The 63,425-nt window shown below is 38.1% G+C and overlaps 3 protein-coding genes across 4 annotated transcripts in view; 2 read left to right on the top strand and 1 right to left on the bottom strand.

The window, feature by feature from the left end:
• Positions 1-6,744, bottom strand: part of AKAP14 (A-kinase anchoring protein 14) — a 20,691-nt gene extending 13,947 nt beyond the window's left edge. The window contains exon 1 of the mRNA XM_039842464.1: positions 6,395-6,744. The gene's annotated coding sequence lies outside the window, so the exon portion shown is untranslated. The remainder of the gene's footprint in view (positions 1-6,394) is intronic.
• Positions 6,745-10,960: 4,216 nt separating this feature from the next.
• On the top strand, positions 10,961-33,268 carry RNF113A (ring finger protein 113A). Of its 2 annotated transcripts, none has more exons than XM_039842467.1 (3): positions 10,961-12,172; positions 12,261-12,329; positions 31,943-33,268. In XM_039842467.1, the coding sequence occupies exons 1-2, from the start codon at positions 11,149-11,151 to the stop codon at positions 12,317-12,319; spliced, it is 1,083 nt and encodes a 360-aa protein (XP_039698401.1). In that variant the 5' UTR covers positions 10,961-11,148; the 3' UTR covers positions 12,320-12,329; positions 31,943-33,268. The 2 variants fall into 2 exon arrangements, with proteins under 2 accessions (XP_039698401.1, XP_039698400.1); XM_039842466.1 differs by having other exon boundaries at positions 10,962-12,136; positions 31,943-33,267.
• Positions 33,269-40,881: 7,613 nt separating this feature from the next.
• Positions 40,882-54,871, top strand: UPF3B (UPF3B regulator of nonsense mediated mRNA decay). Its single transcript, XM_039842468.1, has 10 exons — positions 40,882-41,139; positions 41,759-41,865; positions 42,038-42,144; positions 45,018-45,116; positions 46,484-46,594; positions 47,617-47,660; positions 48,117-48,299; positions 50,545-50,705; positions 51,063-51,351; positions 53,873-54,871. Exons 1-10 carry the CDS (start codon positions 40,984-40,986, stop codon positions 54,014-54,016), a joined length of 1,401 nt encoding a protein of 466 aa, XP_039698402.1. The 5' UTR covers positions 40,882-40,983; the 3' UTR covers positions 54,017-54,871.
• The last annotated feature ends 8,554 nt before the right edge of the window (positions 54,872-63,425 follow it).

Consider the following 63,425-nt stretch of genomic DNA (forward strand, 5'->3'; position numbering starts at 1 on the left):
AAGATCTCTCCTAAGAAGCCCTGAGGCCACTGGTGAGAGGCCCAGGGTGAGGCCCAGGCCTTGGGAGGGCTTGCAGTGGGAATCTTAATTGCCCAGGGGAGAGAGTGATGCAGGCAAGTGATGAGAAACTCCTTGTGGGCAAAATGCTTTCATGGGGGGAGCCAAGAGAGATTTCCCAGCCGATTAGAAAGGCTCTTCTTTGAAGATGGAGCTTAACTCCCTAGGGCTAGAACTTTACCTCCTACCCCCCAGCCGAGGCCCTCACTGAAGCAACAAATTCTGGCCTCAGGGGCACTCCAGATTAAGAGGGCTTTTGAACTCCCGGACAGCACTGAGGACAGGTCCTTCCAAACGTCTCCCTGTTCTCCCCAGTGCAGATAAGAGTGGAGAAGCGACTTGGAAGACCTGAGATGGAGGGGAGAAGAGCTAGGAGTAGGTGGGGCTTGGAAGGAGGAGCCGGCCAGAGGCTCGCCCAGCCCCTTTTCTCAGGAAGGAAATAGACGTGGCTAGGAATCCCCAAGCCGTAGTCCCCATTCTGATGCCCCCACTCCGCCCAGAGCTTCTGCTAGCATCGGGGTGCTCTGCCTCCTTGCAGCCCCAAGCCCTCGCTCCTGGCCCGGTCAGTGGGCCAGCGATGTGCGTGGTACCTGTGCACAAAGACAAGCCAGCACCGAATGTCACGGGCCTTCCAGACCGTACTTATGGAGTCTCCTTTGAAAGAGCAGGCCGTTCTCCCCTGATTGTGCCATGGTGGCTCGTCCCAAGAGAGAGAGGGGCGGGCAGCCCTGACGGCCCGCCATGCCCACCTGGGCCTCAAGCTGCCTTGCAAGACCGACTGCGGGAAGAGGTAAAGGGCAGGGCCTCACTTGCCCCGCCCAATTTGTACCATGGATATGGTGCTCAGTAGAGAGAATTGTTTTGGATACCTTTACCAGTTTCCACGCTGTTAACTTCTTCCTGAATTGAAGAGAGTTTGGGGAGGGGCCCCCAGGCAAAGGTGGTTGAAGTCAGACCACAAGAAGAGGGGCCCTCTCTTCAGGACTCCACACCCTAGTCCTTGAATCACATTCTTTCCCGCCTGTGTCCCTTCAGTCATGTTCATTCCCTCGCAGTTTCTGTCCTCTCCACGGTACACTCTCGTGCTCACCCAGTCGCCCCCTTCTCTTATTTATCTTATTCTTTTTCCCTTTCCCTAGCAAGGCTGTCAGCTCCCTGGAATGAAACTCTGGCTAAATGTTGCCATTCTCTTGTCAAGTGAACCCAGTCAGTTGGCACATATCTTTTTAGAGGTGGCAGGCACTATGAGGAAGTGAAGCTAAAAAAGTCAAGGTTCCCACCCTCAATGTACCTAATATATAGTTGGGAAGATAAGGTGTGCTTACACGAAAAGACAACTAGCAAGTCAAATGTAGCAAGGCATCTTGGATTTGGGCAGGTTCTAAGAAAGTGTGGCTGACTGAACTTGCTTCAAGTCTAAAGGGCTACCAGACTGTACCAGGAAATGGAAAGAAGGTGGTAGGAGCCCAGGGCCTTTCCTAAACTGAGGCCCATCCTCCAACAGTAAAGGCCACAGACCCTAGGTACAATGCTGGTCAGTCCTAAATGGGCAGACCCCGAGAGTCATGATGTCACAAAGACCTCTCAGAACATTCTAGCCATCCTTGAGCATGCAGGTCTGCCTGATTGAACAGTGCCTTGCTCAGAATAAAAGTACAATGGCAGAGCTGTTTCCGGATGCTTGGACTTTTGATGGCGATGCCTTGATGTTCTGATCCATGGTCATAACTACATTGGGCCACTCTTACAGGCACTGGATGAAAACTTCAAGTTGACTTCAGATCTGACCCACCCCACTCCCAAGGAGTGAGCTTCTGGGGGCTGCACTGTTTTCTGGCTGTAGAAACAAAGGGTATTAGGCCTAAAAGGAAAACTCTGAATGAAACATACACTCCCCAGTGTGGTAGGTGGCACACAAGTGGACAGGTGAGGTACACTAAAGAAAATCTTAAACACATGGGAAAGATTTTTGTTTTCTTGGGGCAGTAATTCTCAGTGCTTCCACTGTCTTTCCTACCTTTTTTCTACTGCCTTTGGAATTACAGTTTTGGGGGATCATAATTGAAATTGCATAGTTGCTTGTAATTTTTATTACCTGACCACTCTCTAGCCTATATATAATAATTGGTTTTCTCATGTTTTCTGGAACTGAGAAGATACCTCCCAAGAAAGAAAAAAAAAACAGATAAAAAATAATGTGTTCAAACTAATAAAGCAGCAGTTACATGGGTTTACACATGATCTGCTGGGCCATTTTCTCAGTGATGACCTGAAAAGAACAATTAGGTCTTTAATCTTGAATCAAGATTTGTGGAAATCCCCAAAACAATGATTTGGCTCTTCACTGCAAAAGTGCCTTTGGAGGTGGGGAAGATAAATTACAGCCAATAGCATCAGACACATAGGGTACATAGATATGCCAAAGAAACCCTTAACAATTAAAGATTAAGCAAATATAGCTCTAGATTTATTCTTTACAGAAACTTCCTTGTCATCTTTTATGAACAATGCACCAAAATGTGAAGGTTATAAGAACATTCTCAAGCCCAGCTCAGTGTGCTATAGTGTCTGCTCCAGCTTTGTCTGGAAAGCAAGGAAGAGCACATCCCAAAAGAATATTCCAGAGTATGCACACCTCAGAGATGAAATATTTGGTCAGAGGGTGTGGATGAAGTGGGAGCGAGAGGGAAGCATTACACAAGCACACACAGACCCAAACCAAGAAGCCAAGTGTCAGTCTCTTTAGCTGTCTAAAATCTGCATCAACATACTTAGGGAAGAAAAGTCTGCAATTGTTCCATGTGTCTCACAAGAGAACAATAGAATAATTTTAGTTCTAAGGTTACAAAAGTATCAAGGTGATAGGAAATCTTGAAAACCAAGTGATGTTTAATTCGCCCCACCTCTCACCCCTACCCTCATCCAGAAGTTTCCTGTTGAGTACAGTGGCTTCAATCCCATCCACTTACCACCTTCCCTTAAAACAGAGCAAACAGCAATTCCTGAGAGGGGTAACCAGACACTCAGTTCTCGCAGTGGCATTAAGCTGGATTTTCCTGTTTTCAGAAAATACCTTCAGAGCAATTGAGGTTAGTATTGTCTGTTGTCTTTGTTTGCAGTGCTCTGGGAATCCTTTAGTTGTGATCACTCATTCTAAGAGGGAACCCGATTGCTGCCACCACCTACACTTGGTTATGCACTGGGCCCGAGTGTCCTCCCGACATCGCATTTGCTTAAGTGCCTTTGGGGGACCTGAGGATGGAGCGGATAGCTGTTTAGGGGGTGCTTACAACACCAGCAATGATCCCTTCCACATGCACAGCGTTGTACAGTTACAAACTATTGCATATACGCAACATTAGGAAAGTCGCAGATACTCAGGGATATAATGCAGAGGACACACTATCTTCACTCGAGAGATGGGAGATCTGAGGCCTGGAGCAGTGAAGTGATTTGCTTGTGGTCACAGAGTTGACAGGTGGTGGAGCCTCCTGTTGTGAAGATCCTCCCATTTCTCCCAACGTCACCCATCAAATCTTCAGAAAAATCTGTTCTTTGCTTTCTCAGCCTAAGGCACATTACTCGCAGTGAGTTGGGATACATCTTTGGGAAAATGAATGCCTCCAGGGAAGGGATAAAGTTCAGGTTTACAGATGAACCAAGGGAGAACCTGGGATCTGAACTTGAATGAAAAAATTAGGAGTGGGAGGAAGAAAGGGGATTGCCCCCATAGTCCCGATAAGTAGGAATTAAAATGCACTTCCTGGTGTATTTCTTCATGCAGACCCTGCTACTGTTTTCAGGGCTTCTGTCTCTGCGCTGACACTTTGGGCTACCTAAAACAGTCTCAAGGAGGGGCTGTCCTGTGCATTGCAGAACGTTTAGAAGCATTGCTGGCCTCTAGCCACTAGATGTCAGTAACACCTCCTTCAACTCCCCATGTTGTGACAATGAAAAGTTTCCAAACTTTCCAAATGTGTCCTGGCGGAAAACTCGCCCTGGTTGGGAACCATGGCTTTCAGTCCATCCTCTGCAGAGCAGACGGGCAGATGTATGCAAGTCACCAACTTACTCCCCTGCTTCCTGCCCTGCAGAAGCTTCCAACTGTCCTCAGAAGAAAAGTCCAACACCCTGAAGGAGACATACCAGGCCCTTCATGTTCTGGGTCCTGCCAACCTCTCCAGTCTCTTTCCCCTCTACTTCCTGCCTTGCAATCTTTGCTCTAGCTCTAAACAAATGCTTGTAGATTGTTACCACACAGCCATGCTAGTTTGTGTCCCCACATTCGTGCTGTTTTCTCTGCATGAAGTATCCTCCCATCAGTTGTTTATCTTGTAAATTCTACCCAACCTTCAAGACTTGGCTAGGTGTGAGCATCATGTAGAAACATACCCTAAGCCCTTTCCATTTCCACCTGAGGGCTAGGTCAATCTCCACATCTGTGCTCCCACAGTACTTTCTGCAAAATTCTAGCATAGCACTCATCACCCCATCTTGTACTTGTCATTCGCTACTACTATCTGTGAGCTCCTGGAGCGCAAGGCTGTGTTTTATTCAAACCTGAGGCAGAGTGCTGGCAAGCAGCATTTACCCAGCAGTTTACTGAAGTGAGACACAAAGAACAGTTGAAAGTACACCAGTTTGAGTCAGAACACCAAGATTCTAGTCCCTATTCTATCATTAGCTAGCTGATTGCTTCCCATCCCTGAATCTGTTTCTTCATCTAAGGAATAAGATTTTGGACTAAATGTCTAAGAGTCCTTATAAGCTAAAATTGCTGATAGTAAAATGTTCCTTTTTAAAAAATGTTTCACTTAAGTGTTTCCCAAAGGGCAGAGCCATCTTCTTCCTCCCTCTTCTGCATGTGCATAGCTTCCTCTACCTTTTTCCAAGTCTCTTCCTATTGACTGTTTCACTTGATCCCAGAAATGATTATGGCAGCCTGGAAGACCATTCTTCCAAACAAGTGATGTAAAGGTAAACTGTCAGGTGTTACCATTATTGAAGATGGAAGAATATGTGTATTTACATGTACATAAAGAGACCCTTCCAGGTGGTGTGACAATCAGGTAGGTGGTAGGCAGGGGATTAGAGCAAGTCTTTTCACTGAATACCTTATATTAGGAACCGGGCCGCACAGCAGGAAGTGGGCGGTGGGCAGGCTAGCAATTCTTTATCTGTATTTACAGCGGCTCCCTAGTACTAGTATCACAGCCTGAGCTCCACCTCAGATCATCGGGCATTAGATTTTCATAGGAGCACTGGTCCCTGGTACCAAAAAGGTTGGAGTCCATTGCCTTATATTGTTAGATTTTGAGCTATCAGAATACGATATCTATTTAAAAATTAAAGATAGTGAATACAACCAAATGAATGGCATCATTTCCCAAGCATCATTTCAACTGGCCTTAAGAGCAGGTGACACATATAGACCTGAGGTCAGTGGTCAGATCACATCCTCTTCTGGCTACTTGCACTTGTAAAAAATCAAAAGACCAAGCCCGATACCGTCTGATCTCAGAAGCCAAGCAGGGTCGGACCTAGTTAGTACTTAGATGGGAGACCACCTAGGAAGACCAGGTGCTGTAGGCATAAAAAATTAAAAAATAAAAAAAAAAATTACTGGATTATAAGCTGACAAGGTCCTTGCAATCTGTGAGGTCAACCAAGTACCTACTCACTTGACTTAAAAAAAAAAATCAAGAGACATGGAGGTTACAAAGTACCTAGCTTCTAAATGCTTTAATCCGATTCACTCCCTGGCAGTGGAGTATAAAAATAAGGCTAAATTTCATAGCAGGTTTCACAAAAAAAAGAGGTAGATTCAGACCCTCATGTTGAACTCAACTGATTTCTACCTATCATTTTGTTGCCCCTTACTATACAGCCCTGACATTCACCTAAGGAGAAAAACAGTGGATGATCCCTGCCTGAAGGCGCAGTGGAGAGATGACATAAAACTCAGTAGATTTAGTGACAGATTTGGTAATGTTGTCAATAAGTCTGTATCCCTCTCTGTACTGCCCTTTCTTCCTTTCCAGAGATAGTTCTCATAAGTATCAGCTCAATGAGGCCTGTGCAGCACTAAATGTAGAGCAGAGGTTGCATTAACTTTGTAATCACAACCATGGCTTTCCTTGGAGAGTTCCATCATCACAGGGTGGTACAATATAGAGAGCCTTACTCTCTAAGTGTGAATGCCACCTCCTTGCTCTCTAAACCCTGCCCATAAGATGAGATCCATGGAAACCATACAATGCAGGTGTTTAAGGTTATCAACAAAACAGACGTTAAACTGGATAAAGGAAAGAGTTGAAAAACAATTTAGTATTCTCACCTAGAGGTCCTGTGGTCATCCAGGATATTGAGCTATACACATGGAGTATCACCACCTTTACAGTAGTCAGCTTTTCAGATTTTTGTATTTCAAGTGGTCAGGACACTCATTTTAATAAACATAATGATTGTTGTTGCTGTTCTACACTAAAAACAAAAATCAACACTTAAGCAAATACTATGTATTAGATGCAGAATGCATGAAAGCTGAAGGTGCAACCTCAGTTTTAAAAGCATACTAACTGGGGTTAAAGAAGTACAAATTAGCAGTTGATAGATGGTCACAGGGATGAGAAGCACGGCATAGGGAATGTAGTTAGCATTAATATATTGGCTAGGCGGAAAACCAGAGGAGAGAAGGAGCAATTAGGGGGATCATTTTATAAACTATATAAACGTCTAACCAACATACTACATACTTGAAACTAATAGTAAAATTTTTTAAAAAGTCTTGAGAAACAAACAAAAATTTTTTTTTTTAAAGCATCCTAACTGGAATTTTAAACACCATTGGATTCACTCAGAAAAGGAACTAGGGAAAAATATTTAAATATCTATTACAAATAGTAGCAACTATCATTTATGGTACATTAGGCACTGGGCAGAGTGAGTAGGTACTTGGTGTACATTATGTCTATAATTTTACAAGCCTCAGCTACTCTAGTTTTTTTTGTTTGTTTGTTTTAATGATAAAGCCATGTTGAGTAGATTGCTTGATCTTGTGTAGTATTATTTTAGAAAGTAAAGAAAACCTTTGGTTCTACTTTTTAATTTTTATTACATACTGCATAATACACTACATAACCTTCTAGCAGGCGCAGATGAGTGTAACTGAGTTATTTTTCATCAATCGGGGAAATGCTTCCTTAATCAATGTTCTCCAAACCCTGAAAAACAGTGTAAAAAGGAAAATGTGAGAATTCTGTTCCTGTCAGAGGTACATGTATGTACTCTAATTTCTACTGTCACCAAATAGCATTCTCTGTTATTAAAGTACTTTCGCACCCTACATTTCTCTAACTGCAATAAATTGGACTGAATTTTATAATCACTAAAGAATGAATAACTTATAATGACTTCTAGTTTTCATTTTCTGAAAGTAGAAAACATCACTCTCCTCTGCCTCCATAGCAAGAACTAAAGTCAAGCAACTATTTACCATCTGGATCCTTCTATAAAGCACCCTCAGAGAGTCAGAAGACAGTAAGGTAAAACCACTTTATAAAATGACAGCCAACATGAGGAAGATACTATTGGCTTCATTCCACTTTTTTACAGATGAAGAAAGGAGACTGAGAGATTAAAAGTCTCTTGCTTAAATTAGTAAGGAAGTAGCAGAGTCAGAATTCAAGTACAAGCCCTTCCCCACTGTAGAACTCTTGCCTTGTGTAAGCATACTATTTATTCAGAAGACCCACTCTATCTTATTCAGTTCACAATCAAATACTTCAGAAACTATAAAGATTAATCAGTGATGACATTTCTTCCACATGTTACAATAATACAGCCCAGGTATTTTGTTTATAATTGCAGGAACAATCGCCTTGAGAGAAATTAAAATTGCATAGTCCTAGGAGCCACCTTGTAGATATCCTAATTCATTTGGTATAGCCAGGGGCCTAGGAATCTGCATTTTATCTCATATGCCAAATGATTTTTTTTTTATAGTCTGGAGTGGTTTACACCGTATATCCTTGAATTCATAGGGAATGGGTTCCAGCAGCTCAGGCTTCTTTCCATTAGTTCTTACACAGTGTGCTCCTCTGAGGAGAGCAGGCTGGTGCTTCAGTTGAACTCAGGTACCTTTCTCTTTGGCTTCCTTCTTTTTTCTGATCATTTTCCTTCACATATTTCAGGAAGCTATCTCAGCTCTTAAGAGTGCTTAATACGCTTATTAATTCTCTTGGCAAGAATCTTGCCCTTAACTTGTTTGTTTACAATAATGCCTACCACATGCTGGGTAACAGTGTAGACTCTTCCGCTTCTGTCATGGTAACATTTATGGGGCACTCCTTTTTGAACAGTGCCCATTCCCTTGACATCTACATTATCACCCTTCTTATAGATTCACATGTATGTAGCCAAAGGAACAACTCCATGTTTTCTAAAAGGCCTAAAGAACATGTAGCAGGTGCCTCTCCTCTTTCTCTTTGTGTTGGTCATTTTGGCGAATTACTTGAAGATGGCAGTTCTGGCAAAAAGCTGCCAAATGATTCTGGTTACTCTTGGACCATACTTTGAGAAATACTGCTCTTGATGAGTACACAGCTATCATTCACATTCTTTAGATTCTCAAATAACACTATACTGAGGCAGATTATCTAGGTTGAGTCCTCACAGTATTATTTAATTAGTGACCCTCTGTTCTCTCATCTATGAAATAGAATTAACATTTACCTAGGTTCACTGTGAGGAATAAATAAGCAAAGAGAAAATACAAAAAAGTAAAATTTTTAGAAAGAATAATGAGGATGAATAGTATTAGAACATAATATTAGGTTGAACTGTATGAAAATGCTACTTGGCCATTTTTGACCTATAAAAATGGCAATTTTATTATTCAAATATAAAACTGTAGTGATTCTTTACGTATGTATATTTCTGCAGTAACAGGCAAGCCAATGGAGTATAAAAGAGCATATCTGTGAAACAGGCCCATATGTATAAGGAAATTTAGTTTATTAAGAGTGGTATTTCAAATAAAAAATGGACTGTTCTATAAATGGACAATTGTGACAACTGGCTATCTATTGGAAATAAAGGAAAGTTAAATCCTGGCTTCACATTATATCCCCAAATGACCTGTAGATGAGTCAAAGCACTAAGTGTAAAAAAAAAAAAAAAAAAAAAAAAAAAAAAAAAAAAAAGAAACTGACAGTATTTGGAGAAACTGGGAAAATATATTTTTATAATCTTGAGAAGGAAAGTCAGTTGTAAGCAAGATATAAAGCCCAAAATCTGGAATGAATATCAGAATTAAAAACTACTATCTGCTAAAAGACATCATATGTGGTAAAAACAAACGGGAGACTGGGGAAAATATTTGTACATATATAAGAGGCAAAAGGTTAATATCCATAATATGTAAAGAAATCCTGTAAGTCAAAAAGAAAAAGAGAACAGAACAAACAAAATGTAGAGGCAAACAGTCCAAAGAACAAGAAATACAAATGATCATTAAATATGTAAAAGGCTGTTCAACCTCACTAGTAGACAAGAAAATGCAAATTAAATTAGCACTCTAAGACCTTTGGCAAAACATTACCAGAACCCACCTCTATCCTGACAGATGTCTAGCATCGGAGCCATCTTACCTTTGACACATAGTAACGATTAACTCCAGAGACGCGCCTATCTCTTTCCATCAAAGTCCACTGATGTGAATAATAGGCAACCCTTTTTTCCTACAATCAAAAGAAATCATTATTGCAGTTTTAAAATGAGTGACCCAACAGAGAATTTTGGAACTTTAATAAATAACGTTCTAGAAAAGTGGAATCATCACTGAAAAACCAAATTAACAATGTAAATCCAGAATCCTAAATAAAATCAGACCACTAAACTTCAGAATTAAGATGGTAACCATGACTTTTACAATTTCTATTTTAATCAGTGTCATCCTCCTCCTCCCCCTTTTAAAGACATGACTACTTGTTTTCTTTGGGGACTCTAATGACATGAAAACAACAGCGGTAGATCACACGTGAAGGGCAATCACAAAACCAAAACGCAAATACGTTTATACTCTATACTCCAGCGATGATGTGAAGGACTAGGAACAGGGGTAAATGACAATGATGAAAAACAGGATATTGTGGTAAATTCCTGAAAGCTCACAAGAGAAAGTGGGGGGTAAAAAATGTCAAGGTAAAAACCTCATTAAGGGTGAGGAAGGAGTAAAGAACGAGAAGCCACAAAGATGTGAATGCGAGGAGTTAAAACAAAAATCGAGCAAGAAAGGAGACTAGAAGTCGGAGGGAGTAGGGACAAAAATGACACCTCCCTCCTCTGCCTAGGAGCTTGGACCTACCTCTTGTACTCTCCTACCTTTCTAGCCCCAAAATCTTGACTCGACCCTCTGGCCCACTCTTCTCCACCCAGCAACTAACTGTTTCTTGCTAGAGAAGAATGTGGTTTCTGTCTGGCTTCATTCCGCAAGCTTCTGCTTTTGGGAAAAATGAAAAATGGGGAGGGCCGACCTTGGTATTCTCCACCTTGGACAGAGGTTCCGGATGCTAATGGCCTCCCTACCCCACCACCCACTGCGTCACAGCGGTCCGCGGAGTCAGCCGGCGGGCCTTAGAAGCCGTCTTACCTTGCCCCCGTTGGTGAACCTGTGGATGTGCGCAGTGGCTACCCCGGGAATGAGTAAGCACACGCCCATGACGGCGATTCCGGGGAGAATCTCGAACCACATCGCGGCCGGGTTACCAGGATCAAACAATACCTCCCAGGCCCCTTAAAAGTGACCCGGATTCGGTCCCTTCCCGGTAAGCCCCGCGGCAGCTGGGCGGGGTTACGTAAGGCTCCGCAGGAAACGACGGGTTCCCGCAGGACTCAAGAGTGGCGCGCGCTCGTGCTCGCGCTCGCGCTCGCGCTCTCGCCATCGTGCTCTCGCAACCCCATGCTCCTGCAGTCCTCCTTCCGCAGCCCATCTTGCTCCTGACTCTCAGCCAAGCGCACGACGTTCAGTGACGTGAAGAGACCCCACGCGATCCAGAACACTGCATCTGTTTCGGAGCTCGGGACTCGAGAATGGCAGAGAAACTTTCTCCAGGAAAGGGGACAGACCAGGTATGCACCTTCCTGTTCAAAAAGCCTGGGCGAAAAGGAGTTGCAGGCCGCAGGAAGCGCCCAGTCTGCGACCAAGAGCCCAGAGACAGCAGCAGCAGCAGTGACGAAGGCAGCACTGTGGTTCGTCCGGAAAAGAAGCGGGCGCCCCACAACCCGATGATACAGAAGACTCGTAGCAGTGGTAAACAGAAGGCGGCTTACCGCGACTTGAGTAGTGAGGAGGAGGAGGAGGAGAAAGAGGAGAATGGGCCGGAGAGCCTTGGTGTGGTCTACAAGTCTACCCGCTCAGCGAAACCTGTGGGGCCAGAAGATATGGGGGCGACTGCGGTCTACGAGCTAGACACAGAGAAGGAGCGTGACGCACAAGCCATCTTCGAACGCAGCCAGAAGATCCAGGAGGAGCTGAGGGGCAAGGAAGATGACAAGATCTATCGGGGAATCAATAACTATCAGAAATACATGAAGCCCAAGGATACGTCTATGGGCAATGCTTCCTCTGGAATGGTGCGGAAGGGCCCCATCCGAGCTCCCGAGCATCTCCGTGCCACCGTGCGCTGGGATTACCAGCCCGACATTTGTAAGGACTACAAAGAGACTGGCTTTTGCGGCTTCGGAGACAGCTGCAAATTCCTCCATGACCGTTCAGATTACAAACATGGGTGGCAGATCGAACGTGAGCTCGATGAGGGTCGCTATGGTGTCTATGAGGACGAAAACTATGAAGTAGGAAGCGATGATGAGGAACTACCATTCAAGTGTTTCATCTGTCGCCAGACCTTCCAAAACCCAGTTGTCACCAAGTGCAGGCATTATTTCTGCGAGAGCTGTGCACTGCAGCATTTCCGCACCACGCCACGCTGCTATGTCTGTGACCAGCAGACCAATGGCGTCTTCAATCCAGCGAAAGAATTGATTTCTAAATTGGAGAAACGTCGAGCTGCAGAAGATGGTGGGACTTCTGATTTGCCAGAAGATCCCGATGAGGGTCCAATTCCCATTACATAGTTTCCCCATTATTCTCCAATCTCAAAATAAATATTTTAGAAATTTTAATTTGTGTCCTTCCTTTCTAGGGAAAGTGACAGAGGAAAAGGCAGATGGTGAAGTAGGGTCCTGGATAGATGGCTTGTAGAAGCATCGAGGTAGGTATAATCTGGATTTTTACCTGATACAAATGCTGCCTGTGTGTAACTTTTCAGAACCCTTTGGCATAAATTACAAGAATGGGAGAAGTTCGAGAAAAGAGCTAGAATTTGCTTGAAGTAACCAAAGCTGTAATGGAAGAAATGAACCTATTTATTATATCACATTTCTGTATCACTTAATTTACAAAAGTACTTTCATGCATTTTCTCTATTGGGAGCCTGTGCTACTTCAAAAAACATCCCAGCCACAGTGTAAGGTGGGGTGGCATGTGAGTGGGAGAATTAGGTTGAGGGACTGGTAGCTAGTATTACAGCGTACATGTATGGAAAATAGTCCTGGCTCTCTTTGAAGTACCTATAGTAACCCCCTTTCCACGGATGATCGAAATGATCTATGCTGTGCTGTCTATGATAGCTGTTGGCTTCTTGTGGCTGTTGAGCACTGGAAATGTGGCTGGTAGCCACCATATTGGCCACTACAGTTCAGAACCTGCAGAGGGCCAAAATCTAGTATTTTATAATCCATTGTTTGAAACTATCTGTGTCCTCACAGACCCTGCAATATAGCTGATCATGTCCTATTAAAGTTAATTTATGTACCTGTCTTCCCAGCTAGTTTGTGAACTCCTCAGTGACTAGCCCAGTGCTTGGCATATAATCAGCACTTAATAAACCCAGAGAGATTTCAAAAGGGATATTGGGGCCAAAGCCTTGAATCCAATATGAGGAGCTTTGACCAAATTCTGTAGGTAATGGGGAGATAGCAGAGTTTGAGGGAAGGGAACACAATCAGACTTTTTAAATGTTAACATGATTGCAGGCTATCAGATTGCAGGGAGAGGGATGACAAGAGGCAGGGAGGCCAGTTAGGCCAAATGATTAGTAAATTTTTATTGATCAGGCTAGAATTTGAGCTAATCCCAGGAAACAGATGCAAGAATAAATGGTGGGTTGGAGTTTTTTTTTTGATGATATCATTTAAAGATATTCTTTGAGCAGCTACTCTGCCAGACACTGTGCTTGGCATGGGGGATATTAACGAATAAAATGAACACAGCCCCTGTCCTCATGGAGCTGGACATCAAACAGTGACAAGTGTGACAAGTACAAGGAAAACAATATAATGGGATGATATCTCAGGATTAACCCAATCCCAGTTTTAGACTTCAGAATCATAACCTCACTTGACACAGTGTGATATATTCTACATAACAATGTATAAAGTATAGCGGGGATACCTGAAATACATGAGAGGCCTACTGGGAAAAGGGCTTATAAAAGCATCGCACAGGAAACAGCATTTAAGTGATGAGACAAAGCCGATTAGGAAACAGGAAAGATGACGTCGTAGAGGCAGATGGAGAAATAGGAGCATACACTGCCATGGAAGGCAAAGACTATTCTTGAAAAGTGTCATGGAAAAAATATAGCAATGAGTAGCAAAATAATCATTAAAATGGTTCATTAAAAAAATATATTCCTGAGAATTTATACTAAAAAAAAGTCATTCAAAATTAGAATAAAGCTTTATGGAAAAAGATGTACATTGCATATAAAAATGTCCAAAGTAATAGTCATCAAATGGTAACATTGCTTATTTTTGATGGTGTGATTCTAGAGAATTGGTTACTTTTCTCATTGGACTTTTCTATCTTTTTAGACTTTTACCTATGTTTAAATAGATAGTAAACATATTTTGGGGGCGGGGAGAAAGAGATACATTGAATTGTTATCTTTTATATAAGCCGAAAGAAAGGGTCCAGGAGGAAATAAAATGAAAGGGAAAGAATGCTGGCTGATGACTTAAGTTCTAGAAGGTAGCTATAACTGAGAAGGGATGGGATTAAAGGCATGAATCAAGAAGTTAGTCTTAAAGAGCTGAGAGAAGGAATAGGAAAAAGATAACATCTACTACTCCACATGTTTTTAAGTACCTGTGAATCTTAAGAGAATATACAAAATATATGCAAATGAGCATTATTCTTAGGATCCATAACATTCAGCAGATTCTTAAAGAGATCAAACTCCACAAAAGTGCATAAATCAATGGTGTACTCAAAATATTTTTTATGTTTACAACTCTATGATTACATCTTTTAAAAGTCAGAGCTGTTTTTATCACCTTTAATCAAATGGTACAACTTCATTTCATAGGTGGAAATAAAATAGTTGTTCTTACAAATTAAAAAATTAAATATGGGGGTGAGGGGAAGCACTCTAGCAGAGATGAGAATGAAGCTGGACTCTGAAGGAACTAACCTAGTTTGAGAAGTGAGGGAAGTCTCCCCTAGGAAATTACCCTCAAACTGAGAACTGAAAGGGGGATGGGAGAGAGAATATCCCAGGCAGAGGGTTAAGTATATACCAAGGACCTGAAGTGAAAGACTGGTTTCACCTAAGAACTCGAAGCATGGCTGGAGGAAAAAGACAAAGTGGCTTGATAGTCAAGGCCAACAAAGACACCTTGCAAGTCATATTAAGGACTTTGGACTTTATCTGAAGGGCAAAAGGATGCCATCAAAGTGTTTTAAGAAAGAAAGTGAAATGATCACATTTGAATTTTTAAAAGATAATTATGCTGTGCAGGAAATGGATTGAAGGAACCAGACATGTAATAGGGAGATCAGCTAGGCTGATGCACTACAGATGACATGATGGTAGACTAGACTGGAGGCTGTGGACATTCATTTAATAAATAGTTTTTGAGCACCCACTATAAGTCAGGGATTGATTTAAGCACTGGAGATACAGACATAACAAAAACACTAAAGTTCCTGCTCTCACAGAACTTACATGAGAGACTAATAGATTTATACATATATATACATAATATTGATTGAGATAAGTACTATGAAGAACAGTAAAGCAAGGTAAAGGGATAAGTGGTATGGGGAATGTTATTTTATATAGAGTGCTCAGGGAAGGCCTCTTCTGATAAGGTGACATTTGAGCAGAGACCTAAACAAAGCAGGTGTCTGGGAGAAGAGCAGTTCCAGAGGACACCAAGTACAAAGGCCTTGAGGCAGGAAAGTTTCTGACAGGTCCTAGGAACTGAAGATGAACTGCAATTGGAGTAGACTCAAGGAAGAAGCAAGAACTCTAAAATTGAGTAGGAGAAATAATGGAAGGAGGGGGCAGACTGTTTGCAGCCTTATAAACCACTGTAAGGACTTGGGCTTTTATTCTCAGTGAGATATGGAGAGCCACTGAGAGGTTTTGAGCAGAGGAGTGACATGATCTGATACTGGCTTTAAAGAGGATCCTTCTGGAAACTTCAGGAGGATAGAAGAAATGTTTTATACCTTAATTAGGGTGTCTATTACACAGGTGTTTACATTTGTACAAACTCATTAGAATGTACACTTATGTGTGTTTCATTGTATGTGATTATATCTCATTAAGAAATATCTTGCAAGTCAAAGGAGGATAAAAAAAGAAAAGAAACTGGTCGCTAAATAGAAAATAAACCGAGCCGGGAGTATCAAAGGAAAGATTAGTTAGAAGGCTACTTGCCTTTATCCAGGTGAGAGATGGTAGTGGCTCAAACCAGGTGGTGGTGAGAAGGGATCAGATTCTGGATGTATTTTGAAGGTAAAACTGACAAGGTTTCTTGGTGAGTTAGATATGAGGTGTAAGATAATGAGTCAAGATGACTCCAAGATTTTTGACCTTGGCAACCAAGTCGAAGGTGGTACCACTTACTGAGATGAAAAGACACACATACAGAAAAGTACATAAAGCACAACTTTGTAGTATAACATATAGGAATACCTGCATAATCACCACCCAAGTCAAGAAATACAAAACTGTCCCAGACAAGAAAAAGTCAAAGGTTCATCACCACCAAACCAGTATTACAAGAAATATTAAAGAGTCTTCTTTAAGAAGAAGAAAAAAGATTTAAAAAATATAAATAATAAAATGGTGTAACTACATACCTATTAATAATTATTTTAAATGTAAATGTATGGACTTGCTTAGAGACACAAAGTTGAATTTAAACTTGGTAAAGCCACCTTAAGAGTCTTAGGTGCTATTTACACATTATATTTTTCGATTACAATCATGCGATATGATTCCATTTGAAACTTCGAGTAAAGTTAGAATGCTGTTCCCTAAAGAATGAATAGTGTTTAGTTTAAGAAAAAAAAAATAGAATATGATATTTCTGATCAAAAGTTCTTTCTGGAATTCATGATAAATGAAAGGAATTTTGGCAGTTCCTATGTCATTCTGCATCTCACAAGCAACATACAATTCCTCCTTTCACTACAACGTGGTTATTCACTGAAACAACTGATCTTATAAAACAAGTTAAAGAAGCAAAGCCTCCTTCAGTTCCTGGCTTGATTCATTATTAGAATTCATCTTTCCTTTCACTTCACCCGCAATCCCAGATATTAAATGCCAAATGTCGGTCTCTCTGAAGGACAGGACATTAAACAATTTAAACATCAGTGAAATTGAATTCAGTTATCCTTAGCCACTGAATGATGATTCTATTCCTATTTATAATTTTTAAAGTAATACTACGTCCTTCCCAGAAGTTCTTTTTGCATTCCAGATTACAACAGGGACTGAAGTACGACAAAGGAAAAATGCAAAAAAGTCAAGTGTCAGGACAAATTAGAAGCATGCACATGTATGTAGATGAGTATGGTTCAAATTCCTGTTCGACACAATGCAATATATATATATGCCTTACTGTTGAATTGTATACTTGAAACTTACTGAATTTCGTTAACCAATGTCATCATAATAAAAAAATAAATAAATAAATAGATAGATAGATAGATAGATAAAATTAAAAGAAATGTAAAAAAAAATCCCGTTTGTAAGATATTAATCTTTATGAAAAAATTAAATATTACATAATTTCACCTAAAGAAGCTTAATTCTGCCTTAGTGTCAAAATTAAAATGTGATCAGAAAGTATACATTCTAACAAATGTAAGGGCAGTGTATTTACAAAGCATTTTACAACTGTAATAAGTAATATTTGATTGTACCATTAAGAAAAAGAAATACAAAACTGGCAACACTCAAGAAGCCCCTCATGTATCATCTCCAAGTCATCCCTCCCCCTCACAAGCACACAGGTAACCACTGTGCTGACTTTATGATAATCACTCTCTTGCTTTTTTTCATTGACCCAGCCTTCCTCTTTAGCTATTTCACTCTCCTTCCTTCTCACCAAACCAAAAATAATGTCTGCTTAATATCTTTCCTTTCTCATCTTCCTTTTACTCTCTTCTGTAACAACTTTATTGAGATGTAATTCACATATTATATAAATTGACATCACATTCACCATTTTAAAGTATACACTTGAGTGGCTTTTAGTATATTCATAAGGTTTGCAAGCATCACCACTAATTCAAGAACCTTTTCAACATCCCCAAAAGAAACCCATTCCCATTAGCAGTCACTCTCCACCATTCTTCCTCATCCCCCACCCCCATAGGCTACCACTAATCTCCTTTCTGTCTCTATATTTGCCTCTCTGGACATTTCTTAGCAATGGAATCATATAATATGTGGCCTTTTTGTGACTGCCTGCTTTCATTTAGCATGTTTTCAAGGTTTATCCATGTAGCATGTATCAATATAGTCCTTAATATGGTTGAGTAATATTCCATTGTATGGATATACTACATTTTGTTTATCCATTCATCAGTGGATGGACATTTGGGTTGTTTCCACATTTTAGATATTATGAATAATGATGCTGTGACATTCATTACATATTTTTGTTTGGACATACATTTTCATTTCTCTTGGGGAGATACCTAGGAGTGGAAATGCTAAGTCAAATGTTAACTGTTTAACCTTTTTAAAAACGTTTTTTTTACTGAAATGAAATTCATGTAACATAAAATTTACCAGTTTAAAATGAACAATTTAGTGGTATTTAGTACATTCACAGTGTTGTGAAACTATCACCTCTAAATAGTTCCCAAATATTTTCATCACCCCAGAAGAAAACCCCATACCCATTAAGCAAATGATCCTCATTATGTCCTTCCTGCATCCCCAGGCAACCACCAATCTGCATTTTGTTTCTATGGATTTAGCTATTCTAGACATTTCATGTAAATAGAATCAAACAATATGTAATCTTTTGTGTCTGGCTTCTTTCACCTAACATAATGTTTCCAAGGTTTATCTATACTGTAGCATGTATCAGTATTTCCTTTCGAGGCTGAATAACATTCCATTGTATGTATATAAAATTTATTATCGATTCATCTGTTGATTGACATTTGTGCATTTTCCACCTTTTGGGTATTTTGAATAGTGCTGCTCTGAAAATGGGTGTACATAGATTTACTTGAGTACCTGTTTTCAGTTCTTGATTTACTTGAGTACCTGTTTTCAGAGTATTCATCTAAGAGGAGAATGGCTGGGTCATATGGTAATACTGTCTAACTTTTTGAAGAACTGGCAAACTGTTTTCCACAGCGGCTGCACCATTTTACATTCCCACCAGAAATATAAGAGGGTTCCAATTTCTCCACATCCTCACCAAAACCTGTATTTTTCCCCTTTCTTTTATAGCCATCCTAGTAAGTGTGAAGTGATATCCCATTGTGGTTTGGATTTGCACCTCCCTAATGACTAATGACATTAAACATCTTTCCATATGCTTGTTAGCCATTTGTATATCAACTTTGGAGAAATGTCTATTCGAGTCCTTTTCCCATTTTTTAATTGCGTTGTTTGTGTTTTGGTTTTTCAGTTTTAAGTGTTCTTTTTATATTCTAGATACTAGACCTTTATCTGATATATAATTTGCAAACATTTTCTCCCATTCTGTGAGCTTTCATTTTACTTCCTTGTTGGTAGTCTTTAAAGCACAAAAGATTTTAATTTTGGTGAAGTACAGTTTATTCATTTTCTTTTGTTATTCATATTTTGGTATCATCTAAGAATATATTGATAAATCCAAGGTCAGAGAGGTTTACCCCTTTGAAGAATTTTATAGTTTTTGCTCTTAACATTTAAATCTTTGAGTTACATTTAAATCAATTTTGAGTTAATTTTTTTATATGGTATGAGGTAAAAGTTTGATTTCATTCTTTTGCCTGTGGTTATCCAGTGACCCAGCATCATTCCTTGAAAAGACCATTGAATATTCTTGGCACTCTTGTAAAAAATTCAGTTGACCATAGACACATGGGTTTATTTCTGGACTCTCAATTCTATTCCATTCACTTATGTCTATCCTTATGCCAGTACCACAAAATCTTGATTACTATTGTTTTGTAGTAAGTTTTAAAGTCAGGAAGTATGAATCCTCCTACTTTTTGGATATCCTGGATCTCTCGCAATTCCTTTTGAATTTTTGAATGAGCTTGTCAATTTCTGCAAATAAATAAGCTGGGATTCTAATAGAGAGTGTATTGTATTTGTAGACCAATTTAGGTAGTATTGCCATTTTACCAATATTAATTAATACTAATACTAATCTAATTCATGAACAAATGATGCTTTTCCATTTATTTTAACCTTTAATTTCTTTCAGCAATGCTTTTTAGTTTTCACATTTTAAGTACTGAGCTTCTTTTATTAGCTTTATTCCTAATATTTTATCTTTGATGCTATTGTAAATAAAATCATTTTATTAATTTCATTTTCACATTGTTCATTGCAAGTATATAGAAATACAATTAATTTCTAAATCTTGATCTTGATCTGTAACCATGCTGAACGCCTCAGGATTCTCTGTAGCTGATCATGTCATCCGGAAATAGAGGTAGTTTTACTTCTTCTTTTTCGATCTGGATGCCTTTTATTTCATTGTTTGACCAATTGCCATTAGTACTATGTTGAATGGCAGTCATGAGAACAGACATCCTTGTTTTGTTCCTGATCTTAGGAGGAAAGCATCCAGTCTCTCACCAATAGGTATGCTGTTAGCTGTGAGGTTTTCATAGATGCTCTTTTTTGGGGGGGAGGGTTGAGGCAGTTCTCTTCTATACTGAGTTTAAGTGTTTTTATCATGAAAGAGCAATGCGTTTTTATAAAATGTTTTTCCTGTGTCTATTGAGATGATTATGTGGATTTTGTTTTTATTCTACTAAAATAGTGTCTTACATTATTTGATTTTTGGATATTAAATCAACCTTGCATTACTAGGATAAATTACACTTGATCTTGGTGTATTATTATTGGATTCAGTTTGCTAGTATGCATTTGAAGATTTTTGTATCCATATTCATAAGAGAGATTATGTCTTTGTCATGTCTTTGTCTAATTTTGATATCAGGGTAATACTGGCCTTATAAAATGAGTTGTGAAATGTTCCCTTCTCTTCTATGTTTTGGAAAAGTTTGTGAAGTATTGGTACTAATTCATCTTTAAATGTTTAATAGAATTCAGCAGAGAGCCATCTGAACCAGGACTATTTGTATATTCGTTTTTTTGTTTTTTGTTTTTTGTTTTTTTACCACTAATTCAGTCCCCTCACTTGTTATAGGTCTATTCATTCATATTATGTATTTGTTCTTGAGTCAGTTTCCATAGTTTGTATTTCTATAAATTTATCATTTCACCTAAGTTATCTAATTTATTAGCATACAGTTGTTCATGGTATTCCTTTATAATTCATTTATTTCTATAAAGTCAGCAGTAATGACCCCTCTTTAATTTTTGATGCTTGTAATTTGAGTCTTCTCTTTTGTTTCTTGGTTAATCTAGCTAAAGCTTTGCCAGATTTTTTGTCTTTTCAAAGAACAAGCTTTCAGTCTCATTAATTTTCTCTATTGCTTTTCTATTCTCCATTTCCTTAATTTCTACTCTAATCTTTATGATTCCCTCCCCTCTGCTAGGATTAGGTTTAATTGGTTCCTCCCTTTCCAGGTTCTTAAAGAGGAAGGTTAGGTAATTAATTTGAGATCTTTCTTCTTTTTTTAATGTAAACATTACAGATATGTATTTCACTCTAAACACTGCTTTTGCTGCATCTCATAAGTTTTGGTATGTTGTGTCTTCATTTTCATTCATCAAAAAGTATTTTCTAATTTCCGTTCTATTTCTTCTTTGACTCATTGTTTTAGAGTATGTTAATTTCCACATACTTATAAATTTGCCAGTTTTTCTCATGTTATTGCTTTCTAATTTCAATCCATTGTAGCTAGAGAATATACTTCTATTCTTTCAGTTCTTTTAAAGTTATTGAGGCTTGTTTTATAGCCTATCATTTGGTCCATCCTAGAGAATGTTCCATGTGCACTTAAGAAGAACGTACAAATCTACTGCTGTTGGGTAGAATGTTCTATGGGTAGACCGTATCTCTTAGGTCTAGTTGGTTTATAGTGTTGCTCAATTTTTCTGTTTCCTTGTTATCTTCTGCTTAGTTGTTCCACTCACTATTAAAAGTGGGATATTTAACTCCAAACAAAAAATTATTGTCGAATTATCTTTTCTTCCTACATTTTGTTATTTTTTCCTTCAAAGTATATCAGTGCCCTTTTATTATATAAATATGTTTATAACTTTCATATCTTCCTGATGGGTTGACCCTTTTATAATTATGGAATGTCCCTATTTATCTCTAATAACATTTTTTTGTTTTAAAGTCTATTATGTCTGATATTAGCATAGCTATTACAGTTATCTTATGGTTGCTGTTTGCATGATATGCCTTTTCCAATCCTTTTACTTTCATTCTATTTATATTTTTGAATCTGAAGTGTGTCTTCTGTAGATAGTATATTAGCATATAGGTGGATCTTGTTTTTTTACCCAGTCTGACAATCTGTGTCTATTGATTGAGTTGTTTAATCCATTCACCATTTAATGTTACTATTGAAAGAGCTGGATGTATATCTGCCATTTTACTTTTTTACTATGTCTCATTTCATTTATGTTCACCTTCACCTATTCTTCTTTCTTTTGCATTAAGTGAATACCTTTCGAATGTAGCATTTTAACTTCTTTAATGATTTTTTTTCACACTTTTAAGTTATTTTCCTAATGGCAGCTGATTCTGATACATTACATGATTGTATCAGAATCAGCTTCAGATTTATACAAATTTAATTCCAGTGAGATATGAAACATTATTCCTATATAACTCCATTCTCTTTTGCACCTTTTTGTGATATTGTTATACATATTGTATCTATAAATGTTACAAACCTAACAATACGTTGTTATATTACTCTCTAAAATTTTATAATTTTTAAAGAAGCTATGAGAGTAAGGATATATTTATACCATCTGTTATACTAACCTTATTTATCATTTCTTTTATTAAGAGTAGTAGTTTATATTTATATTTTTAAATAATTTTTTATTTTTCAATTATAATTGACATATAATATTATATTAGTTTCAGGTGTATAATGTAATTAGACATTTATATAACTTATGAAGTGATCACCCAGATAAACTTAGTACCCATCTGATATCATACATAGTTATTACAATATTATTGACTATATTTCCTATGTAGTACTTCGCATTCCCATGGTTGTTTTTATTTATTTATTTATTTTTATTTTTCTCCCCTCTTTGATTCCCCCTGCCCCCTGACTTCCATCCCTGACCTACGGATGTTGCCGTCTTCCCTTATGAACTGGATCTCTGAGGGGGGGCAACTCCTCCCATGCGTTCAGGACACACACCTGGGGCCTGGTGGCCCCGGCGCACTCCAGGAGGACTAGCGTACCCAAGGAATGGTCCGTGGCTCCACCTGGGGTGCGAACCCAGGACCTTCTGTGTGTAAAGCAGATGTGCTAACCACTACACTATGGAGCCCATGGTTGTTTTTATAACTGGCAATTTGCAAATCTTAATCCCTTCTTCCTTTTTACCTGTTCCCTCAACCTCACTCCCATCTGGCAACCATCAAAGTGGCTCTCTGTATCTATGAGTTTGTTTCTGTTTTGTTTGTTTGTATATTTTGTTTTATAGATTCCACATATAAGTGAAATCATATGGCATTTGTCTTAATCTGAATTATTTCGCATAGCATAACATGTTCTAGGTCCATCCATCTTGTTGCAATTGGTAAGGATTTATTCTTTTTTATGGTTGAGTAATATTCCATTGTATATATGTACCACCTCTTCTTTATTCACTCACCTATTAATGGATACATAGGCTTGCATATCTTGGATATTGTAAATAACACTGCAATGAATATAGGGATGTATATATCTTTTCACATAGGTGTTTTGGATTTCCTTGGGAATTCTACTTCCCTAGAGGTAGAATTGCTGGGTACTTCTTTGTCTTTTGTTTCAGCGTTCGTTTTAAAGTCTATTTTGTCTAATATAAATATTGCTACCCAGCATTTTTTTTGTTTCCATTTACACGAAATATCTTTTTCTATCACTTTACTTTCAGTCTCTGTCTTTCAATCTGAAGTGGATCTCTTGTAGGCAGCATATGTATGAATTTTGTTTTCTTCTCCATTCAGCCATCCTATGTCATTTGATTGAAGCATTTAATCTATTTATGTTCAAGTAATTATTTAAAAGCATATAGTTATTATTCATAATTTTTAACATTTTCATAATTTTTTAACAAACCTGGGTTTTTAAAATTTATTTATTATTATTGTTTATATGGTGACATTGGTAAACAAAATCCAATAAGTTTCAGCTGTACATTTTAACAGGAAGGCATATATATTTACGCTGTGTGTTAACCTCCCATAGTTATATTACTTTCTGTCAACACATATTTGACCCCCTTTACCCAATCTACCTTCCCTCTATCCCCTCTGACCTACCCTCTGGCAACCAATGGTCTATTGACCATGTCCATGAGTCTATTTGTTTGTCCTCTTCATTTGTTACGTTTAGGTTTATATCCCACATATAAGTGATATCATTTGGTTTTCAACTTTTTCTGTCTGGCTTATTTTGCTTAGCATGATTATTTCGAGGTCCATCCATGTTGTAAACGGCACTATTTCATCTCTTCTTATGGCTGAGTAATATTTCATTGTATATATGTACCACAGCTTCTTTATTCCATCATCTGTTGTAGGACACACTGGTTACTTCCATGTCCTGGGCACTGTGAATAATGCTGCTATGAACATCGATGTGCAAATACCTTTTCGGATACGGGTTTTCAAGTCTTTGGGGGTAAATAGTCGATAGAGGGATTGCTGAATCATATGGTAGATCAATTCTTAGTTTTTTGAGAAACCTCCATACTGTTTTCCATAGTGGCTGTACCAATTTGCAATCACACCAGCAGTGTATGAGGGTTCCTTTTTCTCTGCATCTTCTCCAACATTTGTTATTTGTCTTGTTGATTATAGCTATTCTAACAGGTGTGAGATGATATCTCATTGTGGTTTTGATTTGCATTTCTCTAATAGCTAGCAATGTTGAGCATATTTTCATATATTTATTGACGATTTGTATGTCCTCTAGGAAGAAGTGTCTGTTCAAGTCCTCTTCCCATTTTTTTGATTGAAGAGTTTTTCTTTTTGTTGTTATGGACTTGCATGAGTTCTTTGTATATTTTGGATATTAGACCCTTATCAGAGGTGTTGCTTGCAAATATATTTTCCCCTTCAGATGGTTGTCTCTTTACATTGTTGATGGTTTCCTTTGCTATGCAGAAGCTTTGTAGTTTGATGTAGTCCCATTCATTTATTTTTTGCTTTTACTTCCCTTGCCTTGGAGGTCAAATTCATGAAATCTTCTTTGAGTCCAAGATCCTTGAGTTTCATTCCTAGGTTTTCTTCTATGCATTTTATTGTTTCAGGTCTTATATTCAGGTCCTTAATCCATTTTGAGTTAATTCTGGTATGTGGTGACAGACAACAGTCTAGTATCAATTGCAAGTGGCTTTCCACTTTTCTAAGCACCATTTATTGAAGAGGCTTTCCTTTCTCCACTGTATGTTTTTCACTTTTTTGTCGAAACTTATTGCCCATATAAATATGGGTTTACTTCTGGACTCTTGACTCTGTTCCACTGGTCCGTGTGTCTGTTTTGCTGCCATTTTGATTGTTGTCGCTTTGTAATGTAAGTTGAAGTCGGGCAGAGTGATGCCTCCAGCCTCATTCTTTTTTCTCAGGATGGCTTTGGCAATTCGGGGTCATTTGTGCTTCCATATGAATCTGATGATTTTTTGTTCTATTTCTTTAAAAAATGCCGATGGGATTTTGATGGGGATTACATTAAATCTGTATAATGCTTTAGGTAATATGGTCATTTTAACTTTGTTGATTCTTCCAATCCAAGAACACGGAATATCTTTCCATTTCTTTGTATCTTCTTCGATTTCTTTTAATAGAGTCTTATAGTTTTTATTATATAGGTCCTTCACATGTTTTGTTAAATTTATTCCTAGGTATTTTATTCTTTTTGTTGCAATTGCAAAAGGAATTATTTTTTCTGCTTCTTTTTCTGACACTTCATTATTAGAGTATAGGAACGCTATGGATTTCTGAACACTGATTTTGTATCCAGAGACTTTACTGTATTTGCTTATTGTTTCTAGTAGCATTCTTATGGAGTTTTTAGGGTTTTCTATAGAGAGAATCATGTCATCTGCAAACAGTGACACTTTGACTTCTCGTTTCCTATTTGGATGCCTTTTATATATTTTTCTTGTCTAATTGCACACGCTAGTACCTCCAATGTTATATTGAATAACAGCGGCGATAGTGGACAGACTTGTCTTGTTCCTGATCTTAGAGGATAGGTTTTTAGTTTTAACCTTTAAGTATAATGTTGGCTGAGGGTTTGTCATAGATGGCCTTTATTATGTTAAGGTACTTTCCTTCTATACTGATTTTAAGTGTTTTGATCATAAATGGATGCTGTATCTAGTCGAAGGCTTTCTCTGCATCTATTGATATGATCATATGATTCTTATGTTTTAATTGTTTATATGATGTATCACAATCGATTTGCGTATGTTGAACCATCCCTGTGCCCCTGGGATGAAGTCCACTTGATCACGGTGTAAACTCTTTTTAATATGTTGCTGTATTCGGTTCACTAGTATCTCTTTTAGAATTTTTCCATCTGTGTTCATGAGAGATATTGGTCTGTAGTTTTCTTTTTTTGTGTTATCTTTACCAGGTTTTGGTATCAGAGTAATATTAGCCTCATAATATGAGTTCAGAAGTATTTCCTCCTCTTTGATTTTTTGGAAGAGTTTGAGGATAATAGGTATTAAATCTTCTTGAGTGTTTAGTAGAATTCACTGGTGAAGCCATCTGGTCCTGGACTTTTACTTTTTGGTAGGTTTTTGATGATTGTTTCCATTTCCATACTACTGATCAGTCTATTTAGATTTTCCAGTTCTTGATTCAGTCTAGGAAGGTTGTATTTTTCCAAGTACAGGTCCATTCCTTCTAGGTTCTTAAATTTGGTGTTATATACTTTTTCATAGTATTCTTGTATGATCCTTTGTATTTCTGCAGTAGCAGTCGTAATTTCCCCTCTTTCATCCCTGATTTTGTTTATTTCTGTCCTTTCTTTTTTCTCTTTAGTGAGTCTAGCCAGGGGTTTGTCAATTTGATTAAACTTCTCAAAGAACCAGGTCTTTGTTGCATTTATGTTTCTATTGTGGTTTTTTTTTTTTTCGAGTCATTTATCTCGTTCTAATTTTTGATTATTTTTCTTTCTGGTTGGACTTAGGCTCTTCATTTGTTCTTTTTCTTTTCTTTTTTCTAGTTTTTTTTTTAAGATGAAGTGTTTGTTTATTTGGGCTCATTCTTGTTTTTAGAGATAAGCCTGTAATGATATGAACTTTCCTCTTAGGACCACTTTTTCCATGTCCCAAAAGTTTTGATATGTTGTACTATCATTATCATTCGTTTCTATGTATTTCTTGATCTCTCTTATTATTTCTTCTCTGACCCAGTTATTCTTCACAAGCATGTTGTTTAATCTCCATGTATTTGTGGTTCTTCCTAATTTCTTTTTGCAGTTAAGCTCTAGTTTCAACGCATTATTTTCAGAGAATGTGGTTGGTATGATTTCAGCCCTCTTATATTTGTTGTGGCTATCTATGTGTCCCAGTATGTGGTGGATTCTTGAGAATGTTCTATGTTCACTAGAGAAGAATGTATAAGCAGCTGTTTTGGGATGGAAGGTTCTGTAAATGACAATTATGTCCAGTTGGTCTAATGTGTCATTTAGGGATGTTATTTCCTTATTGATTTTATGTTTGGATGATCTGTCCATAACTGACAGTGGGGTATTTAGGTCCCCTACTACAATAGTGTTTTGGTCTGTTTCTCCCTTTAGTTCTGTTAGTAATTGCTTTACATATTTTGGGGCTCCCTGATTGGGAGCATAGATATTAAGAACTGTTATGTCTTCTTGGTGCATGATTCCCTTTATCATTATGAAGTGTTCCTCCATATCTTTCTTTACCTTTTTGATTTTAAAGTCTGGTTCATCCGATATTAGTACTGCTACTCCCGCTTTTCTCTGAATGCCATTTGCTTAAAATATCATTTTCCACCCTTTCACTTTGAGTCTATATGTCTTTGGAGCTAAGATGTGTCTCTTGGAGGCAGCATATGGTTGGGCTTTGTTTTTTGATCCAATCTCCAACTCTGTGCCTTTTTATTAGTGAGTTCAGTCCATTTACATTTAGAGTGATTATTGAAATATGAGGTTTTCCTATAGCCATGTTATCTTTTGCTTTCTGGTAGGTTGGTGTTTCCATTGCTTCCTTCTCCTTGTGTATCTGTCTTCCTTATTTTGGTGTGTTTTTGTGGGCTTTCCCTCTGGTCTTCTTGTTCTATGTTATATACATCAGTTCTGAGTCTTTTTCATATGATTAACATTACAAATTGTAGAAAATATATATATATATGTATGTATCTATGTATGTGTGTGTATACACACACACACACACACACACACACACACACACACTCCATTTTCTTATGCGTGTGCCTTATCTCCATTCCCATTTGTAAATCTGGGTCTTTGAATCCCCTCCTTTTCTGTCGTTGTTATCTCAATTTGTCCCTATGTATGCTGAATGTTTATTACTATCTTGCTCTAGCAAATCTCTTCTTATTGTTTAAGCTTATAATGCCCTGTTCTTAGTAAGGGTTGCACTCCTGTGCTTCTATCTACCTGCTAGTCGCCTTGCAGTTAGTTACGTATTTTTTCTTTGTCCTTTTTTTTTTAGGTGAGCTGACCCCTTTCAGTATTTCCTGTAATGCAGGCAGGCCTCGTAGTGAAGAATTCCCTCAATTTTTGTATGTCTGGAAAGGTCTTAATTTCTCCTTCATATGTAAAGAAGATTTTAGCTGGATACATTATTCTAGGCTGGTAGTTCCTTTCACTTAATAGTTTAAATATTTGATTCCATTCCTTTCTGGCTTGTAAGGTCTGTGCTGAGAAGTCTGATGAGAATCTAATGGGTTTTCCTTTATAAGTTACCATTTTCTTCTCCCTGGCTGCCTTGAGAATTATATCTTTGTCATTGATTTTTGATAACTTTAATACAGTGTGTCTTGGTGAAGGCCTTTTTGGGTTGAGATATTTGGGTGTTCTGTTGACTTCTTGAATTCCAAGCTCCAGCTCATTCCTTAGATTTGGGACATTCTTGTCCACTATTTGTCTGAAAATGCTTTCTAGTCCCTGCTCCTTTTCCTCACCTTCAGTAATGCCCATTATTCTTATGTTTCCTCTCCTGATGCTATCAGCTAGTTCTTGTATTTCCCTTTCATTATTTTTCATTCTTTGGTTTCTCTCTTCTTTCTTCTGATTTATTTCTAGATTTCTGTCTTCAATATCACTGATCCTTTCTTCCATTTGGTTGACTCTATTTCCCAAGCTTGCAATTCCTTTTTTCATGTCTTGCAGTGCGTTTTTCATCTCCAGAATTTCTATTCGGTTCTTTTTTCTTTTTGAAGGTTTCAATCTCCTTGCTATAGAACTCATTCCGCTCATCTAGTTATTTTTTCAATTCCTGAAATTATTGATATGAATTGTTTTTTCAGAAGTACCGTCCTGAATTCTCTGTCATTTAGATCACGTATTTCTATGTCTGTAAGCTTATTTTCTGGAGATTTTCCTCTTTCTTTCTGAGTTGCCTTGTCACCTTAGTTGTTCATGGTGTTTAATGGACTATTCTTCCATCTGGGCATTAATGGAATTATATTCTGCGTTTTTTCCAAAAAAGATTTATTACATAAAGGTCTCTCCTTAGCTTGTTGCAAAGAAGGCATCTCTATTTTGGTTTCCAGTAGATGGCACCGAAGCCTCTTGGATCCCTGCTTTACATAAAGTCTTAATAATGCATTTTTTTTCTTATAGATCGCTATTCAGTCATGCTCGCTACCTTCAGTCTCAGTCCCTGTCATGTTAGTGACAGTTTCGGTAGCATTTGCTCAGATTCTCTTGGGGTTCTGCAGTGTTCACTCTTTGAGGATATGGGGGGAGGGACCCTCTTACTTAGGGGATGGGGGCTGTGGCTCAGCCTTGCATTTTACAGCCGTGGTTGGTAATAATCAACTGTTGTTTCTTTACCATCCCACTTCTCTCCTTTGTGCTTTCTTTCCTCTGTCCCCTCTTCTGTGCTTTCTTTCCTGATCCCTGGGCACTGTCGCCTGTCGCCCGGAGCTCACAGCTCTCCTAGGCAGGGCTATTCCCAGAACCCACTGCACCTGCTCCCCTCCCTTTTCAGGGAGCTCCGACTGTGAGAGACAGTTCCTTTTTTTTCCCTGTCCACTAGCCAATTCTCAGGGTTCTGACCTGTGGTAGTTCTTATGCACAGATCCCACACTCAGATGTGCCGGTATGAAGTTTGGGTGTTTTTTGGAATTTTTGATGTTCAGCTTATTGGTTTCCAGGGGAGAGATCTTGGGATGTCTCTCTGCCATGTTTCTGATTTCACTCCCCAAATTCACATTTTAAATAGAGTCTTTATCTTGACCTGGAAATAACTTCGATGTGTTCCAGAAAGCCCTTGGAAAGTCTCAAAAAAATTTTTGTTCTCTCTTTTTATAAAATAGATATTAAACTAATCAGACTTATTTGGTATGTTAAATTGCATGGGAAGCATTGTCAAGTAAGTGATGATAAACTTCTAGGGTATATTGTATAGGTAAAGAATGGCTGTAAATTAAACAAATAGTTGTTGCTATGGAAAACCTTAAGATGGCAGCTTAGTTCTGCCAGGTTCCCTGGCAAATCCCATTTTTTTTTTTTTTTGGTTTTTGTATTCTTTATTCTCCACAGTGTATTGAAACTGGATTTTATTCAGCTGGCACTACGTATGGGTTATCAATATGTTCTTAATGTTGCATGCATATTTTCTGTAAGAGTTGAATCCATCCTCTGCTTCAAGGCTGATGCTCTCACAGTGGCAAAAATAATTGTTAGAAAATCCGTTTTCCATTTGGGGTATACCTTCCACAATCTCTAGTGATTGAGGCACCCACTTTAATGTGTAAATCATATGAGTCATGACGAAGACCTTGCAAACTCCTTGGAATTATCACTGTCTTTATCACCCTCAATCATCAGGCAAGATCAAAAGAACTAATAGAAAAACTGCATTCAAGCAAAACAAGTCTTAATTACATGGGACTGAATGAATTGTTTATAATTGATATAAAATATCAAAAGAATGATTATAATTTTCATGACTTTTCATTTGAAATATTGCCGGTTCCTTAATTTTTGTGTTTGTTTTTCCAAATATGAGGAAACCTTTCCTCCTAAGCTAACTATAACATAGAACAACTTGGTAAATTATACCTTTGTAAACAGAACTGAAACATTTCTCTTTTTCTCCCTACTTGATCTCTCCAGAATTCAGAAAGTCTGATTATTCTTATTTTCATGGTAATATTTTTATTTGCATAAATTCAATAAGAATCTGTTCTCCTTACATAGGACATAATTGGAAACTGGTTTTATTACCAAGGCTTTGTCTGGAATGTGAAATTAGAGAAACATGCATAGACGCAGTTATGACCAAACAGCTTTAGGGAATTAAGATTGATTTATGAAAGCCAATAAAACCCTTGGAAATATTGGCTTGGCACCTTGTTTACAAGATTCCTGGTAGCCTTACCAGGTGAGTGAGAAAGATTATTTCCTGGCAGGTGCAGGAACTTGAAGATATTTTTGGTGATTTCAAGAAGAGAGGAACTCACCCAAATTTATACATATTGCAGGCAAAGTTGTATGGCAAGTACTTGCCTTGTTTTTTTTTTTTGGTCTTGAGAGGTCATTTAAAGTTCAATTTGAAGAGTTCTTATGAAAAATTCCAGTAAAGCAGATTTAAAAGAGCCTATATGATTAATTATTATTATTGCTGCTCTTTTGTAAATAACAGTACAAGTCTAGTGAAACTAGACTTATTTTGCAAACAAATTAGTCTTATTTTGGTATCTTGGGTAAAAACGAGGGTGACTTTAGAGGGAAATAATTGTTTCAGTAGAAACTATAATATACATTTGTGGACATTAAGGTTCTAGTTAATTGTCTTTGAAGTTTTTTTTTTCTACCTGTAAACTGGACTGGGTCCTGAATTCTTCTAGTTTCCTCAAATATTTGGCTACAACTCTCCAAATTGAAGTTTCTAATTTTCTCTCACCATTATGACTTGGAATCAATGAGAACAAAAACTTTTCTTTTTTTTCAAAGCCTTGCAAACTGAAATGAGACAACTTGATATAAACTTCAGAGAAATCTCCACAACAGCTAATATATGGACAATCTTCAAGCCTATTGCAGAAAAAGCAACAGAGACGTTCAAACTGCAAATGAGGAAAATCAATCAGATTGTCACTGCTTGCCTTCACTCTATCAAAAGATGTGTCAACCCTGACATTTAGAAATCTTCTTGACTGGCTGCAACCTTGGCTCTGAAACTGTTTTATAACTCTTCTAGTCATTAACCATTGTTTTTTGTTTGTTTCCATGGAAATGACTCTTGTTAATTATCTAATTGCTTGCATAATATAGGCCTAACTTTGGGACCCTACCTGCAAGATCATCTCATGAAATGAGATACAACTATTTAACTAAACTGTTATATTCTCAAGACTGAGACTGGTTTAATGCAAGATGGAACAATCTATCAACTTAGCTTCTGGGATGTGAAATTTCTTATTTGAATTTTCAAATGCGAGAATGTGAGGGAGCAGAATTTTTCACCCCAAAATATATTATTTTAGGGTGGTTTTTGTGGCTAATCTATTAATCAAATTGACATGTTGCAAATTAGCAGGAGAAAAACAAATTAAAGTTTAATAACATGTATACCTCCTGTATACATGGGAGAGATCCAGGAAAACTGAGTAACTTACCAAAATGGTGGAAGACACCACCTTAAATACCACTTTCAGCTAAAGACAAAAGACATTGAGGGTGGAAAGCCAGTTATGGGAAGTTACCAGGAAGAGCAAAGTAAACAAGGGTAAGAGTCTTATGCAGATTTAAGTCCTTGCCATTATCTCCATTGGTAGAAGTTTCTAGAGATTTAGATATTTTCTTCCTGGGATGGTGAGGTAAAGACCCTTACAAAGGAGATTTCCCTTAGAAATGTAAATGTCCTTTCACATAGGCTAACTTCTACTCGGTCTTCAGAGCTTCTCCCATGTCTGCAGTTTCTTAAAATTAACTGGCCTGAAATAATATTTCCAGAGTGGCATATTTTGAGGCAGTAAGCTCTGCTCCCCTTCATAGTCTCCTGTATGCTCCAGAAGGAAGTGGAATAGGATACTGGTTAGTGTTAATAATGTGGCTCAAAAAGAGTAAGACCAAGGCACACCCAAAAAGTGGTCTAAACAGGCACACGAGCCTGCAGGGATGAATCCCAGTCTGTGGGGTAAGCCCCCACACAGCAGCTCATACAATGGGGCCATGAACGTAAAGTATAACATAAAGAATATAGTCAATCATATTGTAATAACTATGGATGGTATCGGATGGGTGCTGGATTTATCAGGGTGATAATTTTGTGAGTTATAGAAATGTCTAATCACTATGGTGTACATCTGAAACAAATGTAATATTGTATGTCAACTGTAATTGAAAAATAAAAATTATTTTAAAAATTAATTAAAAAGAATCCAAATGATGAGGATAGTTCTGGGACAACATTAAAGATACCAACATTTGCATCATAGGAGTACTAGAAGAAGAGAGTAAGGGATTGAAAACCTAATTAAAGAAATAATAATGGAATACTTCCCTAACATGGCAAAGAATATAGACATACAAGTCCAGGAAGTGCAGAGAGTCCCAAACAAGATGAATCCAAAGAGGTCCACACCAAGACATGTCATAATGAAAATGCCAAAGATTAAAGACAAAGGGAGAATATTAAAGGCAGCAAGAGATAAGCCATTAGGTACCTACAATGGAGTTCCCATAACACTGTCATCTAATTTCTTAAAAGAAACTTTGCAGGCCAGAAGGGATTGGCATGAAATATTCAAAGTATGAAAAGTAAGGAACTAAAACCAAGATTACTCATCTCAGCAAGCCTATCATTTAGAATCAAAGGACAGATAGCTTCCAAGACAAGAAAAAACTAAAGGAATTCATTACCACCAACTAGTATTACAAGTCATGTTAAAGGGACTTCTTTAAGAAAAAGGGGAGTGACATCAGAAACATGGTGGAGTAAGAGACATCCTCAGATCTCTCCCCTTGAAACAACAATAAGCTGAACATCTAAAACCCAATAAAAAAAAAAAAAAAACTTGCAAACTGCACACCAGCACGTCTGAGCCTGAGATGTGCTCATAAGAGCTACCACAAGTCAGAACCCCGGGTGTTGGACAGTGGACTGGGAGAAACAAAGAAGCTACCTCTCACAGACAGAGCTCCCTGTAGGAGGAGGGGAGGGGAGAAGGTGCGGTGAGTTCCCTGAATAACCTTGCCTAGAAGAGTTGTGAGTTCCAGGGGGACAGCAACAGGGCCCAGTCATCAGAGCAAAAAGCAGAAAAGCAGGAATGGCAGAAAAACAACAGTTGATTATTACCAGCCATGGCTGAAAAATGCAAGGCTGAGCTGCAGCCCCCATATGCGAATCAGTTAATGTGATACACCACATAAACAAATTAAAAAAGAAGAATCACATGATTATATCGATAGATGCAGAAAAAGCCTTCGACAAGATACAGCATCCATTTATGATCAAAACACTTAACAAAATCAGTATAGAAGGAAAGTTCCTTAACATAATAAAGGCCATCTATGACAAACCGCCATCCAACATTACACTTAAAGGTTAAAAACTAAAAACCTACCCTCTAAGATCAGGAACAAGACCAGGATGTCCACTATTGCCGCTGTTATTCAATATAACATTGGAGGTCCTAGCGAGTGCAATCAGGCAAAAGAAAGATATAAAAGGCATCCAAATAGGAAACAAAGAAGTCAAACTGTCACTATTTGCAGATGACATGATTCTTTCTATAGAAAGCCCTAAAGACTCCACAAGAAAACTAGAAACAATAAGCACATACAGTAAAGTTTCTGGACACAAAATCAGTGTTCAAAAATCCATAGCTGTTCCTATACTCTAATAACGAAGTGTCAGAAAAAGAAATGGAAAAACAATACCTTTTGCACTTGCAACAAAAAGAATAAAGTACCTAGTAATAAACCTAACGAAACATGTGAAAGACCTATATAATGAAAACTATATGACCATATTAAAAGAAATCGAAGAAGGAGTGGCTCCATAGTGTAGTGGTTAGCATGTTTGGTCCTGTGTTCGCATCCCATGTGAGCTTAATGGACTATACCGCGCGCTAGTCTGGAAAAGTGGCTGCAGGAGTGCATGGGAGGAGATCACTTCCCACTCTCTGAGATCCAGTTCTTTATGGGGAGACGGCAACATCCATAGGTCAGGGGTGGAAGTGTGTGTGCGGGGGGCAGGGCGGGGGGAATTTAAGAGGAGGAAAAAATAAATAGAAGAAGATACAAAAAATGGAACGATATTGCGTGTTCTTGGTTTGGAAGCATCAACATAGCTCAAATGACCTTATTACCTAAAGCATTATACAGATTTAATACAATCTCCATCAAAATCCTATCGGCACTTCTTAAAGAAATAGAACAAAAAATCCTCAAATTTGTATGGAAGCACAAAAGACCCCAAACTGCCAAAGCCATCCTGAGAAAAAAGAATGAGGCTGGAGGCATCACTCTGCCCGACTTCAAATTATACAATGCCACAGTAATCAAAATGGCATGGTATTGGCATAAAAACAGACACACAGATCAGTGGAACAGAATCAACAGCCATTAAATAAATCCATGTTTATATGGGCAAATAATTTTCAATAAAGGCAGTGGAAAAAGGAAAGCCTCTTCAATAAAAGGTGCTGGAAAAACTGGACAGCCACCTGCAAAAGAATGAAACTAGACTGTTGTCTATCACCACACACCAAAATTAACTCAGAATGAATTAAGGACCTGAATATGACCTGAAACAATAAAGTGCATAGAAGAAAACATAGGAACTAAACTCAAGAACCTTGGAGTTAAAGAGGATTTTGTGAATTTGACCTCAAAGGCAAGGGAAATAAAAGCAAAAATCAATGAATGGAACTACATCAAACTACAAAGCTTCTGCACAACAAAAGAAACTGTCAACAAAGTAAAGAATGGAAAAATATATTTGCAAGTAACGCCTCTGATAAGGGCCTAATATCCAAAATATACAAATAACTCATACAACTCAATAACAAACAAACAAACAAAAACAACTATCCAGTCAAAAAATGGGCAGAAGACCTGAGCAGACATTTCTCGCCAATAGTCATACAAATGGCTAACAAAACATATAAAAAGATGCTCATCATCACTAGCTATTAGGGCAATGCAAATAAAAACCACAATGAGATACCATCTCACACCTGTTAGAATAGTTGTAATCAACAGGACAATTAATAACAAATGTTGGAGATGAAGAGAAAAAGGAACCCTCATACACTGCTGGTGAGACTCTAAATTGGCACAGCCACTATGGAAAAGTGTGGAGGTTTCTGAAAAACTAAGAATTGATCTACCATATGATCCAGCAATCCCTCTATTGGGTATTTACCCCCAAGACTTGAAAACTCATATCCGTAAAGATATTTGCACACTGATGTCCATAGCAGCATTATTCACAGTGGCCAGGACATGGAAGTACCTGAAGTGTCCTACGATAGATGATTAAATGCAGAAGTAGTGGTACATATATACAATGGAATATTACTCAACCATAAGAAGAGGTGAAATACTGCTATTTGCGACAACCTGGATCTATCTCAAGATAATCATGCTAAGCAAAATAAGCCAGACAGAAAAAGTGGAAAATCACACGATATCACTTATATGTGGGATATAAACCTCAATGCAACAAATGAACAGGACAAACAAACAGAGACTCATGGACATGGATGATAGACTATTGGTTACCAGAAAGTAGAGTGAGAGAGGGGAGGTGGAGGGAGCAGGGTAAAGGGGGTAAAAGGAGTCATATATGTGGTGACAGAAAGAAATCTAAATATGGGAGGTGAACACACAATGCAATATATATATGCTTTACTGTTAAATTATACACCTGAAACGTAACTGGATTTCGTTAACCAATGTCACCCAAAATAAATAAATAAAATTAAGCTGAAATTGTAAAAAAAAAAATAAGATAAAGGTTTTAAAACACTCGACTAAATAGTATCATAGGTCATTATGAAACTACACTTAATTATTCATTTAACCAAAGTAACAATAAAAGATTCAAAGAAAAATTCAAAAGGTTACATAATCATTAGCAAAACTTTGTTCTCACTATTGAATGATTCAGTTTCCTTAAGTAATCAAGAACCTGATTAAGACAACATAAAACAGAATATTATGTTGATAAAAAATAGAATCTGTTTTCTCAGTAGAAAACTTTTCACTATATCTTATCAAGATCAGACCAATAATCCATAAAAACTTTATCCTTTTAACAGAAGGAAAACCAAACTTTAATTTTGCATCAGCTTACTTTTGATATTTAAATTTACTTAATTCAATTCATGCCAATCTTACTTAGCTTGACCACACATAAACTTTCCTTTCTCAAGTATCCTTTTCATAAACCTTATACAACTTTCCCTGTCTTTTCTAGTTTATTTCTTGTTCTCTTACTTGTTCAGAAATAATCAACTTATTTTGGACATATCATTTTCTTATAATTTCCCTCAAAACATGTATCTCTATACCTTATAACTTCCATTACTGAAAACGCACCCTACTTTTCTTGCATTCAAAGTTGATTTTCTTATTATTCCTAGTAGTTTCAGTTACATATATTGGAATTTTTAACCCCTAAAAACCTCAGATGAAATCTAAGTAACTGAACTGTTGAAACCGAAAGCAAACCATAACAGAATGGATATACTAGAATTAACTTTTAGTTAAAAGTATTAAATTAGCTCTTTTAAGAGTCTTAGTTGCCCTAGAATGTAGTCATGTGAGGCCTGAAGGCCTGTCTTTAAAGCAAATTTCAGGAAAGAATATGTAAGTATACTTTGCTTAAGATAATAGAAGAATGTAGCCTATTAAGCACAGACATATAGCTCTGCTTTTTTTCTTGCTCTTAAGATAACATCACTGACTCATACTCCCAAGATGTCCTGCAGAAATCTGTAAGCTAGAAAGACCACCTGTCTATAGTCATGAAGACTCTGGACAGGATGGCACCAAGACCTAAATACATGAAATTGAGAAGATACATACTGCAGCTTGCACAAGAGCTGACCAATCAACACAGCCCACAACTCTGAACCCCCTTACTCGTGCTTACTCATGATTTTTGCATTTAAAAGCCCCTGATTGTAAGCCGTCGTCGGGGAGTCCAGTGTTTTGAGTGATAGCTTCCAGTTCTCCTTGCATGGTGCCCTGCAACAAAATGACCTTCATTCCTCCCTTGTGATTCTTGGTGTTCACTGTTTGGCTATGCTGTGCATTGGGCAAATGAACTCTCTTATCTATAACTTCCATTATGACTTAACAAGTTTTGGTTTTACAATATTGGGCAGGGGAAATGTTCCCCATCCAGACGTAATATCCATTAATATTTAAACACTCAGGTAAAGTTGACATAACTTTTTTACTAATACCTGCTTAAACAATCCAACTCTCATAATCTTATTAACCATACATATTTATGTTCTCTCAATCTAATTGTAGCTCAAGTCAGGGCTTCACCATTGGGTTTGGGTTCCCAGGCCCTTTTGTCAATCTTTAACTTGATTAATTGGCCTAACAGCTGCCCCCAGCAATTACTAGTCAAATTTCTCATTGTAGTTTTGCCTTCTGGCTTTTTAAACTGTGGTAAGTAGATCTGACTTGTTTGAGACCCTTTAATGTTGGGGGACCAAAAGGGGGTCTCTTTGCCTGCCCAACCTTAGGCAGTGCTCTATTAAAACCTTTTTTAAACCCCATCAATGTCTACTTTATTTATCCCATTTCTTAATAACCATCTAAAGATTTCTGATATCATGGGATGAGTCCTGTGAATATTTCTTTTCTGTTTTCTATTTCTTTTGATCCTATCAATAGTTGCATTATTGACGTTATTTCTTAATGACATTTGAAAAAAATTCCAAGAGTCTCTTGACTCTCCCCTTGGCTTCTTCCCAGTCTCTTCTTAATTAACCTAATGCTTTTATTAGTATCTGGAAGACCCGTGAGGGGAATCTGAGGCAGCAAATTCAATAAGGCTTCTCCACCTCATTTTTGTAAGGCTAGTCATTATATTTCTTTCTATCCACTTTTGAAATTTGGTCTTTCTATAGGTAGCAAACAGCTGTTATAATAAGTGCTCTCAAAAGTTTTCCACTTTAGAAGTTTTTCCAATTCAAAGAATCCATCATCTGGCCATTTGACAAGTAGGATCTATTAATCTCAATAGCACCTGAAACCAATAAGCTTTTTTATCTTAGCCAGGGAAGTAAGATGGGTTCACTAGAGAGTGCAAAGGATGCAGCCCTCACAAGATCCACAAGCTCACTGCTAGAGTCATCTAAGACAGTAAAAGCCCTTCATTATTACAGGTGAGAAAGCAACAAAAGTTGAGAAGTCAAAGGCTCCTTATGGATGGCACTCCTCATGGCAAATTCCCCTGTGAGCTAGCAAGGTCACACAAAAAGGTGAAAAGATGCCAGTCAAAGGGCTACAGCTGCCTAGTCGCAAGCCCCAAGTATTCCTGTGCTTTTATCCTACTGGATACAGCTGCCCAGAATCCCCAGCCTACCTGACTGGCTATGAAATGCACACTGATACGTGGCCTTCTTGATGGCAGAAACCAAAGAGGAGATCAAAGCCAATTTCTTAAAACATAGAACAGGGCAAACAACATAGACCAAGAAAAACAATGACCATCTCAGGGAGAAATGGGATCAACAGTACCAGAGTCCTTTGCCCAGGAAACTAGTTTCACCAAATTTACTCCTGCTAGTCTACATTTAGAAAGAGAATAAATGATTCTCACTACTTTCACTTTCACCAGATCCCACAGAGATCTGAGGGTGTGCTGACATGGCAAAAACTCTTACCACTGCCAGCCTTTCAGATGCCCCAGGATCCCTTCATCTGCGGCAGTCCCAAAGCAGTCTCCAGCCAGAAAAGTCACTTGGCTGACTTGCCAAACTTGCATGTAGAAAAGATGATTTTCCTTCTACTGTTCTAAGTTCTTCTGGCTGGACTAATATTCAAATAAACGTGACAAAAATGATGGGAGAAAAATGACCAAATCTAGTAATATGGGAGTTCCATGAGAATATGAAACTAGACAGATAGGGCAGTTAAGGCTATTATGTCACCTTAATCTAAAACTTGGTTGTGGTTTGGGACCTCAAAGAGCAGGAAAGCAATTCACGTGGAGATGGAAAAGCAACTATTTGGTAAATAAATGTTTGTTAGGTCATCTTTAACGATGGGACACAGAAGACTTGCTAGGTCCCTCCCTGTCTTGCACACTAGTTCATATTAAACTATATATTTGGAGCAAGTCCTCTATCTAAATCCTTTTAGACAGGGAGGTGAAAGGTTCTTCCTGAGTCTTTTTCTTAAAAATAACCAGCTTAAAATAACCAATATCCCAAAAGACATATTTTGGGGTGGCAACTTCAGCTCACCTTAGAATTAGTGATAGACGATACAAGTTGTTCCCCTCGTGAGATAAACTTTGGATAACATCAGGTGTATGTGAGGAACACAATGTGAAGTACAGCACGAAGCACCTATCTTTTAATAAGAAAAACACTAAACTTGCAATATTATTCATTTTATTTACAAATAGAGGCCCCGAGACATCTACAGTTCCAGAACTCCCGGCAAAAAGCAGGTAACTGCTTTGCATGCCGGGATTTGCAGTCCGCCAAAGAGTCGCTCTATCAAGATGGCGGAGTTGCTAATGACGTATGGAGAGCGGCCCCAGGGGAGTCTGGGCCGTGAGGGGATTGGGCGGTGCAGGGATACGGAAGGCCCGAATCTAAGGCCAGGTGTTAAAACCTCTCCTCGAAAGGAAGCTGGCCGCTCTGAAATATCGCGAGATCCCAACGAGGCCCAATGGAACGCGGGGCCGGCCTATCACTAAGGGCGTCAGTTGGGGGCGGAGCTGTGACGGGAGCGGGCGGGGAGTCGTAGGTACCGGCAGTAGCGGCTTTCGGGCCGAACTTCGAGTGGCCATGAAGGAGGAGAAGGACCATAGACCTAAGGAGAAACGAGTAACCCTGTTGACTCCCCCCGGGGCCACAGGTAGCGGCGGTGGGGCTTCGGGGGACAGCACCAAAGGAGAAGATAAGCAGGATCGGAACAAGGAGAAGAAAGAGGCGCTGAGCAAGGTGCTTGACTGGTCGCTGGCTGGTGAAAGGGCGGGATGCGTCTGCATTTGGGAATGGGGCTGCCTTCTTCCTCTGCCAGTCTCCCCTTCTGATTCTTCACCTGTGGTAAAACCGTATCACACTGTCTCATCTGTTCGACCGAAAAGGGGGGCCCCTCACGGCCAAGCTCCAGGGTGGGAGTGGCGGAGAAGGGGGATACCAGACAAGAAAGATTTAGGTCAGAGCTGTGAGATAATAATGGGAGAGGGTAACGATAATAAAGAGAATGAAGAATTAAAACATTAATTGGGGGAATTATTGAACAGTGAAGGGGCGGGCTATCAGGGGTGGGAGTGGTTTGTGGTAGAAGTATTAATGAAGACAAGTTGAGGGAGTGGGGGAGTTAATGGTCTGGGGGCCAGATTTGGAACGATGAGGGAATTTGGGGTATTCATTAGAGTTTTGAATTCTTTATGCTAAATGAGGAAGAGTTTCGTTGTTGGATAGGGAAATAATAAATCAAGAGTTCGTGGTTTTTATAAGTGATCTCATCTTTTAAAGTCCAGCTTTCTTTAGGGATGGTGATTCAGATATGACAGAAAATTGATTTGTACTAATTTGATTTTGCTCATTTCTGAAGGTGGTAATTCGAAGATTACCTCCTACGTTGACCAAGGAGCAGCTTCAGGAACATCTTCAGCCTATGCCTGAGCATGATTATTTTGAGTTTTTTTCTAATGATACTAGGTAAAATATATAAATAAAAGAGGGAAGGGGTAAATGAAAAAGGTTTCTTCCTTGTTTTTTAACCTACTAATGTTTTCCATTTGATTTTTGGGCCTATATTTTTAATATATGCATTCTTGTAATTCAGCCAACACCTGCAAACACATTTACATCATTGCTTTCCTCTTTGCAGTCTGTATCCTCATATGTATGCCAGAGCATACATCAACTTTAAAAACCAGGAGGACATTATTTTGTTCAGGGATCGCTTTGATGGTTATGTATTCCTTGACAATAAAGGTGAGTCCTAGTAACTGAAAGGGTTTCTTTGTCATTTGTGTGTTTAAGACAATGCGTGTATCACAGTGTTTTCTCAATGCCTTGATAGCTTTTCTAAAATCATGGGTGATGAAATGTGTAACATTTAGGGTTTGCATTGATAAACCTAATATAATCTTATACATAGATATGTGACTTTTCAGTCCTCTGGTATTTTTATTAACTTGTTATTTCTGTGGTTTGATTAACTGAATGAAATTGACATTTCCTGTGACAGATTGTTTGCCCTGGATTAGAAAATCTGTTGTTTTGACTATTTACTAGTTTCAGCACTAATACTGATAAGTGACTCTTTAAAGTTGTGTGACAAGTTTTAAATGTTTACTTCTCATCTTGCTTCAGGGACCAACATTTATTTACTTCAGATCCTTTCAGCCAATAGTTCTGTGTTCGAGTACCATTTAACAGTCTAAGTTGTATATAATTAAAACATCAAACTTAATGATCTCCCACTTTGTATCCAGGAGTCTAGAGGGAAGAAAAACTTCTGCCTTAACTCTTTTTATTTATTTTCTGCTGCTTGCAACATTTAACTGGAGAATGTCTGAGCTGCCATTTGCCATTTTCTTTGGATTTGCAATCATAATGTCTTTCTGTTGAGTTTTGTTTTTTCAGCATTACTTCAAAGTTAGTGAAAATGAAATCTTTGTCAGGGAATATGCCTATAAAAGTAGAAGGATTGCCACTGTTTGTCCATCTTTTATTAATCCCCACCAACTATCTACTTCTGCCCTCCAACTTTATTAAATAGCAATAATTTCCTAGTGATTTAGCTGGAAATCTGAGTTGTGTTTAACTTTTTCCTCTCCTTTTTATCCCTTACATTTAAACAAGGGCTGTATCTTCTAAATTTGTAATGTCTTGTTCATCTGGTTTTACTAATACTTTCATACTTTATGTCCTTGTCACTTAATGCTTAGCCACTTCTCTAAACTTAACAGGGTTTTCCATTTTTCACATTTCTGTATAATTCAGTCTGTCATATTGCCATGAAATTAATCTTTTTGAAAATAGTGATTTAAGATAACATTTGTAAAAAGTCCAAACTGCTTAGGTTGGTGGCCAGAATCTTTCATTGTCTGGCCTCGCTTCTGTTTTTTTTCAGCCTATCTTCCACAATTTCCTTCTGCTTCAGTCTGGTTTATTTATTACTTTATGTGTGTGTGTGTGTGTGTGTGTGTGTGTGTGTGTGTGTCGATTCTCCATTCACCAGGATATCCAAAATCAAGTTAAGTTGTGCAGCCATCACTACTGTGTCAATCCAGAATGTGTTTATCACTCCAAAAAGAATCTTATATCCATGTGCAGTCATCTCCCATTCCTTCCCCAACCCTCCCCCTGCCCTTGCCCCTGGCCACCACTAATCTACTAACTATGGATTTCCCTATTCTGAACATTTCATATAAACAGAATCATACAATATATGGCCTTTTGTGACTGGCTTATGTAGCATGTTTTCAAGGTTCATCCATGTTATAGCATGTATCATTACCTCATTCCTTTATTTTTATTTGCATTCTAAAAAATTGTGGTAAAATACACAAATAAAATTTACCATTTTAACCATTTTTAAGTGTACAGTTGTGTTGAGTACATTCTCATTGTTGTGCAACCAGTCTTTAGACATTTTTCTTCTTTCAAGATAAACTCTATACCAATTAAATAACTCCCCATTTCCCTTCCCCCATCCTCTGGCAACCGTCATTTTATCATGATATTCCATTGTATATACTACATTTTGTTTATCCATACATCTGTCAAGGGACATTTGGGTTGCTTCCCCCTACTCTTGGCTATTCTGTACAATGCTTCTATGAGTGTGAGTGTACAAATAATTATTGAAGTCTCTGCTTTCACTTCTTTTGAATATGTACCTAAAAGTAGACTTGCTAGGTCATTATTCTATTTTAAATTTTTTAAGGAACTGTCATACTGTTTTCCATAGAAGCTGCACAATTTTACATCCCATCAGTAATGTGCAAGCGTTCTAATTTCTCCAGGTCCTCACCAACACAATATTTTCTGGATTTTTTCCCTTTAATAATAACTATTCTAATGGGTATAAGGTGATAGCTCTTTGTGATTTTGATTTGCATTTCCCTGATTAGTGAGGTAATATTTTAATGTTTTCATATACTTGAGCACGTGAACATCTATCTTCTCCTGTTTCATAGATTGCCTTTTCACTATGTCGATTGTGTCCTTAGATGCACAGAAGTTTTTAATGTCTAATTTATCCTTTTACTTTTGTTGCCTGTACTTTTGGTGTCCTGGTATATTTTTTTTAAATAACAGCTTTATTGCAATGTAATTCACATATCATAAAATTCACCCTTTTAAAATGTATGGTTCAGGGTTTTTTAGTGTATTCAGAGTTGTGCAACTATCATCACATTCAATTTTAGAACACATTCATCACTCCAAAGAGAAACCCCATACCCATTTACCATCACTCTTCATTCTCCCCACCACTATCCCCCAGCTCTAGATAACCACTAATTTGTCTATAGATTTGCTTATTCTAGAGATTTCTGATGTACTTTTAAATGAAAATTAGCTTATAGATTCCCCCTCATACACATATCAAAATATTACACTTTAGAAGTGGAATTGAAATGAATGTTTTATTTCCCTGCTGTATCTTTTTATCAGTATTGAACTTGGGGCTCCTTTGATAGCATGTTGATTTTAGTTGTGCCAGTGTGATTGATGCCCATTGGGAGACCCTTCTCAGATGACTGCGATCTAAGGAAGCCTAGAGAACGGTGGGTTGGCTCCCTTTTATCCACTTGACATTTTCTTTGTTATAGCAAGTGATATTTTTTTCTAAACAGGTCAGGAATATCCTGCTATAGTAGAATTTGCACCTTTTCAAAAAGCTGCAAAAAAGAAGACTAAGAAAAGAGATACCAAAGTTGGGACTATCGATGATGGTACAGTATAGTTCTAGTTATGTAATGCTATTGCTGTGGGTTTTAAAAAAAATATTACCTTTGTGGGAATTAATTGGACTCCAGTCTTTTAAATAAGAGAACATATTGGATAAAGTTTATAAGAAATATAATTCATTGATGAAAGCTTTGCTTAACTGTTATAATGGAAGTGTATTTCCTATGGAGTTTCCACTCTCTTTGGCTAGTGGCATTTTATTCCTCCACCATTAAGCAATGCTATTGTTGACGATTGTGTAGAAATCACCTTAAGTTTGTTAATTAGAAGACAATGGAAAAAAATCAGATGTTTCAAAGTACAACTCCTTGGGGCCTCTTACCGTTTTTATGGTTATTTACTTGACTTTTAGTTTCCATTATTTTTATAAAGAGGATGATTTATCATTGAGAGCTGTGATGGAAAAATATATTTACTTAAATAACTTAATATAAAGTAACTGAAGGTGCCAGTCCTGTTTTCTACACTTTGAATATTCAGTCAGCTGCACACATAGTAATTACATTGAACTGAAATACAGGAACTAAAAACTGGAATAATTGCCACTTACTACCGGTAAACTGGATCCAGATTTTGAGATCTCTGTCACTTATGTTGGGTAAGGGATTACCTGCAATATTTTATATCAGATCGATATTTTAGAATCATCTAGTTTGATTTTCATTATTTATTACTATAATGGGTATTTTATAAAGAACACAAAAAAGACTCAATGCACTGCTGCTTATTGATTATATTGTAGATTCAGACCTGGGAGACTAACCAAGTGACATGTCCCACACTGCATAGAAACTCCAAATACAAGGAATATAATGACACATGTGTTACCCTGCTTGAGTAACACATGTAGGAGGCATCTAGGAAAGACCTCCAGGAATTACCATCACCTCTGGTGCCACATCTAAGACATCTCCCTAATTTACCTTTTTGGAATATCTGATTTTCATACATTGAGTTTACTTGAAGTGAGGTATACCCATATGAGAATTGGTTATATACGTAATACATAAATACGTACTACAACTATGTACACAACTATATACACATAACTGTAACAGTTCTCCCATAAATATAACTCTGGATTAGTAGTGACTTAAAAGCAAGCTATATGTCATCCCTGGAGGTTCTGTTTTTTCCTGAGCCTATGTTACACCATACTCCCTTTGTGGGTATCTCTTCTAGGAGTTCTTAGAGTAGTAACCAATAAAATACTAGGTAGTGTATCTTATGAATATAGGTTTATTTTCAATCTTCCATGAAGTAGAAAATTATCTTCTTGATAAATATCCTAGATAATAATTTCCTGTTTTGTTTAAAATATGCTATACTTTCTGTTTACTTAATTATTTAGATCCAGAATATAGAAAATTTTTGGAAAGTTATGCTGCAGATAATGAGAAAATGACATCTACTCCAGAGACACTACTAGAGGAAATAGAAGCTAAAAATAGAGAATTAATAGGTAAGTGGGCAAAAGGAATTGAGGGCAACAGCTTTTTCATCGGAAGACTTGTCTGACTCCCACTTCTGTCACTTGCTAGCTGTGTGATCATGGGGAAAGCGCTAACTTCTCTGAGACTGTTTCTTCTACTGTAAAGTGCAGATAATACCTGTGTCACAGTATTATGAGAGTATGCGTTGATTAGATGGGGAAAATTCTCTGTGACCTATTTAGTGCCACACAAATGTAGCATAAGTATAAAAAGTTTGAAGATTCATATGGCACCTTTAGATATTGGTAAGCATTTGAAGATCAATTGGTATTTTCTAGTAATAAGCTAGTATTTCTAAAAAAACTTTTGATGTAAAATACCAAAAAACAAATCTAGTCACTGCAAGACCGAAAACCTCTTGAGAAATTCTAGCTTGGATGTTGGTTCTAATAGTAAGCTGTCACTACTGTATCAGCTCTAAACATAAGCATAGCCTCTGACTCAGGATGTCGACTCCTAGGAATTTACCTGAAGAAAATATATTTTCAAAAGCTAGCTACAAGGCTAGATGACATTGTTCAGAATATTGAAAAATAATTAAATGTTCTTCTAAAAATGGTTTTTTATTAATGGGTACATAGTATAAGTCCATCTCTGATAATTTCCTTAGAATAAACTCCTAGAAGTGAAATTATAGGTAGGAAGGATTAGATAGTTTTACCCCTTCCCCCAATGTCTTCCCAGTTGGACAAATTTATACTTCCATCTGTAAAATAAGAGAATGTCTTTTGTACTTAATTCTCACCAACACTAGTAATTACACTTTTTAAAAAATGTTTTATTGTTTTGTATTTCTTCAGATTTTAAAAGGTATTTTAAACTTGCAGAGAATTAGAAGACTGTAAAATTTCTTTCAAATAATAGAGTTGTGAACTTTCTGTTTAAAGGGTATAGTTTTTCCCACCTTGGGTGGTTGGCAGGGAATGTCAGAAAATGGAATCCTTTCTAGGGGTTGACAAGTATTATTAATAATCTGTTTACATTTATGTAGCTAAAAAGACAACCCCACTATTGAGCTTCCTGAAAAACAAGCAGGTAAACCTTTTGTTTTTATAGTTCTCTCAATACTTTTATTTCATTGGTTCACATTCTATAAACGTTTTAAGAACATTGGGATCCTATAGGAGAAATAGCTGCTTCCCCTTACCATTATTCTTTAAAGATTTGGCTCAGTGGCCCTCTCATTTTCTTTGGTTGTTGGACCAAGGAATCACCCTGCAAACCCAGAGAGTCCTTAGCTTCTCCCATAGACACTCTCTTGATTTTCTGAAGGCCTCTGGAAATATAGCAAGGCAGCAGGCTCTGGTCTTTATTTTCTCTCTCACATTCTGAATGGGGTGGGGAGAGTATTAACAAAGTAGAATGCCACTTTGTAGAAAGCAGGAAGGAAAGATGATCCAGTGTAGCGGGTGCCCACCATGCCTTTGGGATTAATTTAAGTTTTTGGTGATATTTATCTGTTTGAAGGCTGATTTTGATGTTTCTTTTTAGAGAATGAGAGAAGAAAAAAGGGAAGAAAGGAGGAGGCGAGAAATAGAAAGAAAAAGACAACGAGAAGAAGAGAGGAGGAAGTGGAAAGAAGAGGAGAAACGAAAAAGGAAAGATATAGAAAAGCTAAAGAAGATAGACAGGGTTCCAGAAAGGGACAGATTAAAGGATGAACCAAAGATTAAGGTACGAAAAATAAAACGGACAGCATGTTGCTGAAAATTGCATGTATCTGTTTCTTTAAATATGCATGTATCTTGTGTTATGTAAATATAATTTTTCAGTTTTGTTTTTGTCTGTTTTTTTTGGTGGGGGAGATGAACCAATAGAAATCTTCCCTATAATACTAATGGTACTATTTTTTTTTTTTTAATTTTAAGGTAATTTGAAAGGATTAAGTAGTTTACACATTTCTTTAGTGCACATCTCTATTATTTTTATCATTGAAAATGTTCAATTTTGGGGTGATTATTCTTTCAGTTCTTCATAATTAAGGGCTTAGGGCTGGCTGGCATGAATTACGGTTTTTATTCAGCTTTGCCTTCATATTTGATACATGAAGTTGCCTCATCTGTTTGTTTTCCACTGTCTTCAGGTACACAGGTTTCTGTTACAAGCTGTGAATCAGAAAAATGTAAGGACCAAGTACATGATACAGAACACCTAGTATCATGTCACACACACAGGTCTTAGTTAATAAGTCCTTTTGGTGGTGGTGGTAGTGTTATCTATAGAAAACCCCTTCAGACTGACTGGAATCTTCTTAAAAGCTAGCCATTTTAAATTCCCTTTTTTAAAGGAAGCCTGGAGGACTTCCTGATGCTCTGCTGTGTACCCAGAAGCTTCAGCAATATACAGCCAGAGGACAACTGTGCCTAAATAGCTTTCTCTTCTTTTTTATCTGCCTCTCATAACTGTCTGCCTTGTGGAAGTACTAGAGATAATATCCTGCATTATGTGCTTTACCCTCTCAGATGATTCCCATGTTACCTTCTTGCCTCTACCTGGGAATCTGTGAGCAGCATGTAGGAAGAGGAAAACCCACAAAACGATCCCAGCCTTGCTGCTTCCCTTCTGAGGGCATAGCTTGGGCAGCCCTTGCTCCAGTGAAGTTCCTGGGGAATTTCAGAAAAAGAGAAAATCTTACAGAGGTAGAGGTGGTGGCAGGGTCTCCTGTTACCTCCTCAAAATTCAGCAGTTTATGTGGTTCCCCAAGGCTCATTATTGGTGATAAGGGGCTTGGCTGCAGGGTGAGGAAATTCCCAACTTAATTCCTTCTAGCAGTCGTTCTCTGCCATGCTGCAAGTGATTTGACTTGCTATTCCCTAACTGTCAGCAAGGCAGGAGGTAGAGCCAACCATGTTAGAAATATACATTAATGTTCTTATTAGAGTAATGAACATCTTGGCTTCTAACAAATGTTCATTAGAGAAATAAGAACATTTCCAGTGAAGCCTGCACATGGTATCCTCACTTTACACTGGTGCCTTCTTAGTGTCCAGTGTGGACTCCGCATTTGCAGTGGCTGTCTGTGTGCTGAAATAACTTCATGCTTAAATCTTTTGGTGCTTGGCCTTTTGCTTGAGGACTTGTATAATGCCTTCACCCTGAGATGAACCTTTGTATGATGCCTTCATGCTGAGACTTGAAATTCTATTTTGCTTAAGAATCTCTCTGAATATACAACATCGGAGGTATTTTAGAGAGATCTGTAGCAGTGGTGAGAAAAAGAAACTTTTGTTAGAAATTTTGACTTTATAAAGCACTTTTATTTTTGGATTGCTTTCCGTTACATATGAGACATTGAATAGAGTTCCTACTCAGTAGAGATGGAACTTCACTGTTCTGTTGTATGAAGTATTTGGATTTTAAAAAATCAAACCCCAACTAATTCTTGCTATTTATCTCTAATGATAATGATTGGACCATCATAAGTATCTTACTCTCAGGCTCAAGGCAGAATTATTCTTGCAATAGATCACTCCTTTGGTGACTAAGGTAGTTGTCATTCCAAGTGCTACATAAAAACACTCCAACAGTAATGATGTACCTAGCATTTTAAATTTGTGGCATATTTTCCCATCAAGGTAAAGTTAAATATTGACATGCTGTTTTGCTACAGAAGGCATACTTGGAAGTATGCATTGGTTCACTTAAAGGTTAACCCATTTAAAACCAAAGGAGTCTTGATCCTATTGCCACAATGTTTTAAACCACTTCATTTGAGTAGGTAGCATTTTCACATTAATAGCAACCTTTTAGTAAATTGTTGCTCTTGTGTGCTAGTTGTTCACTTGAAAGTTTGAGTACCTGCAGAGATGGGGGCTTTCTGCAGTCAAAATTTAAAAAATTTAGTATATTGTTTCCTTTGATAGACTCAGAAGACAATGTTCCACCCTTCAAAATAAAAATAAATTTGTTCTCTTTAAAGCTGCTTAAGAAGCCAGAAAAGGGAGATGAAAAGGAATTGGACAAAAGAGAAAAGGCCAAGAAATTGGATAAAGAGAATCTGAATGATGAAAGAGCCAGTGGGCAGAGTTGTACATTGCCCAAACGTTCTGATGGTGAACTTAAAGATGAAAAGCCTAAGAGGTTCGTAGGCGAGGCTCTTTGGTACTTTTGTTTTCAAGATGCTAATTTTACTGCTATATCCTGGACTTATATCTGAAGTAAGATAAGCTGTTTTACCAGGGGCAGGGGTATGAGAAAGAAACATTTTAATTTTTCTAGTATCTTAATCTGGGTAAATGACTGTCAGTTTTTGTTTTTGTTTTTTTTTTAATTAATTTACTTTTTATTTTTTATTTTCTGTTGTTTTTCAAAATGCTGGTAGTTTTTACTCTGCTCCAAAAGTGTAGGCTCATTGCAGTGGTCAAATCAGAATTAGAGTGTTCCTTCATTTGTGGTTAGATCTTTGAGGGAACATTCTCAGATTTGTTTTTCATGCAGACCTGAAGATGAAAGTGGCAGAGACTACAGGGAGAGAGAACGAGATTATGAACGTGATCAAGAACGGATTCTTCGGGAAAGAGAGAGACTGAAGCGGCAAGAAGAAGAGCGCCGGAGGCAGAAGGAGCGCTATGAGAAAGAGAAGGCTTTTAAAAGAAAGGAGGAAGACATGAAAAGAGAGAAAGAAGCACTTCGGGATAAAGGAAGGAAGACTGAAAGTACAGAAGTAGGCTCAGAAAAAACTGAAAAGAAAGAAGAAGTGGTTAAGAGGGATCGCATAAGAAACAAGGTACTGCTTTTCGTTACACTTGTTGCTTTTCATTACACTTGTTTCTTTTCATGAGGAATTTTTTTCTTTTCCTGCAAATGTAAAGGACAGGGCTAGCTCATTGTTTATTATAGAATTTAACTATCTGCAATTTTTTTCAGTATTGGATGGGTCCTTTATTTAACTTATTAAAGAAACTTCAAACATATGCAAAAGTAGAGCACAGAATAATACAATGTAGCTATCACTCAGCTTCAACAGTTATCAACTCATGGCCAACTTTTCTGCTCTCCCCCAACTTTACCCCTACTGGAGGATTTTCAAGCAAATCCTGGATGTATAATTTCTTCTTTAAACATGTCTATATTTGAGATCAAGACTCTTTCTTAGTAATATATATAATCCTAATAGCATTTTCACACCCCAAAATAACAATAATTCCTTAACATCCTACCTACTCTGTGGATTTTCCCAGTTGTCTCATATCTTTTTTATTGGCTCTAAACAAGGTCCACAGGTTGTATTTGCTTGAAATGTCTCATTAAATCTCTCCTAATACAATTTCCCCACCTCTTGTTGTCCTACATTTATGTCGCAGAAACCAATTTATTCTGTAGAGCTAACGGTCCAGATTGGCTAATTACATCACTGTGGTATTATTTAACACATTCCTCTATCTTTTATGTTTCCTCGAAAGCTGACAGTTATATATAGGGCAGGGGTCAGCAATTTTTTTCTAGAAAGGGCCAGATGGTAAACATTTTAGGCTTTGTGTGCCGTATAGTTTCTCTCACAACCACTAAGCTCTATAAGAAGGAGACATAGACAATATGCAAAAAGAATGAGCATGGCCATCTGCCATATTTTACTCAAAAAAACAGGTAGCCCCTAACCTAGAGGCCTCAATTTTTGGCAAGAACACTTCATAGGTGGTGGTGTACACTTCCTATACATTGTATCGGGAAACCTATAATATCTGGGTATCCTTTTAGTGCAATGTTATGATTAATCAATAGCAATTATATTGCGGTTATATAATAGGATGTCCTTGTTCTTAGGATAAACAAGCTGAAATATTTAGGGATGGAGGGTCATGATGTCTGTAACTTTCAAATGGTTCTGCAAAAATAATGTGTATATATGTGCACACTAGAGTCAGAAAAAGCACATGACAAAATGTTAAAATTGTTAATCTAAAAGAAAGATATTAGGTATTCATTGTTTAAAATTTACAATATTTCTATAGATTAAAATTTTATTAAGATAAAAAGTTGAAATAAAACAACTGATCAGTAGTTTCAAGTACTATAAGCCTGATGCATCTACTATAAAAATTTTTGTCAGCCTTCCTCCTAATGATTTTGCTTAGATTAATTATTTCATGGGGGGCTTGAAAATGGTGATGTATGAATTCTGTCTTTCCTGTTGTATTTATTATCTGATGTTCTTCTATAAAGAAGAATTTTCCTCATTAGCTCTTTGGTTAGCCTAAAATTCAGTTTACACAGGAAAGGCAAGATAAACATTTGGTCCTTTCCCTTTATTTACTGTATTCAGAGTAAGGAGTTGGTGTCCTAGCAACTTCTAAAGGTCATCATTGAGTTTTTTGTTTAGTCTTTAAGAACTCATAGATTTAGAAATACTTGGTGTATTCCAACTTGTTATTATCAGTTATTGTCCTTGTTGATATTTAAATTGTCCCATCTTTGCACAGTGGGAGCCCCATCATCCATTTGTTTAAATACTATGCAGGAATCTCATCTGTTTTAATATTTCATCTTGTGAAAATAGTGAAATATTTTGCTGGAATTGTTCAACTGAGAATAATGCTTTAAGGCTAACTTTTATACATCAGAGAGGAAGGGTAAGAAAGGCTTATGTAATTTTTCGTGAATTCTTAAAAAGGCCTATACACTTTAGTTTTCCAGGATCATATGTAATTAAACCGAACACATTACTTGAAGTGAGAGCTACATGATTATTACTTTATTGAAGCTTATTTAGGAATCTGAGATCTAAAGTACCGCCGAGATAGAGTCTCAAGCTGGGGTTACATTGTTATACTTGAATTAAGAAATAATCATGTTTGTTGTAAGTTACATGGGGTCTGAGCTCCTAAGTTCAGGGAGGTCTCCACTTAAGACTGAATACTTTGTTATTGTTTTTACTCCTAAGGTTTTCTTATATGGTGGTACATTTTAAAGTCAATTTACTGAGGGGAGAAGAAATAGGCAATGGCTGTGGTTTCTAAGTAAAAAAAAATCAAGCTGATTCAGTTCATCTTGAGATGTTTAAGAAAATTAGGCAGTAGATTTATCAAAAATTTACCCTAGGCATATAAAATAATACTTATGAAATGGTTGTTTTTCTTTGGAGATAGGGGAAAGGAAGTGGGCAGTTAAAAGCAAATTAACCATCAACACTTACTGTCATGTACCATGCCCTCACATTTTTGGTCTTATATGAGTTGTTTTTGGTATATATCAATATATAACTTATGACAATATATAACTTACAACATTAACATTTTGTTTTACTTTAGGATCGCCCGGCAATGCAGCTTTACCAACCAGGAGCTCGAAGCCGAAATCGACTCTGTGCCCCTGAAGACAGCACCAAGTCCGGAGATTCAGCAATAGAAAAAAAACAGGAAAGTGGTATTAGAAAAGAAGGAGGAGAGGAGTGATAAGTCCAAATGGCTATAGGTGTCCTCCCGACTGTCTAGGCAGCCAAAGAGCATGTATTAAGCAATCCAGAAGTGCCTCCGGGCAAAGGAATAGAGAAAGAAAAGGGGTCGTTGTGCTGGTAGGGTACACTGCAGAGGAGTATGTTTTTTGTCAAAGTAGGAACCTGATTGCAGGTTCACACTGGAAATACAATTTCATTTTTTATGCAGTTCCTACATATTAACTTTTAAAGTGTCAAAGATTAGGGAGAGGACATGCATTGCAATTTGCAGGTCGGAAATGTCAAGTGAGGACTTCATTAGGTATGACACGAGAAGAAAATAAGGAAGCAGGCTCTAAACTTAAAAAGTTTCGTTAATCCTGGATTGAATTTTCTTAATTTGGGTGGAACAGAGTCACTTCTAAAAGCCTTGTTCAGATCTAGTTATAGTCATTGTTAGTGATTACTGTAGACTTTGTGTAGCATAGAAACAAGCATGTGGTTGTAGTGCAAGTACAGTGAAGGATATAACAAACGTTCGCTTAATGCAAAATTTAGTTATGCCATGTCTATATCCTGTGTCCTAAAATTTTAGGATTAGTTTTAGATTTTTGTTTGCTTATGTGAGCTTAGCATAAAGAACATTTTTAAACATCTCCTTTTGTCTTTAGCAATTTTTATATTAATAAGTAAAATTTAACCTTCATTTGGTTCTTGACCATCCAGTCTGTTTTATCTTAGGTCTCATGATCTGAGTGCATGCCCCGTCCAGGAAGGAAACTGCACCAATATTTGTTCCTGTTTAAATAAGCAACTTTCAGTTTTAGTTGTTTTGCATTGGTGTCAATAAATATCAACATCACTCAAATATAAAGCTAAGTGTGTTTATTACTTTACTAACTAGCTATTACTTTTGAGAAATTAAATTTGATACTGAATTAACCTCTTCAGAATTTTGAAAGGGGATGAATGATATTTGTTTCTGCCTTTACTAGCGTTCTGTCTATTTTGCCCACCAAGAAGGTCAAATCATGGTTTTCTACTCTTGTTCCATAAGAAAACCAAAATGTTTGGACAATATCCTTGAGCTGCTGCTTAATTCTAATCCTTCCAGCTCCTCCTAGTGTGGCATCAGTTTGCCTTTACTTAGTCACCACTTTATGTTTTCCTCGGCTTTTAGAAACCAGTATCCCATGAGGCAGATAAAGAGGAAGAGCCATCGAAGATGATTGAAAGAGAATGGTTCTCAACTGAGGAAGAGAGTACTAAAAGAAGGGAAGGGAAAATTTTAAGGAGGAGAATGGCTGGCAGTGTCTCATGCCACAGAGAGGTTAAGGAAAATAAGAAATGTAAAGTGTCCATTGCATTTGGCAGTATTGAGATCATTAGTGAAATGCGGACCCTCTTGGCTGCGGAGGTTAGAGGAGTTGGTCTTAGGAGAAGCAACGGTCTGGAACCATCAGTCATGAGTTGGCATCACTTGCTTCCTTACCCATCCTGGGGCCTGTTGTTAGCCCTCTTAAGGCTGTTTTCGTGTCAGCACCTCTCTTGTTCTACTTGTCTTGCCAATCCAACTCAGTAAACCACGTTTCTGCACCTCCCTTTAAATTTCTTCTACTCGTTTATGTATTCATTAAGCAAACATTTACTAATCACTGACCGTGCCAGGCCCTGGGGGTCAAAGACTCAAACAAGTCCTTGTCCTTGAGAAACCAGGGCCCACTGTGGCAAGAGGCAGCTGAAAATAACCATGGACTGCCGTGGGAATCTCCTGCCTAACTAAGCTGCCAAGTGTTGCTGGAGAAAAATCCCTAAACCAGGTCAACTGGTGAGACTACAGGAGGGTCCTCCCTCCTGCTAAGCAATTTTTAAAATCCATCTTGACTTCCTTTTCTACAGTGCTATCTTTCTAGTGTGCTCCCTTGTTCTTTCTTATATCTGGGGTGTGAGGCACTATTGTAGGCTCAGGGAATACAGCAGTGAACAAAACACACAATCCAGGCCTTCATGGAATTTACATTGTAGGGTCAGACGACAAAATGTTAAGTTCTATGGAGCAAAATTAAGCAGGAGTATGGGTAGGGAATGCTGAGTGGAGGGAAAAGGTTGCAATTTTAGATAAGGTGGTTAGGGAAAGCCTCACTGAGAAGGTGATGTGAATAAAGACCTAAAGAGACTGATGGAGGAAGCTTCCAGGTAGAGGGAATAGCAAATGCCAAGGCCCTGAGATAGGAATGCATTTGGTCAGTGTGGCCGAAGCAAAGTGAATTGAAGGTGAGAGTGGTTGGAGATGAGGTCAGAGGGGCGGGGGTGGAAGAGTCTGTTGGCATTTGCCCTTTGTAGGCCATTGTAGGGACTTGGATCTTTACCCAGAGGAAGATCCTGATCGAGTGGATAAGTGACACAATCAGACTGGTTTTAACAGGATCACTTTGGTTACTGTGTTCAGAAGATGGTGGTGTCAAGTCAGAAGAGAGAAGAGTTAGGAGGTTTTGTCATAATCCAAGAGAGAGGGTGCAGTGTCGAGGCTAGGGTGGGGAGGTGGGGGGTGGAGTGAGGAGCATTTGGATCCCAGATATATTTTGAAGGGATCCCACAGGATTTGCTATCAGATTGGTATAGGGGTGTAAAAGAAAGAGAAAAATCAATGGTGTGTTTCTATATAAAATGGCTTTAAAACAATTATTCTGCTAAAGAAGTTGCAAATTGTTGGCCTCCAGGATAAAGCTCAGACTCCTGTACCTACCCTAGAAGGCCCTGGATACCTGCTTTTGGCGTCTACACTTTTGCAAATGTAGTTCCTTCTTCTTGGAAAGCCATCCCTCCCTCCTTTTCTGTGCCCACTCCTATTCCTCTGTCAGGATTTCCCTCAAGCAGACCTTTCTTTGAAGACCTCCCCACACACCCTCTGCTGCCCAGGCTGGGGGAGGAGTTCCTCTGCTCTCCCAGCATTCCCTGATCCCTCTCAGCACATGAGCCACACTGTGCTGCAAAAGACAGTACAGTCTATCCCATGATTGCACATAGTAAGGGCATTCACCTTGAATGAATGCATGTATCTATCAAATCCTTTCCTCTTTCTCCAAATGCCTTTATTCTCCGCAGGAGACTGCTGAGCCTCGTAATTTCCTGTGCTCTAAGCCATCTGCTGAGCGCCATTTTGGTTTTCTTCTCACCACCTCACAAGTTCTTTCTCATATATGACATTTGTTGGAATAACCACCACCACCACCACCACCACCCACCTTTCTATTGCTATAGAAAGGTGGGTGGTGGTGGTGGTGGTGGTTATTCCAACAAATATATTAATATTTGAAATAAAATGAAAATGAAACGATTCAGATATTTTCCAAAAAAAATACAATGCAAGGAGAAATTAGTAACTAATAAAAATTACCTATGGGGAAAAATAGTCTATAAGGGAGGGAGAGAAGGGGGAGAGACTGGGATAGCAGCTAGACCTCTTAAATGTTTCATCTCTAGTTTAGTCTATAGAGCCATACAAATGTGTTTAACTTTATGTTGAAATATGACGCCCATACAGAAAAAGACACATACCTGAAGTGTAAAATTAGATGAATTTTCACAAAGGGAGCACACTCATACACCCAGCACCCAGATCAAGATCTTGACTTATAGCACAGATTCACTTTGCCTGGTTTTGGTCTTTACATAAATAGAATTATACAGTATGCATGCTTTTGTGTCTGGCTTCCTTTGTTCCACATTTTAGCTTCGTCTATGCCATGTAGTTAATTGTAATTTGTTCATTTTCACTGATGTATAAGAGTGGTTTGCAAACATTTTAGTGTAGGACCCCTTTACACTTCAAAATTATTAAGGACCTCAAAGGGCCTTTGTGTGGATTATACCTATTGATATTTATGGTATTAGAAATTAAATATTTAAAACGCAAGAGCACACAAGCACACATTCTATGTCTGTCAGAGCAACGAAGTCATTACAAGTCATGTAGCCTCTTGAAAACTCCAGGGTACACTCATGAGAGGACGAGAGTGAACGAAGCAAATTACTTGTATTATAAAAATGCCTTTGACCTCAAAGACCCTCTGAAAGGGTCTTAAGGACCTGCCAGGGTTCCCTAAGAATTGCTGCCGTATAGTAGCTCTTGGTAAATATACCACAATTTATCCTTTCACCTGGTGATAGATTAGGACAGTTTCCAGTCTGGAGCTATTAGAAATAATTCTGTTGTAAGCAATTTAGTACATACCTTTTGATGCATATTCATTCACCTTTCTGTTGGAGAAACACATAGGAGAGGAAATGTAGGGTCATATTGGATACAAATGGAACCATGTAAAATATTTACATAATTAAAAACTTAAATTTACAAAAAATATTCTCTCATCATCTTTTTCCCTTCCCATTGTGGGAAATGACTGTTCTCCTTTTCAAGGCAGACTCTCCTCCTGATGCCCTTCAGGCCCACCCCATGTCCTCTGAGACCCCCACACTATCCATTATACCTTGGTTTTCTTTCATTTTTATTCTCTCTCCTTCCTGTCATCTCCATGACCAGCTTTTGAGCTCACCACCCTCTCACTGCCCTCCTTTTGTCTCCTTCCCTTCATACCCAAACATCCTAAAATGTCTCCCTTCAAGCCCTGCCCCACCTCACCACCCACTCTTTCCCTTTCTTGCCACCTTCCTCACCTTCCATCTATAGTGCCCAAGTTTCATGGGCACCAAGAAGCACCTCATGTCAAATCCTGGAGCTTCTTCATATCCCTTGTCCTTTCTGACTCCTGTAGGACCCAGCTTTGTTGAACTCCAGTTGTTAAAACTTGCCTCCCCCAGCTCCAGCCAATCAGAATGTACTGTACATTGACTGTGGTTGGCAACATGTTGTTCCTTCTAGTTATAATACCCTTCTCCCTATCTCCCCATGGCCTGATCTCACCTGTATTAGTCTGCTAGAACTGCCATAAACAAATACCATCCATAGTCTGGGGAAGGGGGGCTCACACAACTAATTTCTCACAGTTCTGGAAGCTAAAAGTCTGAGATCAAGGGATCAGCAGGTTTGGTTCACCTGAGGCCTCTCTCCTTGGCTTGCAGACAGCCGAGCACCTTCTCATTGTGTCCTCCCATGGTCTTTCTGCATACACACGCATCCCTGATATCTACTTGTGTGTCCTAAGGACCCCAGTCAGATTGGACCAGGGCCCACAATAATAAGCCTCAATTTAATCACCTCTGTAAAAGGCCCTACCTCCAAATAAGGTCACCTTCTGAGGCACTGGGGGTTAGGGCTTCAAAATATGAATTTGGGGGAAACACAATTCAGGCCATGACACCACTCATCTTATAAGGCTAAACTCAAATGCTACCTCCTCCCCTTAACTGGCAATCACCACCCCTTCAACATTCTTGTAATTGTTTGTGCCTTTTTTTTTTAATACAGTTTCTAGCACTATCTGCCCTGTTACAATACGTGGGAATGAAAGGAATCATGGCTGCTATTTACTGAGTTTGATGGCTAGTATGTGCCAGGTATATATTAACTCATGCCTCACTATGTGCTTAGCATATCCTACCATTGACTCTGAATCCTCACCACAGCACTATGAGTTAAGAAATATTTTTATCCCCATTTTACAGAAGAGGGAATTGAGGCACAGATGGGCTAAGTTATGTATTCAAGGTCACATAGCTAGTACGTTGCACAGCTGGTACTCAAACCCAGATATTCCTGGCTTCCGAGTCAATGCTGTCAACACTGCACTCTAGTGCCTTTTCAGTTCAACAGATATCAAGGCCGACTACATGTCAGGCTTGGCTCTTAATGCTGGGGGTACAGGAGCAAACAAATCTGACAGAAAAAAAAATCTCTCCCTTAATGGAGTGTTGTGGTAATGGTACAGTTCTGTATTTTATTGTGGTGGTAGTTCCACAAAGCTACACATGATAAAACTACAGAGCTACACACACACACACCAACGAGTGCATGCCTAACTGGTGTAATCTGAATAAACTCTTCGAATTGTTCTATCGTATATTTCCTAGTTTTGATATTGTACGATAATTATGTAAGGCGTTAATACTGGTGAAGGCTGGGTGAAGGGTGCATAGAACTTCTTTGTAAATTTCTTTGTGACTTTTTGTGAATCTATGATTATTTCAAACTAAACAGTTAAAAAAAATTCTGTCCTCATTGAGCTTAATGCCAGTGGGGAATCAGACAATAAACAAATAAGTGTTGTGGCATGTTAGAAGGTGATAAGTGTTATTGAGAAAAACAAAGCCAAGAAGGGGGATACAGAGTGTTCAGCAAGTGGTGTCTCTGAAGTGGCAACATTTGAGCCTTGCCTTTTAGAAGGTGAGGAAATCAGCCATGGGGAAATGGAGTCCCAGACAGAACACCTAGTGCTAAGGCTATGCAAAGTACTGTGTCTGCCGTATTTGAGGAAGAGCAAAGAGATCAGTGTGGCTTCAGCAACGTGAGTTAGGAGGAGAGTAACAGGAGGTTAGATTAGAAAAGTAATGGGGTCCAACCAGGTTGAGCCTTTTAGGCCATTGCAAATACTTTAACTTTTTATTAGGAGAGCGATAGGGAGCCATTGGAGGGTGCTGAGCAGAAGAAGGACATGATCTGATTTAGGTCTTGAAAGGATCACTCTGGCTTTTGTAGGGAAGCCAGGGCAGAAGCAGGGAAACCAGTGAGGAGCCTTAAAATAATCTAGGCGAGAGAGGGTAGAAGTGATGAGAAGTAATCAGATTCTGGAAAAATTTCAAAGGCAAACTGATCAGATTTGCTGACAAATAAAATGTGGAATTTGAGAGAAAGAGTGGAAGGTAAATTTTGGCCTGAGCAATAGGAAGAATGGAGATGCCATTTGCTGACATGGAGAGCACTCTGAGTGACCCAGATGGGGGCGAAAACATCAGGAGTTCTGTCTGAGACATATTAAGTGTAAGGCATCTATTAGACATACAAGTAGAGATATCGACATGGTGGGAGTTTGAGGAGAGGTCCAGGCTGGAGATAACATTTAGTGTTGTCAACCAAGAGAGGATTTAAAGCCATGATATCGGATGAGATCATCAGAATGAGTGTATACAGAAAAGAGGTCCAAAACTGAACCTCAGGGCTCTCCAATGTTAAAAATGAGATAAGGAAGAATCAGCAAAAGAAACTGAGAAAAGGTTGTGTGAATCCCAGGCCTGGCTGGTCCCAGATCTGGCTGTGACCCAGGTTTGCATTTAGGAATAAGACCCTAGATTTAGAATGTTACATTAGTGTAGTAGGGTGCCTGCGCCTAAAATATGCAAACATAATTTAGCTTATTGTATTGCACATGAGTGGTTGAATGCCACTATTGTACTCTGATATGTGTGGAGCCATGTGGTCCCCTGGGGAGCAGGAGGGGAGCCAAAGAAAGGGGAGCAGAAGAAGAGCAGAAGCAGAAGCCTGCTCTCCACAATAGACTGCACTTCCTGCAACAGAGTGCGCCACCCCACCCTGGCAAGTTGGTGCCTGCCATTTCATTCTCATGTCAGCCTCTTGTGCATTCTTCCAACTGGGCGTGTCACCACTGAAAACGTCCCTTCTGGATCAGCTCGGCGCTGCCAGGTGGCATGCGAGGCAGAAAGAAAACCTGGAAGGACAACAAGAAGTGCTCTATAAAAACTAAGAATTTAAAGGATGAACTTTGTAAATTATATAAATGTCTAACCACTATGCTGTACACCTGAAACTAACATAAAATAATATTGAACGTCAACTGTAATTGAAAAATTTGCAAAAGGGGAGGAAGGTAAAGGGGAATAAGAGGTTCAAATTTCCAGATATAAATTTTTAAAAAAGAAATTTAAAGGATGATGTATACAAGCTCTTAACACTGTCAATCGCATCCTAAATCTGAGGTAATGGTAGCTATGATGAAGATAATAATTTCGTCAATTAAGGGCTTTTTTGCTGCTCCTTTAGCTACCAAAAAGAAAAGACTGTTTCATAAGCAAATGAATGAATAGATAGATGAGAGAGACAGAGAGACAGAGAGACAGAGACAGAGACAGAGACAGAGACAGACAGAAAGACAAACAGAAGACAGAATGCAGGTTACGAAGCCTGAGGTCTCTCACTTCAACTAAATGTAAAATTATCTCGATGAGGGTCTAAATTTAAAAACTGGATGGGGTCAATATAATAAAACCTTTGCTGTTAAAAAATGGTAATTATTCAATTAGGCGCAAACTTCCCATGGCTTCTGTATTCCCTCTCTAAACCTAAGGCATCAGCATCCAGTTGCCCAAGGCAAAAATGTGGGAAAACATCCTGTTAATTTTATGTCACAATAATCTCTCGATTTTATTTCTTCCTTTTCAACACCATGGAGACCACCTTATTTTGGGCCACCATCATTTCTTGCTCAGACTATTTTCAAAGCCTCCTACTTTGTTTGTTCTACCATCTGTCACGATATTCCAATTTAAGCATTTGTAACCATTTTCGTGCCAGGGAACCCTTTGGCAGTCTGATGCAGTTTATAGACTTTTTTTTTTTTAAAAGAAAGTACATAAGATTACAAAGAAAACCAATTACACTGCAATATAGCTATCAAAATATTTTCTGAAATGGGTGCTATAGCAACACCTGTGCTACTTAACACAGTTCTACTTGTGGGTCTAATAACTACTGTAACTTCAAACAATTGATGAGCATAGAAATAATATTTCAAGACATGTGTATTGTAGGGGTCCAGAATGAGTCTCCCCAGAATGTGCCATCCTGGCATGCAGATTATTACAAGCTGAAAACAAAGTCTAACGAACTAAAAAAGAGCTTTTTTTTTTTTAACCTTCCCCGTTACCTGCCTAAAGAAATTCAGATAGAAAAACCTGCTTAAAGAAAGGGAGCTATTAACTTAGCATAATATGATCTAAGTGTGGCAAAGAAGAACACACGAAGCCTGTTTATTAGACTCATTGTTTCTGGGTGGCCAGGGAAGAATTTATTTACCACATTTGCTCTTTCTCATCTACCTGGGAATTGCCTACTTTCCCTTTGAAGGTCTTGGGCCCTTGCCTCCCTCTCCTCAGTCCAGAATGACATATAAGCCTCATCTGCCCAGTGTGTCCTTGGATCTTATATTCTTATGGAACCCCTTGTATCTACATATATAATAAACTTGGCCATTTTCTCCAGTTAATGTCTCATATTAATTTGATTATTAGTCTAGCCAGAAGAATTTAGAAAGATGGGGTGGGGAATTATTTTTCCACCTCCATGACATCAACTTCAATGTGATATAAAATCTTAGATTTCTATAGATGATAAAACACAGGTACTGCAAATACCACTTTAGTTTGTTGCCTACATTTGTAAATAAAGAAAGCACTACATTTCAGAGTCTGATGAAAATGAATTTGTGATTTTTTTTTTTTTATCCAAGTTCACGTAC

This window comes from Pteropus medius, unplaced genomic scaffold (genome assembly GCF_902729225.1).
Source record: "Pteropus medius unplaced genomic scaffold, Ma_sr-lr_union100, whole genome shotgun sequence".
NCBI lineage: Eukaryota > Metazoa > Chordata > Mammalia > Chiroptera > Pteropodidae > Pteropus > Pteropus medius.

Bases quoted from the DNA above. Each gene is read 5' to 3' on its own strand.
- RNF113A (XM_039842467.1), top strand. From the start codon at position 11,149: ATGGCAGAGAAACTTTCTCCAGGAAAGGGGACAGACCAGGTATGCACC. The intron at 12,173-12,260 runs GTCCAATTCCCA...CTTCCTTTCTAG, and splicing joins GCCAGAAGATCCCGATGAGG to GGAAAGTGACAGAGGAAAAG.
- UPF3B (XM_039842468.1), top strand. From the start codon at position 40,984: ATGAAGGAGGAGAAGGACCATAGACCTAAGGAGAAACGAGTAACCCTG. The intron at 41,866-42,037 runs GTAAAATATATA...TCCTCTTTGCAG, and splicing joins TTTTTTTCTAATGATACTAG to TCTGTATCCTCATATGTATG. The intron at 48,300-50,544 runs GTACGAAAAATA...TTCTCTTTAAAG, and splicing joins AGGATGAACCAAAGATTAAG to CTGCTTAAGAAGCCAGAAAA.